Raw genomic sequence first — 71785 nt, 5'->3', positions numbered from 1 at the left:
TATCTGTAATATGCAGAGGTACTGTAGGTTACCTATGAGACAGACAGAGATCCAGCAGCCTGTACATTTAGACAGGTAAAGAAAATACACAGAAGCATTGAATTAAAAGCACTTATTCTATGGAGTATTTTATGTAATCATTTTCAGGTAATAGTTCCATTTCATCCTACTTTTCCTGACAAAACGTTATACTTTTACCTCAATGCCCTGAATGTCATACATTCTTGAGAATTACCAAGAAATTAGTACCTATTGTTCCAGTGTTTATGAAAACTGTATTGCAGATGCAGCCAGTCTCTGCAGGAAAATGGATTGATATGCAAAAAGAAACGCAAAAATGTGCACTATGAGGAATGAGATCATGATTATGAAGGTATTAAAGTGAAATGTGGTTGGACTTTTATATTTATCTAAATCTGTCTATATTTGCAACCGTCAGAAATAGAAGTATGATGGATTTTGTGTTCTGCCTTAGATGAATTTCAATTTTAGAAGCGGGCATAGGCATATATCTGCTGGATCTCTCTCTCTCTCTCTCTGTCTCTCCCTCGCACATAAACACATTCCCACCTTACATCATTTCCCTGTGTCCTTCAGGTTTGCTTGCTTGTCTTTATGCAGCTCTGCTACCTCTCCTTTCTCACATTCAATCCACCTCCCTGTCCCTTCTCAGCACTCGTTCTCTCACACATCCTCTGTCTCTCTCTGATCTCTATCCTCTTGAGCATGTCTTGGAGGTGGATTGGCTGCAGCCAGCCAGGCAGCTGTGTGTTGTTGGTCGTATGCCACCACAGAGGCTCTTTGGCTAACCCGCTATCTATTTGTTTATAGGAATTAAAGGATGCACTCTCTCCAGGGACCTCTGGCCTCTGAGTTGCCAGAAGGGGCCCATATCAGAAATTGCACTCAGTAAACACACACACATTCAGATGGAGCTGGACTCAGGAAAAACTGATAATCCATCACTGATCTTTGGAATGATCATCACACATGATTCCCCACCACTGACCACTGCATCATGTCGTGGGACGGGGGAAGGGGGTTACGTGTGGGCTTTTGAGGTGGCACTCATGGGTGCCATTATACTTACTACTTGACTGCTTTCATTTTTTCCTCTTTGTGCTTGTGGGGGACCACAGGAATGATTCAATATCCATTCTGCCACGCAGTGTGCACTGCACGTTAATGCAATCCATTTTTCTATTTTCTCTGAATGCTTTTAGTTACGGCGCAGTGGGGAAATTGGTTTCCCTTCTAGCTGAATCATAGACTGTATATGCATATGTATAACATGGTGTGACATAAATATGATTTGTGCAAACTTAAGTGTGTGAAAAAAGTAGTTCTGTACCATATCTGTAGCTAAATGAGAAAAATGAAAGTGGCAATCAGATGCCTAATATGCTTTGACAAGGCTGCTGGCTTGAAAATTGCCTCACAGCCTTTCCCCAGCTTAACTTAGATGGCTGTTTTGAAGCTACGCATTGTTTATTTTGAATGTATGAACTAAAACATCCATAATGGAAGATAAATATTAAGCTCAGTGGGTGGGGAGAACCTAATTTTCCCCCAATCATTGGCTATGAGCTCAGCATACAGGCATTTACTTCCTGCTCCCACACCATGAGCCACATATGTATAGCCTGCTCAGCTGCTGGTGGGCAGTGAGCTGAGAGCACACAGGCTGATATCTGTTTGCCTGCCAGCAACTCTTTAGGGAACTGCATCACTTGGAGGCTAGTGAAGGTGAGATTTAATTCTGACAAACTAATACCAGAAACAACAGCTGTATTCTCAGGAGTAGTGTAAAATTTGGGCATCCAGCATAACAAAAATGCCAGAAAATAAAGCTGTATTTCACATGCAGGGCAGAGGGTAATAGAAAACACAGCTACAGCTAATTAGCTGGTTTCTTGTTCATTCCAGAAACTGTGTGCTCAATGCATGATTCTGTTTTATGCATAAACTTGCACCCGAGGCTTTGTTGAAGTAGGCTAATGCTAAACTTTTCTTTACTTGATGGTTCACTACGATTAATTATGTTGTATACTGGAGGTAAAGAAACAACCATCTATAACCATACAGCTGGAAAGAAAGGGTGAGACAGAGTGCTCTGCAGTGACTAATCATTATTGATGGAGATTCACTTTCACTTAGCAACCGGATGGCTGGCTGACTGCTGATGCTCGGAAGCAGAGGACTGCACGTGAACCGTCATTGGCTGGTTTTCACGGTCTATTGAGCCAATCAAAGTGACAGTGTGAATGCCCACTGTTGGCTGCCACAAAACCTTTGTGGAGTTGCAGGTGAAATTTGATCCAGTTTCACTGCACTCATATTCCTCCCACTTCAAAGAAATGGGTTTCAGTAAAGTGTCAAGATGAAACTCTGTCATATCAGTATTAAACCACTCCAGGGTGGAGTGACCGACTGTCACAGCAGCAGACATGGCTCATTTTTAGGTTAATTCTAAGGCATCCCTTTTGTATAGGAAAACTTTTTTTCAACCTCCAAGTTTTATAAGTTTGTCTGTTCTCTTATTGCTGCAAGGAAAACCATCTCCTACTTGTTTTGTGTTGTGGTGTTCAGGCTGCACAGGATTCCAGCATTCTGCATACTCATGAATATTCATGTCTTGTTCTTTATTTGATCTTTATTAACACTTTTAGCTGTAAAATTCACCCTCCTTTCTGTCTGGCTGACACAATTGTGCACACTTGTGTTCCTCAGGTACATTGCTCTGATGCAGTACTTTCCCCGTTTGTCTGTACCATGTTTTTTTTGTGTATCCCAATACAATTTGTTCACTCCTGACATGTTTGTGTTCACCTGTTGTGTGCAATAGTGTCAAGTATCTACAGCATGGAAATGTATGCAGAGATCCACAGAAACTTTACATTTTACTCCTGCAGGTCCTCAGTATAGTTTTTCCCATATTTTTAGCATGGGAATATAATCTGGAGGAGGTCAAAATAACATTTGAGTAAAATGCTGCCTGTAAGACAATTTGACTATGTATACACCCCTACCTTTAGTGCCTGCCATTTCAGTTGAGTTTCTGAATTCTGAGTGTGTAAATTAAGTCTGTTTACTATTATAGTGTATTTAAAAAATCCACAATGGAATGTGAAAGTTGTCTATGTCTCGTACAATAAATTCTGCTAACCATTTCACGGTGCAATATTCCACATCTTGCAGAGGAGAAAACTACCTTTGAGCACCTCTAGAGTTGTTAGCAATGACACAAAATTATGATTATCTGAAATCTGAATTTGCTCAATATTGGATACACATTATATAGTGAACAGTATGAATTATGATGCAGTGTTGGAGTTATTTAGTTTTCACCTTTTAACACCCTTCCCTATGTTAAGTGTGCAACTATGGCGTCACCTCGCTGTGAGGGGAACCCCCACATTTCACACATTCAAGCATATTTAATTAGCGGTGGCTGCTCAGCCTGCATCTCTCACAGTGCTGCAGTACTCCCACCCCACTGCTGCCTTTCCCCACCAGCAGAAGCATGACCTGCTTCTACCACCCCTGAGTCACAGGTACCGACAATCTCAATTTACCTTTCCACTCCTGGAGACCTAGCTGTTTTCAGTGCATTTCCAAATTAAGGACCTGGGAATTAGTCTTGGTGCGGAATAATGATGAGGCGGCCCCTATCAGGACAAGGAAGTGTTTTTATAATGAGATTGTAAACATATGCTCATGCCAGCGCAGCAGCTACCCATCAGCTTAATTGGCTCGATGTGGAATCTTTGCTCTTGCTGGTCCACTCCAGAGGAGGAGGGGTATGTGGAGGAGGAAAGCGCGGAGGTGTGTTGTGACGTTAGGCTGCAAATCTGTATTTATGACTGAAAACGCACAAATATAAGTGTAAAAACATTCACAGTTAGGTGATCCATGTGTATAAGTAGTGGGATTTGCAAAGACACACATTTACACATACACAAACTGCATTAACCAGAGACAGTGTTAAGAATACCAGGTACATAAATTGTCACTTGCATGGACAATTCTGAGGGTAAACAGACCCATTGTGCATTGTACTTTGTGCCTTTGTGAATCAATGCAATTGCTAAGCCAAGTAGGGTGCAAAATATAATGAATTGGCCCAACAATTGACAGAGTATGATTTATGCATGTTTCTTAGCGTAATCGGTCTCACCGAGGCTGGATTTGGTCCAGTGGGGCCCAGAATGAGCAGAGGTTAAATTGTACTAACCTCTGTCTGCAAGTGGGAACAATTTGGCAGAGTAGAATAATATAAACGCCATTAATCACCACTCTGCTCATCACACACATCAACACACATGAACACGCCACATCATGCAAACTGTATGTAAATGTATATATCTAACAAAATAAAAAGGTGTTAAATATCTATGAATCAAACCAAACCACAGAGAGGCTTCTCAAACTCATTAGCCAACTTAGCATCCAGCACTGACATGTTATGCTTGAGATATATGATACAAATATCAATGTTAAATCAAGACATGAAATTCTGTAATTGACACTTGTCTTAGTATCACAAGTTTGTATATCTGGTGAGCTTCTGTCTGGGTAATTAACAAGGATCATGGTGCCAGAAACTGAGAAGAAAATCAGAATGTACCATCAGCCTGTCACATTAAAAATTCCAACTTATGCTCTCAACAGATGGACTCTATACATCTTCATTGTTTATCACTGGCAAGCTGTCCACTCGCTCTGAGTGCTGAGTCCGCATGTAGTCCTTGTCCTCTACTACACGCTTACATTCTGACTACTTATATTCTATGTACAAGATGACATAGGCAAATTATATTAAATTATTAGCATGTCAAAGTTCTCCTACAGTGGAAATTAAAAGAGTCGAGCCTGAGTGTACAGGACTGGTATGTAGCTTCCAGCTCTACATACAGAATGAAGGCTCATTACAAGCCAAGGAGCCGCCACCTGTTAGTATTGATAGAGATGTGATGAGCCTGTAAGCAGTCTAAAGTGTTAACTGTCTGTAAATGCACCATGACATTTTATTGCACATAAGCATGGATTTGGTTAATTTGACATTGCATTCTTTTAATAAGCTGAGCTGAAAATAGATTCAATTTGGGCAGAGGTTTTTATCAATTACAATTAGTGGCTAATCATTCGTCAGAAAGATTGGCTGAAAGATATTGGAGTGTTTAGTGTGTGAAAGGATTTGCCTTTCAAAATGAAAAAAATGCCTCAAAAATAGTAAAAAAAAAGTCTGTGCAATTAGTGTATCATTGATTTTCTCCGTTCTTCACTATGCAAATATTAAATTGCTTAATGAACTCCTGCAGTCATTACAGTGCAGCCATGGTGTGGTATGTTGTTGATGTATCCAAGCCTAAAGAGATACTCAATTGTTTTTTCTAGTAGAGACACGAGTGACTGTTTTCATCCTACGTGCATCATTGTACTGCATGTACAGTACATTCGATTAAAACTTCTAGTAAAATGAAATGTGACTTATTACCACCAGTTTTTTCACTTCAGTAATCCCTCCCTAGATGGATATTAAATAAAAATAGCAACATTCTCTCAAAATGATATTTTATTGTGATTTTAAATGTTGAAAGGAATGCTGAGCATATTTGACATTACAGCCACAAGAGAGACAGGCGATGTAGAGTTTACAGCAGACAATAAAAAGCGATTGAACGACTGCATAATGAATAGGTAAATGAGTGAGGTTGCCAGAGGGTGAACGCAATGAGTGTGAGCACTGAAGAGAAGAAATTATCACAGGAAGCTTCATTCTTTGACACTTTACCATGTGCAGATATACCCACCTTTGATTCAAAAGTTTCTTTACAGCGTGCAAAACTTACTGCTATTTCTTTATCCCAAAGAAATCATCTGTGTATTATTATAATGTCTTTAATTTAGCATTACTGCAATGGAACAGCTTCTACAAGCTAGGTAACAAGCTGAAGAAAGAAATCAAGTTGATGCATCAATAGTGAAATAAGCAGCTCAAAAAGAGCACAGAAATGAAGCATGTACTCATTTCAGTTGAGAGTTCAGCAAGAATGAAAGGAAAGGTGGACAAGACAGTGGTGAGACCAGCAATGTTGTCTGGTTTAGAGACAGTGGCACTGAGAAAAAGACAGGAGGCAGAGCTGGAGGTAGCAGAGCTGAAGATGTTGAGGTTCTCTCTGGGAGTGACGAGGATGGATAGGATCAGGAATGAGGACATCAGAGGGACAGCTCATGTTAGATGTTTTGGAGAAAAAGCCAGGGAAGCCAGATTGAGATGGTTTGGACATGTTCAGAGGAGGGACAGTGAATACATTGGTAAAAGGATGCTGAGGTTAGAGCTGCCAGGAAGGAGGCCTAGAGGAAGACCAAAGAGGAGGTTCTTGGATGTAGTGAAGGAGGACATGAGGATAGTTGGTGTGGGTGAGGAGGATACAGAGGATAGGGTTAAATGGAGGCAGATGATTTGCTGTGGCGACCCCTGAAGGGAGCAGCCGAAAGGAAAAGACGACGACTCAGTTCAGTTGAAAGACTTCTAAGTCATATATTTAGAAACACAACCAGCTTTTCACAGCTACTGTTGCCCAAGATCTTTGGGTCTATAATATGGCTACCAGAAAGTGTGTCACATTACCTGATTTCTTGTTTCATGTCTTTTGCAATTGCAGTAGAAGCTCTTACAATCATAAACCAGGAACAGATGCTTTTAACAAACTGAATCTAACTCTTGCTTAGCAACACAGAAACTAGGGGCCAATCCTTCATTCTGTGTCAGCGGCAGACCTGAAATTGGTTTGGCCTCTTCAGATGCATTGATGAAACAAAAGAACAAGGGCCTCTTCTGTACTTGGCTCTGAAAAATATAAAGAAATGCATTGTTTACTTTGTCTTTTGAATTACAAAGACATATCTTCTTAATAATATCCACAGCTCTCCACACATGAAGAGGCACTTGTATTGTATTCCCTGTAGATGTTCCCCTTTTTGACACTTGTCTTCAGTTGTAGCAAACTCCACTGGAGAATATTGAGTGTTTTTAGCTGGTAAGTGCTCTGCTGTTGCTAGTTGTTAACTTCGTCTCTTTGCTGGTTGGTAGTAGAAAATATAGTGTGTTTATGGGAGCTGTGTTGCTGAGAACTGTCTGCTATGCCTGAAAACAATGTTAATGAGAGCAGTGATTCTGAACCAGACAGTAAATTTGTGAGTTGTTAAACCAAAAGAATGAGCTGAAAGATGCTAAACCATTTTGTAGAGCTGAAATCAGAGGAAATGCTCTCTAGGACTGTCTGGACATCTTCCCCATTATCCATAGACATTTAGCCAATTGTTGATGTGGAAATATTGATTAGTGCAGGTGTATAAGCAAATTAAGCCTAACAATATGAGGCAGCCTGCAGCCAGTTTTCATCATTACTTCTGTGTTCTTAAAAAATTTCTACTGTGACCTCTTCTTGACACATCTGTGGAATTTTCTGCATGTCAGGTATGTGGCATGCACATGAATCCCAGCTGTAGGTTTCACAGCACCTTGCTTTGTATGCCCAGCCACCCACTAAGGCATTCTCCCTGTGACTTCTGTGGACTATAAAGAGGAGTTGTATTTGGAGAAGAAAGGGTTTTTTTTAATATACACTTTTGCAGTTCGAATGGGAAGATAATAATGATTGTATGTATTGGTGGGTTGAGCAAAGAGCATCTGTCTTGAAACAGCAAATCCTGAGTATCACCATTTTATTTGTCCATCAGATCTCTGCTTTCAAGCTTCTGCCTCTGTCCCATGGACCATATGAGCCCCTCTTCCTGTTCGTACTGATTCTCATTACACATGGTGAGAGGGGTTGTTGGAGTTTGAAAAAAAAAAATGGAGGGGGGGGGGTTGGAACGGACATGAAGTTACAGAAGAAGAAAGCAAAGAGGATGATAATTATAATAAGATCAAGATGATGAAGGAAAGTGAGGAATGATGATTTGAAAGACGCGGGGAATTGTTCCGCAGTGACCGCATGTAACCCAGCACATACTGATGAATATTGGATGGAGGTAAAGTCCAATTAAGTGGGTTAATCAGTTTGGTTATGTTGAATTGTGACTGTAATATAGAAAGATCACATTTTACTGGGTCAGTTGAAGAGACAAAAATTTTCTTTGCCCCATTCTAAGAGAAATGAACTGTACATGTGCTGGGATGCAATAGTTTGCAAATCTTTGATTGATCTGTGATCTCAGATTGCATAATATTATAGTTTTCAGAACTCATTTTGCAGCCTCAGTTCTGGGGTTGAAGGAAAATTTCACCTAGCTAACTGAGCTTCACTGCCCTTCTGTCAAGCCGAAAACACAAGAAGCTAAGCTATTACGTCTTTCTGACATGTTTTTGTGGGATCTTTGACCTAATTAGGCAACAGACCTATCTCTAATTAAAACATCACTTTTATGTCCTCGTGTGGCCTGGCCTACTAGAACACAAGATATGGGGACCCTTTTGTTCATCAGTTCATAACTTTTCAGTTCAATATTAGTATTAGGCTGAATATTACATTTAAATGGATGAAACCCATACCGTTATTAGTCTGCTACAGTTTGACAGGAATACAGGATTTCTCCATGTAACTTAACAGTTAGAGCTGATTACAGCCACATACCTGACATGCAGAAAATTCCACAGATGTGTCAAGAACAGGTCACAGTAGAAATTTTTTAACAACACAGAAGTAATGATGAAAACTGGCTGCAGGCTGCCCTGTGGACAGGAACATCAGACACTGTACCTACAGTATTTCTCCCATCTCGTTTATCTGTTGAGATAAGAGAAGAGCAGAATGCTGTTGGGAGAAAGAAGCTAGAGGCATCTGTTGGATCAGCAGTGACTGACTGACTCGTTTGCTTGGATGTTTTTTTCACTGGAATATTGAACAATTGATTTATGGAGTAAAAGGTTCATATATTTATTAGTATGGGATTTTTTTTCCGCTGCTACTGAGTCAAGAGTGTTAACCTGAGATAAAGGGGAAAGGTGCAATGTTTACTCAGACACGGAGGAGTAATGTGTGCTTGTAGTTTATGAAGTGATATTTTTCATTTCATATGATTTCATAAGGCATGGTTTTTATGTGCTGTCAGCATCACACCTTCACCCTCAACACCTCTTTTAGAAATAGCTACAATCTGACAAACCTTTCTTTTCATCCTACACTGTGTGATGAGCAATGCAAGATGATAATGCATCCCTCTGACACTTGACAGAAACTGAAGACCCTGCTTTCACCAAGCTAAACCTTGCTACAGTATGGGGCCTGGTTATGTGCCAGTTATGCTGTATACATATAAATGTTCACAGTTTAGCCTGGGGCTGATAATGAGCGAGTAAGCAGCAGAGTAGCTGTGGAGAGTGAGATGGAAATGAATCCCTGGACTTCCACACAGCTGATGGATAAACCTGGCCTTGCTGAGACAGAGAACGCCCACTCACATCTGCACCATCTGCTTTGTGGCTCAGTGGAAATCCCTTCCCCCAAAAAACTAAAAACACACCTTCTTCCTCTACCTCCCCACCCCCTCCTTCTCCTCTCACCCACACTTGCACACCCACACAATCCTGACTCACACAACACTGATAGTGTCAAACGCTTAAATGCCAGACCACCTTTCACCTGCTGTCTGCATCCTGCATGCACAGAGGCAGTGAGAGGAATACAGATATAGCATCCCTAAACACACATCCCCACAAAAACATGCACATGTGCTCGTGCAGACAGACACGTACAGTATCCTGCTGTCCTGGAGGAGAGGGTTAATCCCTTTTTCGCTCTGCTCAAACTCTTCTTCAGCTAAACCGCTTCTACTTCACTGAAGTCAAGGCAGTAGCTGACCTTTTAATCCATGTAACGTCTTGTCAGGTTACTCCTACATGCCACAGCTTAGTTATTCATTTTAGACCTGTTCTTAACATTTTACCAGTGCCGGATTTCATGAGTGCTCCAGGCAGTTTTTTGCATTTGCAAGGACTCTGATTTTTAATTAGTGAGCTACATCATTAGGCAGTTTAAGTTTCTGCTTTGGGTTGTTAAAAATCTCAGCAAATCCTGAAGGGCAATGTCTATAATGAGGAAATTACGTGTTCTGCTACCTCCCATTTACTTTTTTTGTAGCTAGTGTGATTTTTTTGTTTGTTTTTTTTATGTTTTTTTTTTTTTTTACATACGTTTGTCATATTATCTGAACAGAACCCATTTAAAACTCTAGAACCTGAAAAGGTAAAGTTTTGAAAAATAGAGCAAAGTCAATTATTTTCAAATACTTTCAAATACAAATCGATAATCACTAAATATTCAATTTTTGGTTAAATTGGCTGACAATTTAAAGAATATTTAGGTTTAAAGAATATGTAATTGAGCGTACAACAATATAGCTGTTGCAAACATAATTCAAAAAAGTATATCTTTTTTTAGAAGGATGTGAAAATGTGTGAATTAAAAGCATATTGTGTGTAGGATGTCCTAGAAGTGCTTTTCATAAACAATAAGATATAATTAGCAAAGAAACAAAGCTCATACTTGGTTAGTTTAAAAATATCTCTGTACCAGCAAATAACTGCTCCTGTGTGGTGGTTACACCTGTGAATTATGAATGTAATATGTTTTTAGCAGTAATGGGGAAGGTTCTGTATAGTTATTCTCGTTTATTATTGCTTCTGTCTTTTCACTTTACTCCTGGAGGCAGTGCTCCTATCTTTGTCTGGCGCTTTAGAAAACAGCAAATGCATCATATTTTACTACACGTATATATAACAAATATAATGTTCACTGATTTGGCATACCATATATTCTTTTTGGTGACACCTACATCACCTCAATGCAACTCAACTATTCACAGTTTGGGTAATGTAAACTTGAGCTACTAGTCTCAAGCAGTTATGAGGAGCAGGTTACACAAGTCCTCATAGGTCTAATAAACTCACTTCTTTCTAACTCCACACACACAGTTTTTACATTTCCAAATTTTTGGTCTTCGGTACCAACTGATGCTGACTCAAGTGACATTACCTGAGGGAGCTATTTGAAGCCACAAAAGGCTTTGTGCAACATTTTTCACATGTCCAGTAGTTCTCCTCAAGACTGGTAAACAGAGCTTAATGTGTGAAATGGCAGTTACCGTTTAAGAGTTAATGGATACATTGCTACAAATCAGCTATAACAAAAGTTTGTCAAAATGGCCAACTGTGGTACTACAACAAAAACATCCCCTCCAGCCCAAAAAGCAATTTCCCCAGAGACCACCAATATAAAGGAATGAACAAGGAAAATTATTACACCTTGTATTATGATTTTTTCAGCCATGAAGTTTTAATATTTCTAGAGTGGTCCCTTAGAGGCTAGGAATGCTGAATTTGTGAGTGGTGTAATGTAAATATGGGTTATGCAACTGGGTTCTTAGATTGCAGTATGCAGTTCTCATGATAGACCTACCAGATGCCATAGGCTGTTGTGGGTGATAGACGCCAGGTATATTGAGTTATCTGAATCAATTTTCTCACTGAAACCCAGAAAATGTTGTTTCAGTTCATCTTCCATATTTAAAGAGGTTCCAGGTTTTCCTGAGCAAAGTTTACCAAACAACTCAATAGACTGACTTTACGCAGGCCACAGGTGTACACTGGCTGTAAGCTGAATCACTATTATGTATATCAGCTGGCAACAGAGAGAAGCAAATGAAATGTTCATTCGTAATCAAGAAACGTATACGTGTAATAGATTCTGGTACATGTGGCAGCTGGTAATGGCAAGGAGGGACTCATTTCCGCTAGGTGTAACAATTGATGAGATTAGTCTAGTGTGTGTGTGTGTGCGTATGAGTGTGTATGACAGAGGACAGGGGGGGTATGGCATAAGAGGTGGACGGATTAGAGAAAACTCTGTATGCTTTTCTGTGATGCTGAGTTAAGAAAGAAAAATTGAAAAACAAGTAGGTGAGAGGAATTGTGTGTGTGTGTGTGTGTGTGTGTGTGTGTGTGTGTGTGTGTGTGTGTGTGTGTGTGTGTGTGCATGAGAGAGTGAGTGAGAGGGGGAACACTTGCTGATCTGAACAGGCAGAAAGCTTTCTATATCTCCCTCTGACACCACCTCAAGGTCGGCTGAGGTTGGGCCTGCTGAGAAAAGAAATCTGTGTTGACTACTGCCCAGCCAATATCTGCTCCGCTTTCTGTTATTTTTTTCTATCAGCGCTGTGTCCCACAATCCTCTGCAGTGATTAAACAACTGAAAGGGAGCGTGAATTGGGATGATGGGATAGAGAGCGAGATGAATTTATGTGTGAGCGTGCGTGTCAGTGAATATTTTGGGGCTACGTGTGGAAAAAGACACAGAGGCAGATCGGCAGACAGAGACCGATCCGACTCAATGGTTGTGAATGCCTTTGTTTACATTTAGAAATAGTCTCATACACCTCAGCCACACCTCATTGCTTTTTCCTGCTGGAGCTGAGCCAACATCAGGAGAAATTTCTAGCACCCGTTCTTTGTTAGGAAAAACTGCATAAGGGGTGAAACAACTAGAAAAGGGTTGAGACACATTGAGGCTAGGATTGACTCCATATGTCACTGTCAAATGAACTGAGATAATAACCACTGTCGCTGCCTTTGGGTTCACATCTATTCTTATGTGCCATATAACACAGCAATTAAGTATTTAAAGACTAAGAAAAGACTTGTTCTATCATTTTGTTTTCCTGCATTTTGTTTTGGAGCAGTATCGGTTCCAAAAAGCATTCCCTGGAGCATGTGTTTCTCTGCAGATGTTATTGAATGAGTGATTGAGGTTCATTCATCAGATTCAGTGCTTTAGAACATAGAAAGGTCTAAAAGTTTCATCGTAAAAACATTAACAGCTCAAGTTCTCAGTAAACTATGTTGAAAGCACATGAAAAGCATAAGTAGTAGTAGTACTGTCTTGTTTATGTGGGCTGGTGGGTCTTATTATTCTGAGTGTAGAGCAAGATAATCAGAACTTCAGCTGACATTATTCACAACCCACCACTTTTCCTCAGTCAACATTAAAATGTAGGTGAAATGGGATTTGATGTCATTCATGAATAATAATGCAGTTGTACTTTTAAAGACTATATTTCAGCTTGCAATAAGAACGACATGACAGCTTCCAGCTTTGCATGATTACTTTTTGACGAATAGTGAAAAAGGAGGGGAAAGGTTCACGTTCTGTTGTGACAAAGGCCCTTGCTTTGTCACAGAATGGCACATATTTCATGATTTCATAGTATTTTATCTATCATTTGCTTCTGATGTGCAACTTGCCAATCTGAAAAAGGAGATATTTTAATATAGAAGTGAGCCACAAAGTCCTAGAATGGTCCAAATAAAAACAAGAGCCCTATAACATCATCACTCTAGTAATACTCAGAAATGGAAGATATTATGTGCATTGTTACCTCATGAAAACTGAGCTAAGCTTTATTTAATACATTTGTGCTACTACAAAGTGGAGTTTACACACAAAATATCATGAACTGACATTTTGCCTTTAAAACCTTTGGGTCACTGATGGAATGTTTCATCATTGCTAAAAGCAGGATAAAACAACATAATTATAGTTTAATTCACATAACCATAGCTAAAATATACATCCACTACATCTAGTGCATTCAGCATTTGCATTACAAAGAGATGGATTTACTATCCAGCTTCCATTGGGGAAATATAATTTCGATGCAGAAAGTGAGACCAAGGGGTGGGCACGCTGTAATGCTCACATGGGACAGAGACGACTGAGAACAACAGGCATGAGGGAGGTTTGTGAAAGTGAAATTGTTTTCAAGAGACAGATTTGTAAACCACTGGAGCAGCTTGTAAGCAGCTTTCACTCAGACAAAACAATACCAACAGCAGTGTCTGCCTGCTTTCAAGATGTGTTTTCGATGGTTGAATGTGTGTAACTTGCAACTGATAGTTTTGTGTTATGTTGTATTAGAGCTTCTTGATGGAAGCAAAGCATCCTTGCTCACCTACCTCATTTCATGTACAGTATGTGCCCTTTGCTGCTGACGGCAGCCTACAGGGTGACTCAGAGCAGTGTGGGTATAAGCAGTTAGTGGAGGGAGGTAGGGGAGTCACGCAGGACAGCAAGGCTATAATGATCTACACAATGAGTGATAATGAGTGCTGAGGTAATCCTCACCTGGTAGAGTAGACAAAAACACAACCTAACAAACACACATTTGGAAACCCCCCACACTGCCTGTGTTTTATCAGTCTGGGTACCCAGCATGCAGGGAAATCTGAGGCACACAATCTTGCCCCCAGGATCCAAACTTCTGGCTCCCCCAAAGGCTGTTATGATGATACTCCTCCTCCTCCTACTTCTCTTTCTCTCATAACAGCTTTATTCTTTTATCACATGGGCAATCAGATAGATAGCAGCACTCTGTATCCCATCCTTCAACTCAGTGATGGGGACCACAGACCAAGGACCTTGCTAATGCAACCACCAAGCCCCAGGCTTGTTAGCTGAAGCCAACTCTGAAAGAAAAGAAGGGGGGACAGATAGGAGAGAGGGAATGTTGGTACTGCAGCAGTATGTGTTTGTGTGTCTAGGGCACAGATGGGGCAGTAGACTGCAGGGGTGTTTTTACAACCATGACCATGTGTGTAGAAGAAACACTTCCGCTGATAAGAGGAAGGAAAAGCGAATCTCTCTCCCATGTGTCATAAGTCTGTCCCTTTGAATGAGCGTTAAATCCATCAAGTCAAAACGGAAGAGCCCCCCCCCCCACACACACACTTGTTTTTGATCTGATTATTTCTCTCTCTCTCTGGACCAAATCAATCTGCCACCCACAGATCATGTCATCACGGAAAGACTAGGACACGTGCATTTGAGCCAGCCTACGATACTTAATGGTCATATGCGCATGTGTGTGCATGTGCATGTGTGTAGCCTGAGTGTCTCTTCACAAGTCAGACAGCAGTTTTCCACTGTGCTTATGAATAAATGATATTAATCAATGATATTAATACTTAAACCATGGAGGAGGAGATTACTGTGTCTACTCCGTTCATGTCTGTGGAAACGGAGTGCTCTTAGCCATGGAGGATGGCATGTTTGGACTTCCAAAGAGCTTTTTGAGATGACAGAAAAGAGTGAAAAGAAGAAAGAGGAAGAAAGTGTTTTGTTTCTGTGTGTGGTGGCTATGTGTGGGTGCAAAGCTGACGTATGTTCTTCAGGTAATTTATGGAAAATAGTCATATTGGGTATTACAGCTCTATTTTTAGCACCAGTCATCTCAAACCATTGCTTGTGCTTCTGTGTATTTAAATCTGCCCCAGCAACTTGCCAATATTTCTTCTGACTTCTCAAAATCCTCATCATGATAGGAGAGAATATGGGAAAAATTCAGAGGAGCCAAGCAACCAATCTCCCAAAATAGGTCAGTCTGAAAGCATGATGAATTTTCATACAGTCTTTTAAAAGGGATTTTTAATACTGAGGATTGTGGAGGAGAAGATGCTGCTGAGGATCTTTCCTCACGCATACTCACAGCTGGGTCGAGGTTCATGAAAGGGCCATGAAGACTACTACTGCCCTCTGGTGTTTTCCAGAAGGATAACATAATCCCCTCCCCCCCCTTCTTTGGCTCGTATCCAGAGGCTCACTTCTGCTGAGCATTTGGTGAGGCAGAAACGTGTGGGTTCTGCTTCTTCATATAGGCATTTTGATCACAGCTTCAATGAAGATGTGGGTGTCCAAAACACTGAACGAGAACAGATGAGATGTCCATTTCTCCCCACCCCCACCCTTCACGCGTCCTCTTTGTATAGCTCTCAGAGTTGGAGCCTACACAAACACAGGGGAGAGGGAGAAATCAATGAAGTTGTACCAGACTTGGCGATTTTATCCAGAAAAGTAGTGCACTTATAGGTTGCCCCCTCACGTTCATGCTGCGGTTGTGTAAGAAAAGGGAGTCTCTCTCTGACTCATCATCTTGAATTGAAATAAGCAGATATTCATATTCGGATTGTTGAAAGATCAAATGAGGTAATAATGCTGACACCGCTCTCAGCTCGCCTCCAATTGCTCTTTTCAAATCCTTCAATGTATCTACTTTCTATAAGTTTTCTTCATGCCAAAATCTGCTCACAATGGGTAACATGACCTGTGCTTTGTGTCAGTTCCATTTACCCTAGAAATCCAGTGGATTCACTCATTTATTCATTGTGTTCTGCTGAGCAGCTTAATTCAGTTGTATTTTAAGTTTTATTGAACAAGTCAGTTCAATTTGTATTTCACCAGATGAAAATGGGGGAAAAAAGACTGATGGCTTAAACTTTTGGCTATTTCACCATATAGTTGATCATTATTGTCTTATAATTATCAAATGAATGATCTAGCAAATTATAATGGAAGCAGTTTTAATTTGTGTTTTTATATTAAAAGACCACCTGACTCCTTTTATGTAGTTGTCACTCATTGTGATGAATCCACTGAGAATTCTCACCCTACTGTGCAATGCAGCTCTATGGCATATATCAGCATCTAGCTCATTGTTTTGGTTTTGCATCCCACAACTTTGTTGGTTCACACACGCTGCTCTCACACTACCTGCTTGCCCACTTGTCACCAGCAGCACACAGACACAGTTTGCAGTTAACCGTGAACTTGATGGTGCAATTCAGTGTGAAAGACCCAGATATTTTTCTCAGTTGAGAAAGAGTTGGTGGAGACCAAATACAAAGTATATAAGAAAGTTTTGTTTATACAGCTTGTTTCCTCTGTCCCCAAGTAGGCAAACAGTCAGTTATTATAGTTTAAAAAATAAGTTATATACACTGATTTATGCATGCAAAGGCTTTTATTTGCTTTAATGCAAAACATAAAGCTTAAGCTACTTTGCCTATATTTGCTATTTTAAAATGAATACAGGCAATATGTATTGCAATATGTATGTAAAATGTATGCAGTGTTTTCTTAATTTCCTCTGGTAGTATCTTGCCTAATGGAATTTTTCCAGATTTTGTCCCTGAAATGTTAAAGTACAGTTTGAAATGGTTTACTTTGATTTAGTTCTATAGCCTTCACAAAATCACCTCATTATTATTCCAACAAATCCCAACACCAATCTGGTCGATCGCTTTTTGTCTGCCCACCGCAGAGCAGCAAGAAAACCAGTCTGCCTGCTCCACTCTCTCCGCTTTCATCTCAGCATCACCGGTCTAGTAAATGTTCCTCCTACTGTTTTGGCATGACAATTGAATCCCTAAAGCAAGGAGCATCATGCCGTCTTTGCCTTGTAGCATACTGCTTTCTATATAAGAATACACATACATATCCACAAATACTGTACAAAGAAATGGGCAGAGAGCTGCAGGCAAATATGTAGGAATCTGCCAACAGACACTCAAACGCATATGCACAACATTCTGTGGGTGTTTGTGTGTATGTAATTTGTACAATATCTCTGTAAACAGTTTGATAGAACAAATTCATGCTCTTATAAATTATTGACAAAGCAAATGCTCCTATGAGCAATTCCTGAAGAGCCATCACTATATTTAAGGTTTGATTTCAGTTAAGACAATTAATAAACAACATCACATTACGTCTGCCTTTGTTTCTGACAGAGGAGATTATTTGCATGAGCACATTAGGTCGCCTGTCATCGTAAGCATTCGAACAAACAAATTGTGCTATCTTTTTTAAAACCAAATTAGATTTCAGAGAGATGTTAATCATGTGCCATGTATATAGTAGTTTGAGCAAGAGCTGATACAGTAGCTTGTCACATCTGCTGTGTTGTGCCAAATGACATCCTTTCATATCATGGTTATTTTTAACCCTAATGCCAGACGAGAACATAGATTCTACAAAGTCCTGGATGATATTCAGTGACACTGTTTTTATCATAGCAAGTGTAAAACTTGGAAAAAAAACTTATTACATTATAAGTAAAGGTCACAATTTGGTTAATTGGGATAGATTGTGGTTACAGTTGATATAACAGCAAACATCCCACAATTTGTATTTGTCCTATGTATTCCAATATAAATAAAGCAATAAGCATTAATTTTTTATAATGTTCCCAATCTTAAAATGTGGCTTTGTGTTTTCATAAACTGTGACAACCAGTCAGCTGAGCTATATATTAGCCTGGCCAGAATTTTTACTAAGCAAGATTGCTAAATGGGTAAATGCCTAACTTACTTATTAACTAACAGGGATACAAAGTTCTAGTTAAACCCAAATAAATTATCAAAAAATTCCCATCAAAAGGCAAAACTGTCTTCTCTACTATAACTGAAAAAAGACAAATCTAGTGTTGAAGAGGGGTTTGAACTCTCTACTACACTATATAGTCACACATAACTACTGTATGACATTGGTACTCCAGGAAGATTTATGTTTATCTTTATTCTGTTTTTATTGTGTGTGTGTGTGTGTGTGTGTGTGTGTGTGTGTGTGTGTGTGTGTGTGTGTGTGTGTGTGTGTGTGTGTGTGTGTGTGTGTGAGTGAGGGTGGGTGTGTGTGTGTGTGTGTGTGTGTGTGTGTGTGTGTGTGAGAGAGTGCGTGTGTGTGTGAGGGTGTGTGTGTGTGTGTGAGGGTGTGCGTGTGTGTGTGAGGGTGTGTGTGTGTGTGTGTGTAAGTAATCTATCCACAGAGATGTACAGGCAGAATTGAATTCACATGTATACACACATACAGACACAAATAAACACTCCACCATGTGTGCACAAAACATGGTTTTCTTCCCCAGGTATCAGGCAGCCAATCCATCCTGTGATGAAGAATTGTTCTTTCTCATATTAAAAGAACAGGTGGCCATGAGATAGCTTTCTCATTTTTCACTGCTGCACTCCATGAGTTCAAACTAATGATCAAAACATTGAGCGGATTCAAATCATCTCTCACTCCAGACTGATGGATATAGGAACTCATGAGAGGAAGTGTGCGTGGATGCAGGTGTTTTTGTGTGAACCTATACATAAATTTGTGACTATTTCTTTTGTGACTGTAAGCGTGTTTGCTTGTGCACATGTGTTTTGCATGTGTTTGTTTATGTGTTAGGGCAAAGGTAGGAAACATAGGGTAGTCATTGGAATGAGGTTCTTTGGCCAGCAGCTGTGACGGATTGCCTATTGTGTTCCTTTTCCACACTGGTGGCATTCGCTAAGCAGTTTCCTCTTCAGCACACACACTCCTCCAAGCCTCCTGTCTTCTTTTTTTCCCATCAAGTCCTAGCTAATTTGTGCTGCACCGTGCTTATCACTTTCAAAGGGAAAACAGCATGCATCTCAAAGAGAGAAGATGAAAGAGGTTTAATGATCTATAATACATGGGCGCTGTTCATTGGCACAGAACAAAAGGTTTAGCTGTTGGGGAGAAATAGTAGACTGCAAGAACTCGAGTCATCCACCTTAGCATGTGACTTTGAGAGAGAGGATTGGGAGGCCGCTGTCATGGCCATTGTGTTTTTAATTCCTCCTGGACAGCTTTACTCGCCTCCAGATGAGATTACCAAAAACACAAGCCAGTCAGTGATGACAGGCTGGCTCGAGGTTAAAAAAAATAAAAATTAATTTCAGGGATGTATGAGGCGTGTGATGTGTTATTTGCATTTTTTCAGTCCTCCCTGCCACAGAAACTGTAAGTGACAACTCCCTGCCATACACATCCACTCAGGAGATTCAACAGATGAGTTCAGCGATTTGTGTTGGATACCACAGAAATGACACCAGTGCAAGCAGCACGATGTGACGCTTTGGTGTGTGAAATAAGTGTTTTCCGTCCTGCATGCTGTCGACTGTGCAGGATGAAGAAAACAAACTTTCCCTCTCTCCTGCTCTCCCTTTTGATCATTTGTGCTACATTCTGCCACTGTGTTTGGACCGATAACATTAGCCATCGCCTGTCCCATCTGTTGTGTTTACGACTCATTTATTTACTCACTGGTTCACATCAGAGCCTACTGTGGCCATGGGGATTCCTTCAGTGCAGCAGTGGGTCCAGACTGAGGTCAACTTAGCTCAATGATTCATCATATTTCTCACTAAGTAGATACGATGAGTAACACAGATTTGCTTCATTTCTGTCTGCAGCGTAATGCACAATCATGGAAAAAGTGCCAGTGACAGCACCAGAAAGGCAATCACAGGCAGAATACAAGTTTTGACAGTGCTGTTTGGTCAAGTCAGCAAACTCTGCAACATTGTTAACCAGGGTTAGCAAGTGCTAATTTACCAGACACAGCTTGACAAGTCAAGCACTTTGCTTGTGGTTGCTGTCTACAGGAAAATAACTACATAGATGAACATGACAGTTCTGGTCTGAAGAAACCTTGCAATAGTTTTCATTATTTTTTTTTCATTGTTTTATATCAAGCTGTAGATGAATCTGGAGAAAGTCTCAGAAACCCACTCATTTTGCCAGATAAACCCCACATGTGAAATGCTTTTACAAGTTTTACAGTTTTCATTATTAAAGAGCTAATCATCAGTCAGGTGTGCAAAACAGGCAAAACTTCTTCAGCTTCAGGGTAGAGTAGTTAATTTGTGTTTAGGCCCCAACCTCTTTTGCACAAACAAGAGCAGAAAAAGCAAATCAGTTTATGTGAACATAATGTTTAAGGCTTACAGAAATGCATAAACAACCCTAGGAGAATGATCAAAAATACATTTTGATGGAGTGACTGAATGTGCCCGCATAATGAAGTTTTCAGCAGCATCTCGTTAGCTTTGCAGAGGAAGACAGGAACAGTGGAAATAACTAGTCCAAGGCTAAAAGTTCTTTGATCAGTATTTGGGTTATTTGAATTGATCAGGTCAATATAGGAGCAAGAGAGGCTTTCTAGATTTACATTTATGTGCAATGAAGATTTTACTGTGTGTAGTTTGTAGTTACAGGTTTACTCACAGTGTATCTGACCGTATTGTAATTGTGTACTGTTCTTTTGAAACTTCAGTATTGGAAGGGAACCATCCTTTGGAGGCTGACTACCTGTAGGTGTACGTCTCATTTGATAATTGATTATGATTCAGCCTTCTTCTATATATTGTGTGGTTTTCACATGTTCTGTGAAGCGCCTGTGCCAAAGCGTGTTGGAGAAATAAATAAAATTGTTCCAACTAGTCACAAGTGTTGCCAGGTTTTTCTCATTTCTGGATTAGGTCTGTAGATAACACAGTCTGCCTGCCAACAACTCTACAGTACACTATTCAACAGGTTCTATCTTATTTCATATTGTGTGTGTTTTATTTTCGTTTTACCAGGGATCATGTGCTGGACTATTTCCTGGCCAGGCACATTATTAAAGAGCTAATCCTGGATACTTGCTAAGCTCACCAGCTGCTGTCTCTAGCTTCATATTTACTGTTCTGACTGTATCAACCTTCTGATCAAACTCTCCCTAAGAAATCAATTCAATAGTGTACCAAAATGTTATTACACTAATTTGATGTTTAGATTATAGAATACAAGCTGTAGTATTTCCAATTATTCAGAAACTCTTTGTGTAATATTCATTCATTTGCAGTTACTCTCTAGTCTTTTTTGCATCTACCTTAATAGAAACTATAATCATTTAAACATTTTCAATTATTTTACCATCAGTGGTCACAGAAGGTTAACAGCCTTTTCACCTTGGTATACATTTGAGCCAAGTTCACATCAGCTGTTAACATAAAATATGGAGATGTCTTTTCAGTATTTTCAGTCTGACTGGCCATGTAGAAATGATGCTGCAATTATGTTGCAATGTCAGGAAATACAGTCTGCTGTCTATTGTTGAAGGTCTCCTTTTTGATTTTTTTTTTTTTTTTGTGCAGAAGTACAAAATAATTTAAACATCTCAGTGAAACAAAAAAGGGTCACACACAAAGGAGTGAAAACAAACTCATCTATGTAAGTAATGCTTATTGTAGTAATAGCTCATAAAGGTTGAAGTGAAACAGCAACCAAACACCAGTCGTCAACATGTAGTGAACGACTACACTGGCGGACTCAGATTATTCATCTTTGGTTTCCAGCAAAATGTTGCTGAAGTGAGATCAGTTTGATGATGCAACCAAACACCAGTCGTCAACATGTAGTGAACGACTACACTGGCGGACTCAGATTATTCATCTTTGGTTTCCAGCAAAATGTTGCTGAAGTGAGATCAGTTTGATGATGCATGTTTATGTGGGATTATGGCGTAAACACTGTGCTGATAGATTTATAATATGATAGATTTATTTATAAACTCCTTTTAAACTTTTGCAAGAAGAGTGTTAGCTTTGTAAAATAATTACCTGAACCTTTGTCAGCTCTCACAGCATGAAACAGTCACCTCATTACTATGAATATGATTACAAACATTCAACTGACTCTGCTCAGGCCCATGTTTTGTGCACTGTGAGCCAGTAATCACTCAGTTTGCTATCACAGGATGAAAAATACATAATTCTCCTGTGTGGTTCAAAGCTACCGCTTGCTACTTTTGATTTATCTATTTACACACAAGCATTAAGAAATTATGTGGACGCTTGAAATCAGCATGCAAATCCTTCTGTTGTGTGTCAGAAAAAAATCTTTTCTCTGCAAATTTCTAAACCTGAAAACAACGTTCAGTTTGAAAATGTAGTTTTGAAAGCACCAGACTGTGGTACCACTGAAACCATAAAGCCACACCTATGCATGAGCTCAGAGAAATCGGTTATGTATACTGTCTTTCACATCCTTCATAATACAATGTCAACATTAATTATAGAAAGTAAATTAGCCTCAGCATTACTGGCCTTCGTGTTTTCTCATAGTGAGGAAGCATTGATAATAGAATGTGCTGAACACACGCTTGTTTTTAGTAACTTCAAACTTGTGTAGAATTTCTCACACTTATGTGTGTCCAAATCATCTCTGCAAATGAAGCTAAGCAGGAAAACTGCACCATACCAGAGGTGGATGTTGGCAAACGTATACCCAAAGGCACATCTTACATCAAAAGTAGACTTGGTTCTTAATTAAACCGATGGAATACAGTCGTGTGGCAGCTCTGTGGCACTTTGCCTCAGTAAAACTTGACATCCACTAAACTTTCTTCTGAGTAATGATTAATGCATCCAATTTCTGTGATCTGTATTGAGCATAGCATCATGGGTAATTAAATGATGGTCTACAGAGCACTGACTGCTCTCATAAAATGACAAGGCCATAATTATCATGAAGCTTGGTTACCCTCTGACTTAAATACTAATTGTGTATCAATAACCAAGTGGAATATGTCACAGGATTAAAAGCCAAGACAACCCAAGCTGTAAAAATAGCTCAAAGGTGCAGTACAATATTGATGTAACATCCAGCACTTATTTTAACAGAATTTTCATGTTCCCTTTTGTCATTCATACAGTGTGTATTTATTTATGGAACAATTTCACAGGTCCATGGGGTGAGACATGTAAAACCAACAAATAGGAGCTCCTGTTTTAAACATGTTTACATTGTCACAGAGAGGAATTGCACAGTATTAATCCATCAAATTGCAATAAGCCCTAAAGGCACCCCTGTACCATATTATTCTTTGACATCATCTAATGAAAAAACAACCTACCCCACTTGCAAGCATCTGTATTAAAAGCAAATTCACTTACTGAATACTGGATGCTGCATGATTTCTTGTATCACCTGAGTGACAGAGAATATCGCTTCCCCGGGTAAATACAATAACAGAAGCATCACACTCATAGAAGAAGAGGAGGTGTTCTGAGGAGGTGCTTATACTTTATTCAAATAAACAACCATCATTTTCAAGCTGGCAATACAGCCTCAAATACAAATATACAGTGCAGAGAAACCTTTTAGAGGTACAATGTGGCTGTCCAAAAGTCAAAAAACAGAATATAAGAAGAGAATATTAGTGTATCCTTTACTACCATTTAAATCAACCCTGTTATTTTTATTAGTGTCCCTCTCCAAGATAGACAGGGTGATAAAAAGAGACACCCACCCTGGTCTCATTGACATTTTAGGGACTCCTTTTAGAGCAGTAAAAATGCCCACTTGATGTATACTAGAGTGCTATAGACAACAGGAAGCCAAAGTGAGGAATGCTTATATATGCAGAGGCAGACGAAATAAAAGAGAGAACATGGGCAGAACATGGAAGAAAAGATGGGAGTGAAAGTGGGTAATATCAGCAAGGAACAGAAGGGGAATAGGTAATGGAGAAAAACAGCAGTGGGAAGACAGAAAAAGAAAGTGACAGGCAAGAACAGTCCATCAGCAATAAAACTCCAGGACAGGGTAGAACAGGGGATGTACATCCACCGAGGGAGAGACAGAACAGACACAGCAGCAGCCATCAACCATAGAAGAAAAGAAGAAAAAAAACTCGACACATTAACACACTCCTCTCTGTCTCTTCTTCTGTGTTTTCAGTACATTGGTGTATAGAGAAGCTCCCCAGAGGCAAGTCTGCGTTTTAGCTCCTTCCACAGCAGCTCCCTCTCTTTTTGGGCACCCTTCATAAAGCCTCGGTTCTCCTGGGCTCTCCGAGACAGGTAGGGCATCACTTCATTCACTGGCCCATAAGGGACGTACTTATAAACAGGGAAACCTGCTTGGCCTTGGGTTGAAGTGGATGGAATGGAAGGCAACAAAATAAACAGGGTTTTATTAGACTGGCACAGATGAAGAGGATAAAGAGATAAGATTAGTTTCTCTTTTTATGCACAAATATCAAAGACTCCTCACAAGGAGAGAAAACATGTTTCTTTTTAACTGAACAGTGATTTTACATGTTAGTTTGGACAAACTCCAGAATATATCACATCAACTTATTTGGTCTCCCTCTCTGAATAGCTACAGTGCTTTTATTCAAGCTGATTTGCAGCTTTTACACTGACACTCTGTTTGCTGCATTTGAATTAGAAGAGCTGCTGCTGTCTGCCAGTCACACTCACACACTGACTGTTGTGTCAGTGCTTACTCTTCAAATTTGTTGAAACAAATGTACGTTTAACTAATCCACAATTATTAGCAAAGCCTCAAAGCATAATACAATAAAACGAAAAGAAAATCCTGAGCCACAGTATGTCTGAAAACAAGAACATGAAAACTGGCACCCTTAAAAAAAAGAGGAAGTAGTAGATGATAGACAAATAATAAAGAGCACATCTTCAAACTGCTGCATTATAAACAACTTCATTGTTTCAGCCCTGACTGCTCTTTCCCTAGAGAAAAGAGCATAAACATGTCTGTTTACATCAGTAACAGTCAAATCCGTTTCAACTTGAGCCTCACACTGACAGACAACTGCCCGTGCCTGTCTTTGACAAGCAAAGTGGTGAGAGCTGGCAGCAGCACAGCTTGTCAATACCAAGGTGTCTCAATTCATATGTCACACTATGGGCTATAGACTAACTTCTGCATGTGCACAACATGCAGTCCATGTGATCTGTGGGGCACATGAGAGTAATTTAAAGGTAGAAAGACAAACAGATGAGAATTATATGAGGAAGGTGAATACTAATTCTGTAGAGGTTGGACTCAAACTGTCAAATAAACAGCCTTATGTACGCCAAGAGAGTTCTGTGCCTAGTCACTGTATGTTTGTGTTTCTCACCCAATGGGAAGCTGATCTGGTCACACATGCCCAGTAGTTGACCAAAGTACACCTTGTTCTCTGTGGGCAGGAGACCTAGCTCATTCATTCTAAATGAAAGGGGACAGAGACATAGGATAACAACTTGGGTTGCACAGATGCAAAGCTGCATGAAAATCAATCTTGTGTTTATAATAGAATGTGTTGGACGGATCTGACACAAAACCTGCTCAAGGTGTGTTTCACTGTGTCTTCATTATGGGTAGCCACCATTACATTAGCATTTCTGTGGAGTGCAATCTCATCCAGCACATAATCCAGGCACCTTACACAATACAGACACAACACACACAACTTAAAAGTGATACTGACGTGAAATTTTGTCTGTGCAGTGGGAAATACAACACTTATTTTTACTATATATTACATGGCATATTGTATGCATATTATGACTTATATCATTTCATTACTCATCCAAACAAATATTTCTTTTTAGCAGGCAATATTTAGTGTGATGCAGAGTTGTCCTCACATAACTCAACAGTACAAATACCTCAAAACACTGAAAATATTTACTAAAAATCAGAATGAATCCATTCTGTAGGGACTTGTCTTAATATGTATACACTGAATCTGACCTCATGCTGTGCTGTAGCCCATGAGCCAAACTTTGTCTGTCCTATGTTGATGTTTACCTCAAAATCAAATTGAATGCTTGAGGAGACTGGCCTTTATTCTTTCTGTGCAAAGCATATTGATCTCCACAGGATGATTTCTTTGAGCTTGCCTTAATCTAGGATTGTCAGAAAATGGTTACAACATAGCACTCATCATGGAGCTCGATGGTTTCGGCACAAAGACAGCTCAACAGGTTGGAGGCTTGCTGACACAAGATGTTAAACCAAGGACCACTTCCCAAAGAAAAACTAAATCTGTGCTGTCTGTTGTTGCAGATTTGTGTCTACATGGTGGACACTTTATATCTGTGAACCACATGATAAACTCAGAGTGACACAAGTAAAAGCTTCTCAGAGTGATTTTGAAGAAATGAGAGCCTGACTTGGCTTGGATGAATCTTGGCAAATGCTGATTTGGACAGGTGTCAACGGTTAACAAACAGAAATAAGCCTCTTACCTGTGGTACATTCTATTGGTAGACTCATAATCAGGATTAATAGGGTCCTCATAACTGATCTCTTTGGCTCTCTCTCGCTCCTGATGCATGTAGGCCCCACGCACTAGCTTGGCAGCAAAATGCCAACCCTCACGACGCGACAGTTCAACGTCCATAGTTACGTTGTCATAGGCCTCCTGCAGAATCCAGATGTAGTTCAGCAAAGATTCATCAAAATTAAATGCTTTAAATACAAATTAGCAATCATTCTGAATATTGAGCTAAAGCTTCACATCGGCAGCAAAGTGTACCATTAACTTCAGCAACTAACTGTGACAAAGTGGCACCTACAATAATTTATGTAGTTATATTTCATCAAACATGTGGTATGTGTTGTTTTTATTTCAACATTAAATTTGGAGTTTCACAAACTGTCACAGCACATTTATTATTTTCTTTAAAGATTTACAACTTGTCTGTATGAGTTGTGTACATATTCATCATCTACAGATTTGAACATCTGGTCTTTTGCCAGCTGTGGGCTCTAACCGCACCTTGAGGTAGCACTGGTACGTGTTGAAGATGACAGGTTTTTTTCTGTTGTAGATCCTCTGCATCTCTAATGTCAGTCTGCTTATAGCTGGCTGGAAGTAGGTTTGCTCTGCATCCACCATCAAACGAACACCATTCTCCATGGCGTGCTTTAAAGAACATAGCATTTATTAAGAATAATATCACATAAAAGTGTCCATTATGTAATTGTTGAATTCAAAATAGCTCAATTAATGAAATTTTCTTTAACTAAATTAATGTGATTACTGATTCTCTACATATACTTTGACTTTAAATATGAAAAAGCCTTGGCCATTATTAAAAATTGCTCTGTTGTATAATACAACTTTAACACAATACTGTAGCTAGCAGTATTGTGTATATATGTGAGCTCACCTTAGCTAAGACATCCATACGTTGCAACATCCTCTTCATTTGTTTTTCTTCCTCCATGGTGAACTTCTTCAGCAGAGGCTCCAGCTCACCTAGCTAGCAAACAACCCAGGACAGTGGGCACCTTGAGATGCTAATAATCACACAGTTTGACACATACTGCTTTATTTACACTTCAGAAGTCTTTATTCCCAGATCAACTGTTTAAAGGCTACTTGTCTAGACTCTAAAAGTACACATTTAACCTAGGCCTTTCCTTTACCCAGGGCCAAGTTTCATAGTTGAAATCTCAGTTATCCCAATTTCTAAAAGGGTAGCATTGATGTTTACATTGCTTAAACTGGTACGTCACTAGACCGATTGGGTTCAGTGTGTGGTTATTGCAAAAGAACCTCAAAATGAGTAATTTAACAACAAAACTTTCTTTCACAACAAATGAGAGTGCATCACTCAACTGATCTCCTAGGTTATATGGAAAATCCTTACTATGATTGATATACTTCATCTCTTCTCTCTGCTGTAAATTATAAACAAATTCAATTTGGAAAACCAAACAAGTCAATTACTGTCTCTAGTGAGTTACCATCTTGAATTATGTTTAAAGATTAGGGGTGTTTTATTAACTGCATTTTTCAGTTTTATGCTACTTACCTCTATGTTTGGAACAACCAGGAGGTCTGACATCTTTATTCTGTCATCTATTAGGCTGTTCCAGTCAAGCATGTCAATGGTTCTGTCAAAGAGTCAGCACAGAACGATGTTGTGGTAAGAGTGTTTGTAAACTCCAGGTTTGCAATAGTAAGATGAAATTATTGTAGTGTAAAGCTTTTCTCACTTTTTCGAGAAAAACGAAGAGAATGACTGATTTCAGTTTGCTGTTAAAGTAATTATGCAGCACATTTGCCTAATAAATTTCAGCAGTAAAATATAGTCATGAGTGATCTTGTTTTCAAACTTGAAACAATATATTAACCAATATTATACATGTGGTGACAAGGCATAAATCAAGACAAAAATATTATTAAAAATATTATTATAATCTGTATTTTGTTCTGCCTGATGGGAAAATAGTGGTGATTCTTTTATGTAATGATGTCACTAAATGATCACTACTTCTGAGTGAACTGCAAGCAACCAGGATATAATTTCTTCTTATCACACTATATTTTTTTTTATGTATATCTTCCTGTATTCCTTCTAATGTAACTATTTTTTGTGACACGAACATATTTTTACAGATATTGCCTGTCTATGTCGTGCTTACCCTAAAGAATCAACTTTCCTCTCAGTAAAGCAGCCATAGAAATCACCTTGTGCACCCATTTTGGTCAGGAATTCCTGCATGGATGTAAAGATCTTAAGTACTGCAAGGTGCATACATACAGTAGTAATCCTCATACATAAAATAGGAGAGCAACAATTATCTGTTATTTGACAGACATTACATCTGTATCCTGATACCTAAAGTAGAACAGAAGAGGAAAAACTTCACCTGCAGTTGTTTCAGCTCCAGCCTCTGCTTTAAGGCCTCAGTGCCATCTATCCCCTGCTGTAATGCCAGGAATGTGAAGAATCGACGCCACTTCACAAGAACCTCTGAGAATTGGAGCTTTAAAAAAAAATCATAATTTCAGTCTACTCTGCCCATATAGCAGGAGTATCAGCTAAATTGGTGCATTGAAATTCTAATCACCCTTTAGTGCCTACCAGAAACTGCGGTCGTCCTAGAGCAGTCATTTTTATGGCAGAAAAACCATCCACTGAACTCCCACCTACAGTTCAGACATGTTTCAAAATAAATCATGATGTAGAGACAAAAATATTTATATGATGGTAACTGCATGCTTATAGACTGTGATAAAAACTGAAGTGGGTTACAGAACTGACTGCACTACATTAACTACTTTGGTTAAGAAGTGACATTTAAAAAAAAATACCCTAGTATAGAAAGACCCTTGAGGCAAATTAGCAAATTGTGATATTGAGCTATACAAAGGTAAAACCTCATATCATGTCAAAAAGTTACAGCTTTAACACACTGTACATAATGCATACTGTAAAGTTGTGCTGCTGATGCAATTAAATTCCTTTTTACCTACCAGATGCTTTGATGCATTTGATGAAGGTTTCCATATGCTGGTCACATTTGGCCTCACTGGAGTACAAATACGTGCGTGCTCCAGTCACTCCCCCACGACGGTCCCCGAACTGTTTGTGCACTTTATATTTTTTCTCTCTGTGGTTTTCACCTGGGGGCAATAACAAATTTGCATGCAATACTTCTAATTACATCATATACTGTGTCCACAAACGAGAAAAAGGAGAGGCAGCTCACCTATGCTCTCTTTCTCTGCAGCAGATACACATGAGCTAAACAAAAAGAAATACAAAGGGATAAGATTAGTTCATTTGCCTTGTGTTTGGACAAAATTAAAAATACACGTTGCATCAGAAGTTCAGAAGAATGTGTGGTATTTTAAAGTTCAATATGGGAACTAGCGCTTTTTCTGTAAACATTCTGGTCTTGCGGCAGAGACGTTCCAAAGGCTGACATTGTGTTTAGTGACCTACGCTGCTGTCCTGCTGTCAGCCTGCTCAACCCCCAGGGAGGGCACTGTAGCATCACGCCACACTTGACCTATTCCCCCCTTCATCATAAGCCACCAGGGAGCTCATGTAACCAAACAGATGACTGAACACTCAGGATGGACATCAGAGGTTAGCAAGATTCAAAGCCAGGAAAACTAAAGGAAGTTATTTAACATCACATGCCATTTGGGGAGCATTTTAATCTAGAAATCTGGATAAAACTGCAATGGAATCCAATAGCAATTGAGAATAAGGATTTGCTGTTTTTCTCTGTCATATAATTCTAAACTAAAATTTTGGGGTTTTGGACCTTTGATCAGAGGAAACGTTGATAGAAGATATTGCTTTGGGCTTTGAGAGCTTACGGACATGTTTCACTGTTTTCTGGTATAGTTTAACCCAAATAACTTGTCATTTTTTACTATTAATTGATCTCAGAGTTGTTAGTAGCACTAAATAGCTGGGGTTAATAATCCTGGTAGAGCTGGTTTTATGTTGCATGCACTTGCAGAAAATATTGATTATAGGCAGCTTACAAACATGTTTTGTTGAACCTATCGGATTTAATCAAACTGTAAAGTGAGGGAATGTATTTTTAGTAGTTTTAGTAGTTCAGATCAAAAGGCTGATATTGTGAGTGTCTTGCTCTCAACAAGCCAAGATGTACATTGTTGCAAAGAGCTGACTGTTGTTGCTATCTTCACAGATCATTGAAGCACCTGTCAAACCCTGCAGTGTGAGATCAAACTGGCTTAATGTGTCTTGTCCTCCACCCTTACGTTTTGAAGGTATATGTTCACCAAACAAAAGCTTTCTACACTGACAGATAGACCGGTTTGATACCTCTTTTGATGTTTCCAGACAGGCATCCCCAAGAAATAAGTCAAACTGTGCAGTGATATCTTGCTACTGGTGATATCATAAAAACATACAATAAGGGTTGAAAAAGTCATATCAAAGGGCTTGTCTGGGAGGTTTATAGCCTTACAGAATGTGACAAAACAGTAGTAGAGGTCATTCTGTCTGGCACAAGCTTGATATTACAGTTGGCTGTCACTCTATATCAACAGGCTTACATGACTTGATACTTATTGTTTATTTACAGCCTTTAAAAAACTAAAGATCCTGTCTCTGTGTAAGAAGGTCAGTCTTTTTTAATTGATTATTATAGTTATGTTAAGTAAATCTGACAGTACATTTGTCTTTTTCAAAACAATTAAAAGGACATCAAAATATTCCCTTTAGCAATTTATCACTGATTTGAAGTGAAGCAACTCCTAAAATGGGCCCAATTGGACTATGAAATGTCCTAATTACTCATAATGCATGAATGCCCAGAGCCACAGCTTAAGTCACATTGCTGCTGCTGCTGTGCAGTCTGCTTGCATAAGGTTTGTACTCTCATTCCACTTTACATCACCTCCCAGATCAGATAGCCACTTCACTGTGCTCCCCATCTAACAGGTTTCCTAGCAAGTCATAAATTCTCTCCACCAAACCAGTACAAAGTGTGTGTGTGTGTGTGTGTGTGTGTGTGTGCGTGCGCGCGTGCGTGTGCGTGCGTGTGTGATTCCTCTTAACTTTGCATTATCGCTGACTTAAAGATTTTATTTTTGCAAGTAATAGCTACATAAATGTGTGTTAATACGACAGTGTTCATACTCCATCTCTTTCTGCTCTGCCTCCTCCTGGCTGATGTCTTCTTCAACACTGTAGTCCAAGACAGATCCAACGCCAAAGGCCTCATTCTTGTGGATTAGGGGCCTGATGGCCCTGTGGTCCTCCCCAGCCACAAACTGGCCATAAAATGTCATCTTCATCAACTGATCAAAGGCCTTTTGACCCAGGATCTTCTTTCCTAGATCCATTATCTGAGCATAAAGACAGAGAACAATAGGACTTTGCAGCTGCAATAGGTCAGAGACATCCCAGATTAGATCAATACTTCACATTCAGTGTTGCACTTGTTTACACAACCACAGCCAAGTTCTCCTTTGATATAAAGCCATGGTAAATATGGAAGGAATGAACCTACAGAGCTGCAGGACTCTTAAAGCTTTGTACCCCCATGCATAACAGAAACAGAAAGAAGTAGCATTTTATGAATGGAAAGTGTATATATATATATATATATATATATGTGTGTGTTACTCTTACTAGATTATAATCTCAACATTATAAAAGGGCCTATATCAAGTGAAGGCTATGTAACATGGACGGCAGAGGGGAAGACAGGTTGTAATTTGAGAGGTGGGTGTTGCATGTGAGCCATAGACAGCTGGACCTTTTCCTTCAGTCTTGAATGAGGTTCAGTTTAAGGCTGTTTTAAACCTGCAGATTCAGGCTTGACATGGACTGATGGTTAACACACAATGTACAGATAGGTAGATAATGTAGAACATGTAGTTCCACATATAATATGTGAAAATGCTGTGTTGTTGTGAAGGTTTTTGCTGCTCATTACCTCTTTATTTTTATCAACCAGGAAGTCATAGGAGCAGAGTTTGAAAACCACCAAACTTCTGAGTAGCTCTAACGAGTCTTTGCTCTTATAAGCCTCCCGGCTCTGGTCAAAGTCTACGGAGATCTCATTAGCAGCTGTGGCGGGGTCGTCTCTCACTCCTCTCCCCGGCCGTCCAGGACGCCGTGCCGGGTCATGCTGACCGCCGCCACGGCAGGCGCCGTCTTGCTGCTCCGCCTGGTTGGCGCTGCTGGTGGACCCGAGTCTTCGACTGGAGAGTACTGGTTTGAAGAGGATTTCCGTCCAGGCCCGTGTCAGGCCTGGCACGGTTTGGACATGAAGCATCAGTCTGCGAAGTAGGTGAGTTAGATACGGGCACAGCGGTGACCTGGCACAGTTTGGCGGCGCTAGCTGCACATGCTACACGGTAAACAAACACGAAGCTAATCCGTCGGTGATTGGTGGAGAAACTGTGACGCAAACTCACTCCCAGTCTTTGACATCTGCAGCCCTGCGCCGGTTCAGCGCTGCACATCACTGGTGCGCACACGCTTTGTTTGCACATCTTTTCTGACGCATCGCACTGCAGCAGTGCCCCGGCAACTGCGGTTTGCTTGTGCAGCTCATTTTCTGAGATTCTGCACTTCAGTTCTACTTCCCAGTGAATCTCTGCTTCAGTGGCAAAAGCCGATTTCCTAGTGCTGTGCCCTGACATATAGCCAGATGTGTGTGTGCCACTTCTGTGGCTCAGCATTAAACATCAGAGTAACTGCTGCTCCTTGATGAAACCTAAAAGTGTGTTTTTAGTCATTTAGCAGTACTTTGAGATAAATAGCTACAATAGGTAGTGTAGGAACCAAAGTACAATAGAAAATAATGGATAGCACAGCATGCTATGATACTAATACACCACAGATTAGATCTCTCTTAGATATACCTAGAGGTATTTAAATCATAAGTTAGGATATATGTGTAATATTTCAACATGAAAGAGGTCATTTTGTCTCCTGACTACTTTTGCCCATTTTAATTGTATTTTTGTAGCTTAGTTTTATTTGAATAAAACTTTTGTTTATCTGTGGTGGCAATAGAGCATGTACCAAGATTGTTTTGAAAATAATGCATCATTTCAAAGGGAAAAGACAGAGAGCTAAAACACAGAGGGAGAGGCTGCTCTTATATTCATGTGAGGCACATATTTTCCTTCATATGGCCACATAAGCAACAAATGACTCTAAACGCTTTTGCTTTCAGCCTAATTTGCAAGACAAATACTCTCATGCTTGAGTAATATCCAGGCTAAGTTATTGTAGGACTCACAATCCAGCTCTGTAACATTTTTGTCATGCACAGCAATTCACACAAATTAAACTTAAAAACCTAATAGGTATTTTTGAGTGTGCAGATTATAATCATGACAATAGAAAGCATTATTCATTCAAACATAATTTTAAGATAGTTATAAAAGACCTGTCAAACAATTTGGGGCCTGAGTATTTGTCTTTGTTTTTGGCAGCAGGTTTTGTTGACATAATAACAGATCGTGTCAGGAGAATTAAATTACACTGTCCCAACATTTTGTAGAGAGGAATAACTTTATCTTGGACATGAATCCCTTCAAAGACCTTTTGAGATTCACAAAACCAGCCAGTGTTTGAGATGTGCTCTTGTGAGAAGATGGTATAAGCACGTGATTATGCAACTGTTGGTTGAAAAACACATAGTACTGGATGTCATTATTCATCTAATATGGTGAATAAAAACATGATGTTTCTGTTGGCTCCATTAATGGACCTTTCACTTGAATTTACAGGCTTTAACATGAGGCAGGAGTTGCCATATGCCGCCATCACTTTGTTTGTGTTAACAGATGGGGGAGCCATTGTCTCACATGTAGATTTTGCACTGTTGCCCCACTCCCCACACACACTCACACACACACACACACACACACACACACACACACACACACACTCTAAAGGCACATACACTCTCCTCATCCAATAAAAAAAAGATAAATAAAATACCTTTGAATGCTGTTTTTTAAAGTAGGATACTGTTCTCAACAAATGTGTAATTTTGAAAGTGTGTTTGATGAATCGCAGATGTGTAAATGTCACTAATGATGCAAACAAAGCTCATTTCTCTAATATAACCCCTTATGTCCGAAATGAATGGTTTTATCTCAACAGTCTCCATTACCGTTTTGTAAGTTACAGTGAAAAATTAGGCCACAAGGCATTTTCACCAAAGCCATTAAACGGAGCCTGTTGCGCACAGGCCTCGCTATGTAAATTTGGTGGCGCACGCATGGCGCACAAAGCCAAAGATAGAGTAACAAATCAGGAATTTCCCTCCTGCCACTCCTGAGAGCGCAAGAGAGGACAAACGCTACGAATTAAGCGCTTCTCCTCAGAGAGGAAAAGGCGAAAGGCAGCGAAATTGCCTTGTTTTCTTTCCGAGATTACCATCAATTTACACGTTTCCAGACGCGCTGTGGACTTTATGTTGGAGGAGAAAAAGCCCTTATGAGTTTGGACCCATCTGCTTTGCACGATGACCTCTTTTAGAAACTTTAATGGAGTAAACAGCGCACTCAAAGAAAACATTAGCTGTGATTATCGAGTTGTGGTTTCGTGACTCTTTTCCAGTCGTTGGGATTAATGGTCTCTGCTGAGGCTCTTGATGGCGTAGGTGTAGCTGCAAGACCTTTCAAAGCACCTTAAGGAAACGGATTTAATATCAATATAACAAAGATATTTGGATTATGTGCATGAAAGACAGTGGCGCATAAAAACACAGTGAAAAGCCCCCATCGTTACTTTTTGGAGAAGGGAAACGCGGAGCAACAACGGCGCCTAGAAGGATGCTGCTGCTTGTACAATGGAAGTGAAGAACTCTTTTGCTGTTGTTGCGGTCGTTTGTCTTTTCTTTTGCTCCAGTTTCGGCCAAGAACTCAACCCCAAAGGGAGGAATGTATGCAAAGCACCTGGGTAAGCATCACTTCAGAAGAGAGTAAGACTAATGGTTAAGCCTCTAATGGTTTCAAAGTTTTCCTCGTGGTACTTTGACCGCATTTCCCCCTCAGGATGATTCTCTTCAGAACAGTCCAGTCAGGGCTGAAGTTACGTTGGAAAGAAGTGGTATAGTGATATTCTCTATTTGCTTGACCAAACAATGTGTTTTAGAACTGAACATGAGACAGACTTGACCAGATCGACATTGTTTGCAGCGTTGGTCGTAGCGGTTCTTACTAAACTGAAAGAGAACCACTGACAATATGCTAAAACTTTTTAAATATGTTTTATTTTAAGAATTTATTGTCCACATATTATATATTGACCTTTTAGTTCTCTGCTTATAACGTATTCCCATTCCGCTGTATAGCTGGAGGAGGAGTCCATGAGAAATGCAGCCATACAGATGTGTACATCTGGAGAAGAGCTGTTTTCATTGGGGGGGGGGGCGCTGTTTGTGACCTTCACATCATTCGTGCTGACTTTTTAAAGTGACGCTTAAAGAGAGTTTGGGGAAATTTAAACTTTAAAGTGTCTGAATCTACATGTTTTGGTTAACTGTTGATGACTGAGAGTAATTTGTAAAAAGTAACAACTTTATTTTAGGAGCCCCCTTGTCTAGACAGCTTCCTTTCAAATGTTAACCTCGGCGATATAAAAAAAACATTTCTTGTTGGAAAGATGGGCATTTTGAAATTATGGCAGGCATGAAACAGTAAATGCAGCATCATCTTCCAGTATGATGTTATATATGTGATGAGAAATAGATTATTATATTTCTTGTTTTTTGCTACATAACTTGACTTCCTTACATACTTTGTAACAAATGAGGATGGAAAGTAAGTCAAATTTAATATTTCCTGTGCAGGCAGAGTTCTTGGAGCAAAAGTGAAAATAGATTATCTGAAAGGCCACACACAGCATATATCTGTGAAATGTAATCAGGAGTCTTTTTTTCCAAAACTTAAAGTTCTGTTGTCATCTCCTAGATTTTCCTTTGTTTTGAGGCACAGCAAATGTACCAAAAAAGACCTGACCTATTGTCTGTTGTGGCATTTTCAGCATCATACATATTGTACCAGACTCCACTGCTCTATACAAGTTTGACATTTTGCCCACCTCCCAGTATTAAACATTCATTGCTTGAACTCTCCACTGACCACTTGTTTTTCCCATTATGACCGTACTGTTTTTATTTTTTCTAACTTGATTCATATGAATAGAAGGAAGTAGTTCAGCATTTATCATCACTAGGCAGTATTTCCAGTGTGTCCTCACATTACAAAATCTGCTGCAGAATCTCGCTGATCTGGCAATACATCGTAACTCCACTTTTTGATGATGCCGTCAACGCTCTTTGTTGTCAAGAATCAACTTTTCCAAAAAATGTGTGGGAACAAAAATGGTTTTGCCCATGTGATGTTTTGAATACTGATGCAGAAAAATGTAGCTTTGAATCAGTGTAAGTGCAGCTGTTGATGCCCTCGGCAAAAGGTTAGGTGGGTTCTTTATGAAGTAATGAAAGACAAGTCTAAGGACAGCTTTGCAAACTAATGCTACGCAGCCATTAGTATAATCTGTCTTCCTGTATGCTGAACTGTCTTCCTGTATGCTGAAATGGATTGTCAGTGTGTTAAAGGTCAACAAGGGTCAACTCTATACATGACTGGGTTTTGTCAAATTTTGGAGGAGCACTGCTACAAGACATTTTAAACCCACCACCATATAATGAACATAAAGTAGAAAAGTGAAAGTATACAGAGGTTAGATCTGTGATCTCTACCACATGCCTATTTTGGCAGGATAACAAACAGTGTTGCTCCATGCTTGTTGACTGAAAGTAAACTGCCATCTCAAGGGGAAGCTGACATGTTGCAGGGCCCCCACAAAGGTCACAGGCATGGGAGGAAGAGGAGATGTATGTGTCCGCTCCTGACAGCCCTGAGACTACTCTGCAAGATATTGTCTCTGAATACTCATATTTCTCCTTTAGTATTTTCCCAAACGCTGGGCAGAGCAAAGCAACCTGATAAACTGTTCAAGCCCAGGGGTTACCAGCTTTTAAGTACTGTATACAGCTGTGAATGTGAATGACCCATATTCAGTTAATTATACAAGCATGTGCTAAGCATATGTGTCTTGTACAATGCCCAGCGTAAGTTTGCAGAATTTGGCATCAGCCACATCAGTAAAACCGGTGAGATCAAAGAGGCAAGACTTGGGTGTGGATGCTGCCTCTTTGATGTATGTTTGTTTTGCTGTATTTTAGTGATGTGCTTCATCTTTCCCTTCTCATTCTCAACCTCATAACTTTGTTTTTCCAGATCATCAGGATTGGTGTGCTGCAGTGGATGGGGGCAGCTAGGGGATGAATGCCTGACACGTATGTAGTATACAGCATGCTAGTATTTATCTGTACATGTTATACAGCTTATTGTGCAAGCTCTTTGAATAATTTGGTCTATTCTTCTTCACCCAAGCTCTCTGTGAAGGCAATTTCACCTGCAAGGAAAATGAGGTGTGTGTCAGGCCGAATGAATGTCGCTGCCGTCATGGATACTTTGGAGCAAGCTGTGACACCAGTAAGGCCATTTCTACCTGTTGCCTCTTGACTAAAGTGTTTCAAGTTAGCTCTCAAATCTTTAATCATCTTAATAGCATGGCAGTGTCACCCTGTTAGTTGCTTGTTCCAGCACTTCCTGTTGCAGTTCCAGGCTAAAACATCCACTGGATGATTTGCCATGGAATTTTGCACCAACACCCAAGATGCACAGGATGAAGCCTAATGACTTTAGCTGTAATGTTTCCTGTAGAGCCACCAGTAGGTTAGCACTTGGTGATCCCTTTTCATCTAATGCCTTGATCAGGGCGAATGTGTAACAAAAACCTGCAACACTAATATGGCCCTCTCAGCCTCAGCTCTATGTTGGGTTTAATACCTCTTAGCGTATGTTAGCCATGTTACGTGTTATACCTGCTGAGTTTTGGCTTCTTGGTGTTGCAGCTGTATTTTAGCATGTTAGTATTTTCATTTAGCTCAAAACATGTGGCTAAGTATAGCAGATGTCTTTAGCATGGATATAGACTCTTACTTCTGTTTAAGCATTTGAAAAGTCAGAAGAATCTTTGCCTGTTTCCTGATTACATCACTGTTATTTAACAGAGTGCCCTGCCCAGTTTTGGGGCCCTGACTGCAAGGGGAAATGTAATTGTCATCCCAATGGCCAGTGTGATGACTTGACCGGCGAGTGCACCTGCAACCACAATCGCTGGGGACCAAACTGCGAGAACGTGTGCTTATGCCAAAAGGGCAAATGTGACCAAGAGACGGGCAAATGCACTTGTCACCCTGGTGTCTGGGGTCCCCAGTGCAACAATAACTGCTACTGCAGCGTTAACTCAGTCTGTGATGCAATGACAGGGCGATGTTTGTGCAACCCTGGCTGGACAGGGAGGAACTGTGCAATCCAGTGTAACTGTAACAATTCACCATGCGAGCAGTTCACGGGACGTTGCCAGTGCCGAGAGCGGCTCTGGGGCCCACGGTGTGAGCGATACTGCCAGTGTGTCCACGGCAAGTGCAACCAGGTGGATGGCTCATGTACCTGTACACCAGGGTACCGTGGGAAGTTCTGCAGGGAACCGTGTCCTGCTGGATTCTATGGTCAAAACTGCAGAAACAGGTGGGAGAAAAAAAATGCAGTGAGCAAATGTACCGTGTCAAAAACACAGGAAACATGCTGTTTTACAGATGGCTAATGTTCAATTCCCTTGTCTGATCCATATTATGGTGCAGTTTTGTGGTTTTGATGGGAAATAAGATTTGATATATACTGCAGCTGATAGCCCTTTTAAATATAAGAATATGTTACTTTATGAAGAAAGTGAGATTTGGGGCTTGGTAATCATATTATCTTATAGTCATCAGCCAACATGTAAAAGCAATTCAGGTCAAATACTTTGCCTTCCACAGTTCTCACGCAATATTGTTGCTATAACCCTAATAGAACACGGTTCAGTGCTTTTTATCCCCTCTTTAATTGAGCAACACTAGGCATCCAAATACAATTATCACAGTGAATCATATTTCTGATCCTTAAACTGTCTGATTACACTAGATAAGATGGGGGAGTTTGTGTAAACAAGAGGAATGAGAATTCTTGTTCTGTTTTCCTTGACTGACCACAGGTGTGGGCATTGTAAGGGCCAGCAGCCCTGTAAGGTGACGGAAGGACGCTGCATCACCTGTGACAGGGGCTGGAATGGAACACGCTGTGATCAGCTCTGCTCCAAGGGCTTCTTTGGTGAAAACTGCCAGGAAGTGTGTCCCACCTGTAAAGACGGTCACCACTGTGACCACATTCATGGCAAGTGCTCTCACTGTAACCCTGGCTGGATTGGGGACAGGTAGGAAAACACACAATAAAGTTAAAAAATATTTAAAAGAAACATCCCAAAACATTTTTTTAGTTCAGTCAGAGTTTCGTTGTTCTTATAGAGCTTTATCATTTCCAATGTTAAAAACATGTTGGCATTGCGTTTAACAAACTGCTACTGCAGGACCATTTTTCACACTGTGATAATGTCCCTGACTCACACTGCTAAGTTTGAAAATGACTGTAATCCTGACATTCCTTCTGTGTGTGATAGGTGCGAGGTGCGTTGCCCAAACGGCACGTATGGTGAGAACTGTGAGAACAACTGCAGTCACTGTTTTAACGGCATCTGTCATGTTGCCACAGGAGAGTGCCTGTGTGACCCGGGGTTTTATGGCATATAGTAAGTCATAAGACACCTCATACTCAAAAACTTTATGTTTATGCCTTCGGCAGCACACAATGCACAGTGAAAGGGACTGACGCCTTTCATATTACATTTGTCACACAAACATATATATCTTGGGATTAGAAGGAGTGAGATTTGAGGCATACTTTTTACAGATACTGATAAACCAGTCTTGAATTAGAAAAGTGAAGCCTCTACAAACCAGGAACTGATCCTGTTTATTCTTTTTTTTTTCCTATGTCCCATTTAAAGCATCTGTCACTTGGAATGAACATTAAACAGATGTTGCTTTTGTCTCTTCTCTTTGCTCAAGCTGCAATATGACCTGTCAACCTGGCCAGTATGGTGTGAACTGCAACCAAACCTGCTCTTGCCATGACAAGAACTGTGATCCAGTGTCTGGTGCCTGCTATCTCCGTAAGAGCAAGCTCATGCTTTGTGGTTATGTTTTTAAAGGGTTTTCTGTGAGCAGCACTGATTTTTTTTTTTTTTTTTTTAAATAATGTTCTTTTTCTGAGACAAAACTGATATTTCTGCACAAACATTTCTAACCATCTGAAATGGTTTGTCAAAAAAGCCAGATGCTATTAATGCTGACTGTGTCTAATTGTTGGCTGTACACAAGTACTAACAAATACATCTATTCAGGTCAGTGTGTGTAGTGGGAGAGTTAACGTAGCAAGGCCTTGATCGTGTTTCCAGACCCAGACTGGTGTCCTTTTTATGGCTGTGTTTGTTGGCTCTATTCCTGTCCAGTCAGAGAGAGAGGGACAGAGGAAGGAAGAAGAAATAAAGTACAAGAGGGAGAAGAGGAAAGAGAAAAGGAGGACTTGGAAGGGAGACAGAGAGGAAAGGAGAAAAACTGGATGGTTTGGAAATCGGATTTGAGGCAGTCAGAGAGAATATCATTGTACAGGATATAAAAGGTAGCAGGGATTTTGGCCAGTAAACGTGATGGGCAGCAGCAGGTGGGTCAGTGATATCACAGACCCACACACACACAAACACACACACACACAATCAGCAACATGCGACACCCAGGCTGCCAAACAACAGCCAGCCTTATGTAACAGTATAAAGACCTCAGGGCAACAACTATTCATCCTTCTTCAGTCTCACCATGAGCCAAATTACATTTGGGGTGTATCCCACTTGAAGAGGGAGAGGTACTAAATCATCTAATGAAGAGTTATGGTGAGGGGTTTTTAGTAAAAAGAGGGTGAGGGGAGGAGGGTCCTGCCGCAGTAAAATTGTAAATAATCCAATGTATTGAGGGACGTGATATTAGTGAATAGTGAATATTTGTTGTGAATACACAGAACCATACAATCTCTTTATCAAAGCTAAGATTAATAAAGATTACAGACAATCACTGAAACCCTCGACTCCAGTCATCTGAATGCCAAGGTCTTTAGTCTTAGTGGTGATGAAGAGAGGGATTTGTTGAAACTGGCACTCAGAGCATCCCTGTGGCACACCAAGATTTCACTGCATCTTGTCTTTCAGAACCCAACCAGCGGATGGGTGTGATCGCAGCTGGATCCCTGGTCTCCTTTTTACTGATTGTCCTCCTCTCGTTGCTGTGCTGCTGCTGCCTGTGTCGACACAAAGACGACCACAAGTGAGTGACACGTGTCTTCACCTCAGAGGACCACGATGGGGGCTTGAGTTCCTAATAGAACGCTTGCACTGGTTATGAAAATTAAGGAAAATATTTACTTTGTAGTTTTTCTCACAGGTACGAGGTTGTTAAATGAATAAATGCATATAAATTGTATTTTGAGTACTTCTGAGTATTGACATTACAGAATGAGTAGCAATTTGATCAGCCCCTGAGCCCTCAAAAGGGGCACAGAGCCAAGTTTAAATATGCTTCTTTTCCATGGCATCATCCCTTTTCAATCCTAACCAAGACAACTCTACCAACAGCAAAAAAGCCAAGCGGATCCTGTGTGGACGATTTAGCCGAATCAGCACTAAACTTCCCCGTATTCCACTGAAGCGACAGAAACTGCCCAAAGTAGTTGGTAAGCCCCAAAACTCTTTCTCATATCCCACTAACATGTTGCCAGAAGCTGTTGTACTTTATGTAATCTTTCTCTCTAGTTCTTCAACAACACTAGATGTTAGAGCTGCATCATTCTTAACTTTAACAGTCAATGCATAATTAGCTTTAGATGTAAAGGCAGTAGTATTCAGAATTTAATATGCAATGATGATCTCAAAGAAATAAACCTGGGATTTCAGAAGCTGTAAGCCTTTTTTAAATATTGTTGGCTTAACACAGCAGAGACACCGATGATAGTGGCAATGAGTGGCAGTGTGCATTTTCCCTCTGTTCTACCTTAGTCTGTCTCTTAGATGATGAATAGGGTTGAAAAGTGTATGGTGGCTGCCAGGCGAGTATGGGGTTTCATTTGAAAGGAATGCACTGGTTTTAGAGCTCCTTATTATTCTTGGCACCCACATATGCCATGTGTTCATATTATTACAACCCAAAACTGGGGCTTTTTTCTTCCAGTTTTCTGTACTTGTTTCCATCATCTTCTTCCCCAAGAAATTTTTTCTTTGGGCAGAGGAGGAGGCTGTGTTATTAAAAGAAGGCCAGTGGTTGTCGGGGGCCCTGGGTGGTGATGAGTGATGTGCTATCAAAGGCTGTACTGTTTGGGTGGATGCTGCAGTTCTACTGCTCCATGTGGACGTCTCGTGGTGTGTGACAGATCTGTGACTCCGTGGTTTTTTATTATAGCCAGGGGAGATACGCCTATTTAACACAGTATCTGTATGAATAATTCAATTCATCTTGCTCCTGTTAGCTATAGATGTTATAACTTAACTTATAGAAATGATTAGTCCTCTGTTATTTGTGTTTTTACTCTATATTCAGCCATATTATAGTCACTTGTTGCCAGATTATAGATATGACGTGCAGTGAATAATCACTTCCTTCATGGAAAAATAATAATTTTACACAAACTTATAATTTATTGATTGTTAAAAGTCAACAGCAAACATTTCCTGCTTCCAGTTTCGCACATGTGGGAATTTGCTGCTTTTTGTGTTTTATATAGCCTAATTGTGAATAGCATAAGACGACTGTTGTAAGGAAGGGGTTTAAAACATAATGACCCTGTTTCCTTTCCATGACTGAGCAGTGTGTGCCTGGATCAGTTATCCAGCTGATTATTTAAGAATCTGTTCCCATTCTACCTTAGTTTAAAATACTGCACTTGGAGAGAGTTGCCTTTGTCATGACAGTGTGAGACATTAATAGGCTTATATGTTAAGAGCTTCGTCATGTGATTTTAAAGATATTGACATTTGTTTTCATTGCAAGAAAGAACAACAAATCAGTTTTAGGCCTTTATAGATTCAGACAATAAATAAGAGTACCTTATATCAGTAAAATGAAAAAAACAGATTTTCACACCAGCAATCAAAGCTAATGCTCGTGGTCAGTGTTTCTCTTCTATGCTGCTTTCTGTTGGGCTACCCAGAGACGTGTGGTCTGCCAACATTTAGAAACTCTTAACGGTGACTAGGACTACACAGTCCTGAACACCCACATTCCAGAAGGGGCCCAATGGGGCTGGAAACAGGAAGTGGTCAAATTTACCCCAGCCCTTGTCAGAACTGTGATTTATCCACACCAGGGTCAGCAGCAACAGATGTGGCTAGACAAAACAAAAAAGGTCTGAGTGGGGGATAGACAATATTTACTCCTCTGTTAGCAGAGTTAGCCTCAGAGAGCACATTGTCACCTATCACCCTACAGATTCATGGCTGTTCAAGATTTTCTGTGTCCTACTCCTTGGGTGAGTGCTGAGAGTAGCACCACCTTTTTTCATCTGTATTTATCCAGCAAATCTTCTTAAATGATCAATTAAATCAAAAGAAGAGTTTCAGATAGAGCTTTAATAGTGTGCTGCAGCAATGTATAGTTGTTAATAAATATGATCAAAGATCACGATATCTGTAGATTCTGAGGTGGCCATGTTGGTTGTCATGGTGTATGTGTTTTTTGGGTTCAGACTCTAAATGCAGTCATGTAAACCTGACACAGGCTACTACAAGCTAAACATACTGATTCTTATTATTATGGGCAACTAATATCCCTATTTTGTGTCCAGGTTTGAAGCATTTAAACTTGCAGCCCCCTTGTTCTAGCATAGCTCCTTAGCCTTTAGACTACTGCTGCCCCAAGTCTGTAAACTTGTCCCATCACTGAGCAACTGTGGTGGCGGAGCTCCACAGCTTGGCCATGTCAATAATACCCTGTTGTGCAATGGCCTCCATGTAGTTAGGGAGGGATCACAGTGGCATCCAGTCCGCAGAACAATCTGTCCTGCTAGATCCACAGTCTGGAGGGAGAAGCTTTTAAGGGCAGCAGTTGTGCTTCACTTCATACAAGTAATGCTTCAAAATGGCCATGTGTTAGCTTGTTGACTAGCCTAACTGAAGGCTTTGCATAGCTGCTCTACATTCCTCAGTCCCTCTGAGTCTCTGCCTATCTGCCTGCTGCTGCACAGTCACAGTGCTTCAAGGGCAGAAGTTCAGACAGATGACATACCATGTCTTATTCATTTATGTTTTCCTTACACTGAAGTTGGGCAACATACTTTTTGTCATGAATTAATTATTTGTAGAGGGACTTGGGTGGCATTATTGTGGTGCAGAAACAGGATATCCTTAAATAATCACATAAATGAGCAATGTTGGATGGAAGTCCCCTCTACTCTCAGTTCCAAAACACTTGTTATTCTTGGTCTTTGTTTCCCCTTCTACCAACATCTGTAGTTGCTTACTGAAGACATGTTGCACCTGTGTTGACATTATCCAATGTACAAGTAACACAAAGACATTACTCTCCCACACTCAGACATGTACTTGAGAGGTTTAGATATTTGTAAGTAAGTCTTTTAGAGGCTCAATGGTTTATGTCAGTATAATTATTTTTAGTATGTCAGCAAGATTTTCAAACAGATCTTCCCTCGAGGCCAGTAACTTCATAGGCAAAATCTGTGATTTGGAAAACTAGATAAAACTCAGCCCCCTCAAGGAAAGAGCAAATCAGGCTCCTTGAAAATAGCTTTTCACAAACATGTGACGCACACACACACACACACACACACAGCCTCTATAACCCACTTCTGACTGACCATGACTAAGTCTGGTCATTGTGTTGTGTTGTGCACAGCAGTAGGTCATATGGTGTGAGGCAGATGGATGGAACCTAGAGAATAAACACCAGACCAGTTTATGTTAAAAATTCATTCTTGTCCAGTTTACACTTTATGGTGAGAGGAACCTCTAAACAGAAAAATTGTTAAGGTTTTGCTGCAAGTATTTGAATGTTTCTTGTTTTGTAGTATTTTAAAATGATATGCATATCAAACTCTGCCAAAAGGAGATGATGTGAGAATGTGTGAAATCGGTGTCACATAGACTTCTCATACTTATATATAGTTTCTGTAGAACTCTGAAAGTTGTACATCCTTTTAGTTACAGTCAAATTTCAAACTAAAGAACTGGGATTTGTTCCACTAACTTTAACAGGGTCCTGGTACACTTAGGGGATTCCTTGCATGAACGCTTTATCAGATGTATAAACAAACGTATGGACCTCTGTGTCATTGGACGTGTAAACGGGGGCATCTGATGTGGTCGGTCATGTCAAGTTAACGCCCAGCACAGTTTAGGCCAAAACTTTTCACGCCAGATGGGAAGATCAACCTCAAACATTCCTCAGAAACCACAGCTGTCCTGAGACTGAAGGGTCAGCAGAATTTAGTGTCTGTAGGGCAGGAAGGAAGATGAAGAGAGCAAGAGGGAGACAGCGAGACAGAAACATGACCTACATATTGCTGAGGGAGTGGATTCAGTGGAAGAAGACGATAATTTGTGGCTCATTCTACTCAGCACCTAAGTTCTAGAAAAGACCACATGACATTAATATTTAGACAGTATGACTGAAGGGTCAGTATGGCTTCAGTATATCAGACATTATTCTGTATGTTACTGTTTTAAAGAGAGACTTTCTGCTCTTACACCTCCACCAATTTTGAAGAAATAATTAACATTTTAAGAAATAAGCTGTTAAGACTAGCAGGTGTTTCTTGTCTTTTTGCCAACCTAATAATATTTGCTTTATTTTAACCTTCATGTTTTTTAATTGAATTAGAATGTATACTTTTCTGTCATGTAGTTTGAGTTTTAAAAATACTTATATGAAAAGCTTACATAGTCATTCATTCACAAATGAATGAATGATTTAGTAAAGTGATATGTTCTAATGTCTTGTACTTTAATGTAGTAATCTTTTAATGTATCTCTTATCACGTTCCGTCTTAGATCATGGTCAGAATGCAGTTTCTGTCTGTCTTTTGATTTGCTTAGAATAAAACCCTGGAAAACCTGAATTGCTTTGGCAATGGCATTAAAATATAAAAATCCTCATACAGTTTATACAGAAAATTATCTGTGTTCATTTTCAGAAATCCATGTTATTGTCTTTGGAAATTTTTGTGCAATATCAATGAAACCCATTTTTTGCAGGCTCATTTAAACTGATACTTTCTATAACTCAAAGTTGTTCAGAGTAAGAAAGAACAGACTGTTGTTCTTCAAACACGGTACAATATCCTCTGGCTGACCCTTTGGCTTCTCCATTTGTTTTCTGTTCCCAGTAGCCCACCACGACCTAGAAAATATCTTCAACTGCAGCTTCATCGAGCCCCCCTCTGTGGCGGAGCAGCCCTCCCCTTCCTCCTGGTCATCCCAGGAGTCCTTCTCTTCCTTTGAGAGCGGAGACGAGGGGCCAGTTTACTGCGTGCCCCATGAAGGTGAGTCACTGGCAGATTAAATAAACAGCTTAGTTATCTGGAATGATGCATATAAATCCATGATTTGTCTGACATGTAAGGGCTTCACACACACACACACACACACACACACACACACACACACACACACACTGATATGTTTCTGAAGAAGTCAAGATCCCCATTGTGACTGTGCAGTGACTCGCCCACTTCTCTAAAGCCCCTCTCTGAGGTAGTCGGCTCTTTATCGTATGCCATCTAGGTCCAGGTTTTGCTTTGAGGATGAGGAAAGTATAAACAGGAAATGGAATAGTCAAGTCAGCATATGGCACAAATCCAAACAATGACTAACTCCTTGAAGCTTCTTGGAAAACACCCTTTTCTGACAGTGCAAGTCAGGTTTTGTATGTGCAGGGTTATTATGTGTGTTTGATTGATCTGCTCTGTTAGAGTTTAGTTCTCATTCTCACCATGAATGGTTCAAGGGCTTTTTAAAGAACTGATTCTCTATAGAAAGCCTCAGGCACAAAATTATTACTGTAAACATCATCCAAGGGTTTTGAATTAATGCACATATAAGATCTTTGTATTGAAGCCTCTTCAGAGTATACAATATGGGTATGCAAATTCACAAATAAGGTGGTACAAATATGAATCATTAAATAACATATGGGATTTATTTTCTGGTGGGAAGAGAACAAAGTCTCCTCACTGAGAAAACAGTTCTGCTGTTTGTGAAGGTCACAGATGGAACACATTGTTTAGAGGTTTTAGAGACTCTGTTGTTTATTTTCTTTGTTATTGCTAAACTGACTGTTAATTATATTTTATTTAGCTGTCTTGTACAATAAATTTTATTTATATACCTCAAAATCACAAATTTGCCTCAAAGGAAAAAAAGAACACAATTGCTGCTTGTGACAATTAGAGGACAATGGCAAATAGCAAACTGACTCACTGATGTCAGCAACAAACATTATCTACTGTATCAAAACATCAGCAAACATTTGCTTACATGAGCCAGTAGTCATACAAGTCCAAATTCACATGTATTAATTTAACCCATGCTTTATTATTTATGATTCTGTTCTACATTTATAAAAGGAAGAATGCATTACTTCCTCTCTCATACTCTTGTTTTAATTGAAGTTGATGATTTATGTTATCTATTCTGTTCAATACAGCCCTCCTATTTGTTTGAAATGTGCTTTTATTTAGGATATTGGATATATAACCTTTTCCTAATGTGTGCCGATTTTCCACAGAATCTGTGAATGAAAGCAAAGAGAAGCGCAGCCCCAGCCCCACAACAGAGAAGTCAGAAGCCATCACCAATGAGGAGGATGCAGGGGAGTACACATCCCTGAAAGACACCAGCCTCACAAAACCAGAGGGCAGTGAGCAGCCCCTGCTCAAGTCCTCTGACAGTGATGGCTCCACCAGTGGATCTGAGTCCACTCCTGCGGCCCTCTATGCCCGCATCGCCCGCCTCTCTAAGCAGCCCAAGGAGGATGATGGCAGTGGCAAGGATGGGGATGGCACTCCTATGCCAGAGGCTAAGCGCAATGGAAAACCACCACCTTCACCAGGCAAGCCCAAACCACGCCCACCAGACCCATCCACTAAGCCTAAGGTATCATGGATACATGGAAATACCACAGGACCCCCCCAGCCAGACCAGCAGGGTCACGGAGCAATCAAGGCACTTGCACTGCCAAAGGAGAAAAAGAGGAGCTACAGCGATGGCTCAGCCAAGAATGAGGAGCGGCAAAAAATGAAGGAGAGGAACCATGAGCAGCAAAAGAAACAGGAAGGGAAGGAGGCGGACGCTGGAAAACACAAACCTCTGCGAGGGAAGAAGTCTGGGGATGAACACAGCAGTCCCAGTCACATGGAGCACATTAATGGTGTCGTTCAGAATGCCCTCAAGAAGATTAGCAGTTTCCACAGCTCCTCGTCTGAGAAGAAGACTGCTGACAGTCCAAAGGACACCACCAAGGAGCCACCCAAGAGCCCCAAGGTCCTACATCCTCATATGAACTCTGAGGCTGCTACATTGCTGGCTGCTCAGCTCAAGGAGAAAACCCAAAGCATCAACAGGAATGAGGGGACAGGCCTGACGAAAACCAATGGTCTCTCCACACCCAAGGGAAACCGGGAGAAGCCCACACCTCCACAAAAAGCCAAGAGAACCCCCTCTAGTGGATTGAGCCAGCAGAGCTCCACCAAGCCCCTGCTGCCCACCTCAAGCAGCCTACAGAAGATGGTATCACCCATCACTACCGACCTTGGGTCCCCTGAAGCCAAGAGCCCGGAGAAGCAGGACTTGAACGGCTCAAGGGCAGGGGACCCAATGTTGGATCCCACACCTAAGAAGACTCCAATAAAAAAGCCACCCAGGAAGAAAGGCAAGGAGGGTATGTTGGATACTCCGGAAATTAAAACACCCCAGCAAAAGACAGCCATCATGCCACCACAGGTAGTGAAATAAATTTGTCTTTAAAAGCACTTGTGATGGATTCAAAAAAGACAAAAATGGATTTGTTGGAAGGTGAACCACATAGTTTTTCAGTGAAAGAATTAAACTTTTTTTTCTGTGTGAGTGTGCTGTGACTCCAGGACCAGTCAAGATTGAGAAATGCTTTTAAATTGAGGGTGCAAATGAGACATGTTGCTGAGTTATATTCTAATGACCTCTATAGACCATTGTATTACATTTCAAGAATCTTTTTTGTTCTAACAACTATGTATCAGTCTCACACCACAATCTGTGGCTAAGCCGGACACAACTGTGAGAACAGTGATGCACAGACATAATCCATAGTTCATTCATCTCTCCTGCTCCTCTGCAGTTATGTCCACCACTTAATTTATATATGGACCGCTTTTCAGGTTGCGTAACTTTAATTTGCTATGCAGGTCTCAGAAAATAGCTATCTTTTATGTACGCTTTCCCCAGGTACTACAGGTACTAAAAATAACAAAAATGAGATCCTCTCAGGATTGCAAGCTATAAATGTTTTGTTTTGTTTTTATCTTGAGTCAATAGGCCTTCATGCACAAATAGTTTTAGTTATTTGATTAAAGTCTTTAATTAACTATATTTGACACCTCAAAGTATATACTATATTAATGAAAGAAGTGGTTTCCACACTTGTGAGTCACCTTGAATTCCTCGCTCAGCATTATTGTTGGTTTTGATATACAAACATAGCATTTTTGGATTTGAAGTGTTAGTGTGACAGAGGTCAGACATGATTTTGTTGAAGCTCAAACAAATTCTTTGATCTTTCTGCAAATAGGGCTGTTTAAAATCCATTTCATATCTTTTCTAACACCACATCACCAGAATGTGCTCTCACTGTACTGTATGTTTTATTCAGCCAGCTAAACTACTATACCAAAAATGACACCCCAAGCTGTTGTATGTCTGTACATTTGTCATACTTAGAAATCCCTTTAAACTCACATGCTTGCTCTGAAATGCAGATACATCTGCACTTTCCCTGTGCTGCTTTTAAGAAAAAAAAAAAAAAGGTCCAGGACAATATCATCCTGTAAATCAGATTCAGTAGATTTGTTAAAGTAAAAGCTGGTAGTAGCTTCCTTTACCGATTACAGCAGGAGCCTGCCATGTGTCTTTGTCTTTCAGTTTAGTTTAAAAAAGTAGGTCAATATGAGCTGTTCTCACTTCACATGAATTTGTTTATGCCATCGGGATATTATGTGAAAAAAAAAAAAATCTTGTTGGAGATGTTTGTCCCTTAAGAATTATATTATCTTAAGCTAGTAGATTCATGCTGAAGTAACAAGGTGCTAGTTTTATTGTTTTAGTATAAGACTGTAAGACTAAATGGTACCATGCATCAAGTGTTAAAATGTGCCTCAACTGTGGATCAGTTAAAGCAGAAAAAAAAAGCTATGTTTGTCTAAAATAAGTAAACCAAAAGGGTTGATGAGGTTGGAAACTTAAACTGGAGTAGTTGTCTAGAGGAAAAAGCTTTTTATTTTAGTTATTGGTGAATAGATGTTTTTAGTTTCCCTCAAAACACAAGCTATGAACAGTGGATGGTTGGTTAAAGTATGCAGCAAATTAGTGTTCATCAGCAGTTTTGAGCTGAAGAATATTTTACATTCACAGCTAATTGTCTTGGGTTCATGCTTTTTTTTTTTAAACAAGGTACAACACATTTTGTTGGTTATTTTTTTCAGCGTTTTCTGTTTGTGTACATTGTGTACTTTTTATTATCTTTGTAAGCTGTGCTTATATGACCTTTTCAGTTCTTCTGTTTTCCTTGGTGTCAGTGAACTGGCCTTCATGTTATTTTTTCTTTTTTTTTTTTTTTTTTTTTTTTTTTGGTATGTCACTTATTTTGGGCCCTGAAGCAAACCTGAGTGCTCTCCTTCTGTGAAGTTTACATTGGCTTTGTAATTGTTCTCTGTTGATGTTATTGTTTGTGTAACACTTAACTGCATGATGCAGAGTGTAATTATATGGCATTAATAACCGCACAGGAAATCTGTAACTTTCTTGTTCCCTCTGGTTGTTATTACTGCCTGCCGTAAAAAATAACATACAGAAAGGATTGTACAATACTACTATGATACCACTGTTCAAACAATTGCATATACATACTTAAAACCATAATATTGTGTAATTATGAAGTGGCAATTATGACTGGCCCACGCTTTTTATAGGCCTATATTGCATTGTTGTAAAGAAGGGCCTGAAAGCAGCAAGAACATTACCAACTTGTAGGGTGTATTTTTGTCTTTTATGGTTTGTTTTTAGAAACTTTGATATCCATTTGTGTATGGTCAATAAATTGGTGTTTCATCAATTATTTCTTCTGAAATAAAAAAGCGATGCATTTACTGTAGCTCCAGTCAAACCAGAAGTTAAAAATCAGTTCTCACTAAATAGATTTACAATGACAGCCATCATATTCTAATTCTCTTAAAGCCCATTCCTTCTCATGGCCTGAAGACCTCTTCTTGGCTTCTTCTCCCAGTCTCGTCTTCCATTGCACAAGCAGCTAGAACAACAATAAGGTGAAGCATGATATATTGAGTAATACACCATATACGTTTGCTATTGTATTCGCTGATTGATATTTGACTGTTTCCTGAGACTTAAAATTACTGGATGAGGCAGGAGTCCTGCAGAGTCGTTCAGTCACAGGGGTTCTTCAAAGAGCCCGGGGGGAGCCAGGGGACTGTTCATTTGGCCCCTTCAGCACAGGGGACAAGAGTTCCTTTCATGGGGGAAAACAGTGGAAACTCTGTGCTAAGGAGTTAATCACGCGCTGCATATGTGTCCTCTTCTGGTGGGTAGAAGAGGGATATAGCCAGGACTGGGCCACAAGGCAATCAAGGAGGATGAATGGATGGATGGATGTAAGGATGAATGGATAGGTCATGTGATGTGTGATTGGAAGCTGTAGGTGCAGGAGCTTTGTGTTGAATTATATGCTCATGACCTGGTGTTCTACTTACTAGGTGCATGTGTGTAATGAATGTATGTCTGTTTGATGAAGTGTTGAGTTTCATCATGACTTTAGAATGTAAGTCTGGGTTTGGAACTCAACACAGACTCATTGCCAGCCTTTTCTTGATGTGGGCTGCTAATGGATTTTGATCTGACCCTTTTAAAACGATGAGAAGGTTTTTGCCTGCATGGTCATGGCTTGGCAATTTCTCCTGAGCCCAACAACAACTTAATGGATTTCCAAATTGTAGGAGACATAATGTTTATAACCGTTTTAGTTACCCTTTGTATTTTGTCTTTAGTTCTAATTGCAAATGTTAGTGTGTTAAACTCAGATGGTGAACATGGTAAACACTATACTGTCTAAACCTCTGTGTTAACCTTGTCATTGTTAGCATATTAACATGCTGATGGCAATAATGGCTTTAGACATGTTTGGTCTTTAATAGGCCAAAACTTAATCTAGGAGGAATGTTGACACAACTGCCACCATCTGCCTGTCCTCTCATCGCAGATGGAGAAGATTCTCAGCTGAGCATACCAACACATGTTCTTTGACTTTTCATCCTTGACATGTTGTGGGAAAGTCACAGCTTGGAAATGTGCATTGTGTGTCACCACTGTGCAGCATTTCAGGATAAACTGTGTTCATTGAGCATTGTACAACTTGTGATGGAGCTCTTTGCCTGCTGCTTTTCAATGGAGTCAACAGGCAGTGGCCTGTGTATGATTATGGAACTTGGCCTTTTCATGTCCCCAATGCTATTAGCTAAGAGTAATATTTTGCTGGTTTTATCGAGTTGGTATTGAAGGTCGACGTGTGAAACATGAATTCACTTTGGCGCTGCGGCATAAAAGGACACAAAGAAGAGACTGCATAGGATAGCATGGTCAAAAAGTCAAGGTTAGGAGTGTTGGAAGGGGGGCTCAGTGACATGTTAGCTGCCAGTCTAAACATGACTTGGAACTGGGGTGACCTCAGTGTGCCAAATCTATAGAAACAGCAAGGCTTTAAAACACAGGTCCTATGAGTCAGCCAAAAGCTCTGGCCTGAAAAAACTATTCCAGTCCTTGTGTTTCTATGGCAACAGGAACAGATTGGAAGCACATCTGGTAGCCATTTGAGTCCCTGCAAGGAGAGGAAGAAAGAAATTTATGAGTGAGGAGGAAAAAGACAAATATTTTCTGCAATGCAAAGCAGAAAGAAAGTGGAGTAGAGTTACACTTGAAAGGGGTTGAAAATATTACTACTACAATGGGCTCAGTCAAGAACCGTTTTTGATGCCCGTGTAAGTTAAGAATAATGGATTAAGCTTTACTCTATTTGAGTTGTAGTCTTGTAAAAGGCATTCAATGGAATGCAACTTCTATTAGCATGCATGTAATATGCTCCAGAATCAGAAGCAAAATTTAATGTGGTTATAAAAACACATTTCTTTGCACATTCTGTTTTTTTGTTTTGAAAACCTATTGTTAAGTGTTCATGAACTTTGCCAGTTATTTCTTGAAAAACCTCAGTGTAACAAAGAGTTTTTGAGGCTTTTTCTTTTTCCAGTTTTCAAATGATCGACTGTTTTACTCTGACAGAAATGTGTGGCTGTTGCAGCATGATTTCCTAAAATGCAGTCATTTCGCTGGCTGGTTCATTGCATCAGACATGGCCAGAGGAGATTTGAAAATGCTGTTTTTGTCTCTTATCCCTGTCGACGCGCTGTCTGCGAGAAACACTGCCTAATTGCAGACCTCCTTACACGTTAAATGTTGTTTCTCAGTCCCGTGGAAATGCAGTAACTATGAAATGACATTTACTGGAAATGGAACTGGTACTTTTCTTGAGCCAAAACCACTGAGAGCTGAGGTCAGCGCACAACCAGAAACAGCGCCAGCACCAAATCTTTGTTTATAGATTTCCAGTGACATATACTCACTCAGCAATTCAACAATGGCAATATAATAGCCCTGAAACTCACTTGAATAGCTAAGAATGCTAAAATAGTCCACTTCTAATGAAGAAGTTAAGCAACACCACACAAAAAGCCAACCTCCCCAACAGATGTTCACAAAAGTGCTGAAACTAGGTCAAAGAGCTGAAACTGGAGAGGTCTCAGTTTTGGATGGATTAACTTCTCACTACTGCGATTAAAGTCAACATATTAAACTATAAACTACTAGCTCAACCTACTTCAGGCTACTTTGAGCTGGACTTATGGATTTTCTTAGCATTGTTTGGACATAGAGCGTCTGGAATGCACATTTGCACAGTTTTCATCTTGACTAGTTCTGTAAATGTGGAAATAGCTCACAAATGAATGTGAATAGCCCAAAATGTAATTAAGCCACATTCACTCTCTCTATCCAGATGGAGAATTTTCTTTTTTCCTTTTCTTTCACATGGAGGGGTGTGCAAACAGTTGTCTGGGACATCAAATTGCCCTGGATTTTTCCCCTTTTGTCAGCATAATTCTATGGAATGAGTGTATTAGAGGAGAAGATTTGGATGGCTAATAGAAAACAGATCAGTCAGATGTTCTTTCTTTTTTCCTTTCTTCCTCTGTCTTTCTTTTAAACCTTCACTCCTTCTCTCCAGTTTTTCTCTGCAGCCTATTTTTCTTCTCCCTCATTCACCCCTTCCTCCTTCTCCACCTCCCCCTGTCCTTTATTCCCTCACACACCCATCCATCCGCTATCTGTGCAGTGAAGTGGGACTTCAGACTTCATAATGTGGCTTGAGGTTTCAGCTTTCACATAATTCCAGAGGCTGACCCAAAGTTTTTTTTTTTTTTTCTTTCCTTTTTGCTTCTCACTCCAACCTGAGGCACATAGAGAGAGAGAGAGAGAGAGAGAGAGAGCGAGAGCTGCTGCTTTTTTCCAAATATTGGGATGGAAAATGATCACAAGACTGAATGTGTCTGCCCGAACCTAAGGAAAATACACAGATGGCTGTTTTTATGCACTGAGTCCCAACTGTCCTGACAATCAGTTCTGTCTAGGGCCGGTGAATTGCAGCTTACAAGAGCTTTGTTGTTTGAGACGTAAAATTCTATTCCAAATTTTGCCAAACCAGTCACAGAAACACATGTTGATGCAGTTGCTTGCTCCTAGCTGCCAGGAACATTTCCTTGTTTTTCATCCTGCATTTAATTTACCACTTCTTTGTGACTCAATGGCCAAGTCAGAATTTTTCGCACCCTTCTCTTCCATAGTTTATTTGGCTAGACACCCTTTGATAACAGCCTAAAAAAAGGTGAAGGAATTGCCTTCACTCCTGTATGAAGGTTGCAGTGCACTGGCACGTGAAGGGAAGTGTTAGCTGTATATTTATTGTCACTGAAGCTGCATGCTGGTGTGTACATGACCCTTGCAGCCCTGCTGTGCTTCACAAGACAACAATGGAGCCATTATGGGGAGCCATGTGTTTCTGGTTACCTAGGCGCAGATTAGAGGGAGGGGAGCAGCAGTTGCTGTCTGCTTGCACCCCCAGTTCCACTGATGTGGTCAGTAACTGGACCCATCAGTGCAAATCCATCCGCCGCTCTCGCCCTCTTCTCACCTCCACGCTAGACCCTCTCCATCACCACCACACATATCTACCATAAATATGTAAACACTGGAGCCTTTGTCAGTGAAATGATTCCTACTTGTCCTAGATATTGTTTCACCACTGTGTGCTTGAAACTGTGATCTTGTTGCTAAATCAGTTGTGGATCTGGTGTGTGACTGCAGAGTGTGGTGTTTGTTGTTGCTCCAGTAATATGATAACTGTTTCACCTCCACAGCGGTATTCACTTTAGATTTGCCTCCTTAAGGGAGGTCGGAGGTCAGGGTCAGTTACAGAGCAGCATCACAGAGAGCTTGAGGAATCAATGATTTTCTCAAGAACAGGGTGACCTTAAGTCATCACAGCACCTTAACTCATTAACTCACTTAAACAAAAAGGCCACCCATAAAAACCAAAACATTGTGTCGTATTACCAACATCCCCTGAACTGTCAAATCTTACGAATGTAGTTTTTAATGATTACATCAAACAATTAACAATTAGCAAGTATTCCATGAAACGCTGGTTATGACAGATCATTTTAGATACATGAGATCTGGGGTTTCCATTAGTATTAGTCAGTGGAGTTTCGGCAAGTAAATGTCTTTAAGTGATCACTATCGCTGCTAAAACTGCCTCTTTTCAGCATCTTTTATAATGAGCCAAACAGTATTTAGAACAATTTCATAGCTAATCCCTTTATCCCAGTACACTAGATATGAATCAACAATAATACTCTTAGTGAAAAGTGTCAGTAACCTTCACTATTAGCATTTTTCAAAAAAGGTACTGCAAAAAAGGTCACTGGCAGCAAACCACCCTCGCCATCTATGCCTGTACAGCTCAGATGCTCTCCTGAGGTCAACAGCGTCGCACAGCCTTCTGTGGCATCCTTGTGTGAGGAAAGTTGGAGCCACTTATTTTAGGTTAAAGGTTCAAGCTAACCACATGCTAAATCAAACTCAGTGGCGTTCTCATCTAGCCTGTGAGCTGTAAATTAGTTTACAGTTACTGTCACGCATTTCACTCCATTCCTGTTTTTATTGCTCAATTTACTGTAATTGCTTTTAATTTAACTTAACTTGGGACATAATGCAGAATCCAACAAATGGTGCAGATTAATTTGTAGAATTACAAAGACAAAGAAAGTAAATCTACCCAAGCATTAACAAGAACCAGCTTTTTTCATGTTTTCTACATAATTTGCTATAAGATATTTTGAGTTGGATAAACAAATTTTCAGGGTGCAAAATAAAATGCTTTGCTCCTTGTACCTGAACCTCCATAAGGTGTATACTTAACTGTCTAATATTCAGTAGGACATACTCATTAGCACTGTATTGTTAATGAATGAAGGCCTCCACATGGTCTTCACTTCCTTTAATGCTGCCTCTTTTTTATAAGCAGGCTGGAGCACAGCAGGCACACAGGCAGCAGGCTTCCCCCCCAGCTGCCCCAAGGCTTCAGACAGATAAGCACACACACACACACACACACACACGCGCGCGCGCACAAGCACATACAAATACAAAGAAAGAACGGTTCATACTAATACTAAATTTATTCTTTTTATTTATTATACCTATTTCAAGGCACAGAGAAGTAGGCATTAGAGCCAAGCATGTGTTCTTACGAATGATCTTCACATCATAAGAGAGCAGACACACAAACGTCCTGCTGAGTGGTAGGCAGCATCCGCCAATTTGGAGACACAGGAAGTGTGTGTCTCTTAAGCTCTCTGATGGCAGCAGGATTACAGTGAGGTGTTTCAGTGTTTGATCTTTTGCTAGCTGCAAGTCCTACAATGCCAAAAAAAATCACACACACACACACATAGTGGAAAGAATTGTTCAGTATGAATTTTGTGAATGTTTTCAGCTACATTTTTGTTCCATGGCTCCGTGGTTATAAATGACTGCATTTTCCCCATTGTCAGCAGACTAATAATAACAGCATCCCATTTGGCAGACACCATGTGATGTAAGCTGAAACATGCTGAGTGTGAACACATATGGTATACTTCCACACATACACCAGGAGTCAGCCACGGCAATATTACCCCACCCTCTCTGCTCACTTTCTTTTCTCCCCTCACATTTAATCAGCATATTCTTTCTCTAGTTCAGCTATTCACCTTTTTTAAATCTAACACACATTGTGAGAAACAGGAGTGGAGCTTTAGGGCACAGATACACAAACGTAAAACAAGAGAAGTGTACAGGCCTGTGGATTTACGATGGCCGCCAAGACGAGGAAACCCTTTTAAAACAGAGGACTGTCATTTGACACATAATCTCAAACAGTACATGCAGAGTGCAGGACTCTGAGCTGCACAGCTTTGTGTCTGGAAAAGACAGAGACTGAGAGATGGTTTTGCTGCAGCATTCCGGGCAGGAATGGTTTATTTTTGTTGGAAACATAATAGTTTGTGGCTAGGATTTGGAAGTACATTTTACCCGCCAAACTGCCAGGAAGTGTATATGTGGGTGTTACCGCCCTCTTGTGATGACCTAGTGGATTTGCTTTTTCATAACAGACAGGAGTTGAGTAAACTTGGAGGGGAGAGAAGGTTCCTCTTCCAGGGTGTTAACACAGTGAAAATGTGCTGTGCTGTCATGGTGTGATTTCATAAATGAGTACACAACAGAATTAAACTATGTCTCATACAGCTACCACACAGAAAAAAAAAAGAAACTGGAGACTTTCCATTTTCTTTGACTGCATCTGAACAAAGCTGATGTTTGAGTCCACATAAGCATTTTGAGATGTGCAGAAAAATGTTAAGACAAGTATTTGTACATAAAACCAATAATGGACGCTCTCACATCTTGAGTGGTAATGATTTGCTCATCTTAGCATAAAGACTGGAGCGACGTGGATAGAGCTACTCTTTCTGTCAACAGTTCAACTATAAGGCTCACAAATGAAAGTGGTTATAATAAATATTTGGAGACAACCAGAAAACAGATCAAAATCAAATCCACTGCTGTTACTTTATATTTACATATGACATCTTCCTTAAAGAATCTTAATATTCACATGTGACATGAAGGGATATGTTGATTTCATCCTTTGCTACACAAGTCAAATAATTATTTTTTTATTTTATTTTTATTTTTTATTTTTTTATTATTTTTCAGAAAAGGGATAAATGAGGGCAAATGCAAATTAGCTTAGCTGAATTTTTGCTATCAGTAGCTGTAGAGTGTGGCTGGTTCTCAATGGCCATCAACCACCTGCAAGTTTACTGTATGGGAAAAAGTGATAAGAACACAGATGTGCTGTGGTTTCTGTAGACCCCCAATAACATCTGAAGTGGGCGAAACTATAAACGACAGAGACAGGGGCCTTCTGCATGGCCTTTAAAAACCAATAACCAGGAGTAGAGCAAAAGCTTTATGTGTGGGAAATAGCTTGCAAAGCAATGAGCCAATTGTCAGAATAAAAGAGAGTTTTTTGTAGGAAAACAACAAAAAAATGGTATAACAATTCTCCCCAGGTGGTGCTACTCCCCCGTGGAAATGTGTTGTTGTCCTGTCTACCCTATGAAACTGTTGACATGGATTAAACAGATTGGTAAAAACATAGGAAAAGGCACTCAGAGACACAACTTTATCTTAAAATGTGGGTCTTCCTGGTGCTCACTCTTGCTTTCACTGTTAGGGCATCAGAAAGGAACGACACAGCAGCTGAAGAACAGCTTGTTATAGCCAGAGGTAAACTGCTGGTGAGTACACATGAAAATCCATACAAGTTCGAGAACTTTAAAAATGTATCTGGACATGTTGCTCTTTTTTTGAGGATTTTGTGATACAAACACTCCACAAGCAGGAAATTTGAAATTAAATATACACTTGACATAAAGACACATTCAACACGCAATTGGGGAAATGTTTCAGGATGAGGAATAAACCATGTGCTGTCATTTCAGTATGTATTCTGCTGAGATAGGAAACCTACTTCTGGCAGCCCCGTTCACACAAAAAACAAAGTGTGCTCAGGACTATTTGTCCTGCTATTTTAACTGTCTGTTGTCATCCCTGAAGGCTCCCAGTGTGGTCGGATGAGGCATAAAGAAAATGCCTGAGCTCCATCATTTTCTCATGGAGCAATGGGCTTTATAGTATCCTTGTGCTCTTTTCATGTTCCTCTGGCTTTCTGGTAAGACATGACCTTTCCAAATAGCACCACTGATTTTCTCATAACCTCGTTCATAAACAAAACAAGCAGCCAACTCCAGTGCCAGCTCTGTGAGCCTCCCAAAACTTTGCTGTTGCAAGCTGAAATCATGTTGAGTGAATCTAAAAATAGCTAACAGATGGATGTGTTTTATTCTTCACAACAGCCTACCTGTTGTTTTCCTTGATCCCTTTTTTCCTGTTTAGCCACAACTTGGAATATGATTCATCGGAGGAGAAGAAGCCCCGTCTGATTTTCTATAATGAAAAGGACGAGGTTGTAAAGGTGAGATGTCAGTTTTCAGGGATCTTTTACTCATCTGCCATGTGATGAGGGTGAAGTAGGGAATACCAGAATGTCAAGAAGGATTATTGTAGGGAAGTTTTCCTTGCATCTGATATCAGTCTCTGTCACATATCAAGTCACACAGATGCAATCTTTTAAAAGAGTGAGACACCCACAGGCACACACAAGGGAAGAAAGAAGTAGACACAAAGTCTATAAATTAGAGTTTCCGACAGCTGAGCAATGTTTTTGAACTGAAATATTGGTCGGTATGAATGTTAATATGAATTTAAACATTCCCTGAAACTGCAACTGTTCAGTGTTTCCCACACACTTTTACTTTTGCCCACATTAGCTTCTTGTAAATGGACAAAGAGCCATTTGTTTGTTTTCCATTATAAAACATAACCTACAGTATATGAGAGTTTCATTTGTTTAATTAGGGTCTAATGTTTGTTGTTTTCACATATAGGCCTATTGTTTCATAATGTAGGTGCCTATCAAACTGACATTTTAAATTAAAGGGTAAATTATAATTAAATATTGAAGTAAATATACAGGAGAAACCTTAATATCAGCAGTGACTGAAAAAGTCTTAAACATCCACACTAATGCATAAACCTACTGTGAATCAGAACATGCTGTTTGTATGTAAGCACATACTTCTAATTAACACTGCACTGTTTTAAATGTGTCCAAATGCACGTGTCTGTACTCGTATGTGTGTGCGTGTGCATGTGCTTCCTGACACGTCAGACTGTTCCTGTGAAGAAAATGAAGGCAGCCGAGATCAGCAGCCTGTTAGACTCACTTGGTTTCTACAAGAGGTCCCAGAAAGGGGAAGAGGTGCCAGAGGAGTTCCAGCATTTCCCCCTGCGCGCCCCCAGAGATGAGCTATGATGACACCTTGTGGCCAAACTGTGCCACTGCACCCTGGACACATCAATGACGAATGGGGCCCCAAGGCCAAAATGATAAGCCAGGCATCATTCTGACAACTTGCTGGCCAGGTGCAGCGTGCAGGGTGTGAGTCAGTGCAGTGCTACTCTGTTTATATGCTGAATTTAAACTAAAATCTGTAAAAGACCTCAATAAATGTTTGAATGGCTGAGTGTGTTTAATGTGCCTGTTTTTATTCATCAGGAATAATTTCTCATGCAGAACAATGAATAAGTTTTATCTATAAGAGAAGATGATTATGGTCTTGTATAAAATTAGGAAACGTTTCTCTTGTCCAGTTTTATCTCTGTAGAGCTGAAATTAATTTTAAATGTGCTGTTTAGATAAACACATTTTGTGAGCATAATGACTGACTCACAAACTGCATTCCACAGTCTAATCCTCATCCCGCCTCCTTCCCTATAATCTGATTAGCAGTAGCGTCTGCCAGCATGCGTCTGTGTGTTCATACAGATCTAGATGTGCCGGGGACTGTACATTTATGTCACTTGAGACATCCAGGATTTACAGTGCTGAAGCACAAACACTGTTGGACTACACTTGGCTCACTTGTGGTTGCCAGCTCTACCCATAATGCCTGTGTTTTACTCGCCTGTTCCTGAGAATCTGCAGATGGGTCTGAGCCATACGGGTGCCCTTGTGTTCAACAACAACAGAACAGCAGACAGCGACTTCACCAGGGAGCAAGAGGATGCAGCTGGTTAGTTACTGTTTACAACTACAGCAAAGTTTACTGCTGAACAATATAAGAAGGCTTTAGAATACATAATGATATATTAGTGATAACATACATTGTAAATATGGAAACATGTAATTAGAAATTGTGATCATATGACTGAGAGGCATGGAGTCAAAACAACACACACATAGTGAACATTATACAAAACTACAGTATGTTAACTGAAAGACGTCACATTTAGAAACAGCACAGGGTGAAATATTTGCAGAATCAGCCAATATTGATGTTTTGATGAATGGATTTTTATGAACATTTTTAATCCTGTTTTTCTTGACATGTTGAATATTTATTTTATTAGTGGATGTTTTGTCTTATACTGCTGTAGAGAGTCACATAAAGCTCTGATTTCCTGCGCCCATCTGTAGCATGCAAATGTTACCAACTCTCTGATCAACTTTTGCAACGCTGATAATTTTAATTAAGTTAAGTCCCTCTTTGTGAGCTGTGCACATTATGTTGTCATCCATCCATCCATCCATCCATTATATATCTATACTTATTCCTATTTAGGGTCAGCTAAGGTTAGCTCTCTTTGGGTGAAAGACGGGTACACCCTGGACAGGTCACCAGTCCATCACAGGGCCTTGTCTACCACCTGTATCTATTTTTGTTCTATATGTTTATGGTGCCTGCAATACACAGACAAAGCACATCCATGAAATGCAATAGCCTACTATGATGAGTACTGTGTAATAAAGACATTAATTTGAAATGTGAGTATTTATTATAGCCAACTGTGAACATAATGAATATGAGTGTTTATATATTGTTGTTTCCTCCTTTTCAGTCATCAACAAGCTGGTTTCTCACCTTCCCCTGCAGATGTTGCTGTACTTCAACATGTTTTATTTCCCCTGTTGGTGGTTCTCAGCTGTGCTCATGTTGGAAGTAAAGGTTGGTTGGGTGACAACACACGTCAAAAAATTCATAACAAGCAGGCTATTTGATAGAAATATTACTGTATAAGTAAACCAGCAATTATAAACATGACGGGGTCACATGGGCTGATAGCTGGTTTGTTCACTGGAAAGTTTTGATGAGCTATCATGTTGCATCATATGGAGCAACATCAGATCAAGTTTTGCACCGCATTTAAAAGCTTTACTCATGAATAAATACAAGGTACATTTTTATGTATTCTACCTTTATGTATCCAAAATTATCAGTTAAAAAATACTATTTAAAGCTATTTAAATATGTGACTTTGGCTCTATCTAGTGGTAGCATAAAAAGATCATATGGAAACTCCCTCTGATCCTACCAGGAATCATTAGATGTAATAAAAACTGTGTTGTCTAATTCTTATGAAAAACTAAGATTTATGCAATCAGAATATAAAATACCTTTAAATATGTACATGTATAAATTTGTAACTGAGATCTGCTGAAAGTCTATCTTTTGTCTGTGTTTACAAATACTTGTGTCCACATAAATAACACTGTTTTTACATGGACATACACACAGTACCACTCTGCTTTATTTGCAGTTCTTTTATCTGCCGGGGTACTACCAGGCTCTGCTAATAACCGGGATGATCCTCCTCACAGTCATTGAAGCAGTCCGACTTTATCTGGGCTACACTGGGAATCTTGAAGAGAAGGTAATTCAAACCAACATCCTCTCTGAACCACAACAGAGCTCTTTCATTGAATCGTCTCCTGAATAACACAGTGGATGAAGTGGCTGCTTAAGTATTCTGCCTGTGTATGTAAACAATCGGTTCTTGGCTACAACTTTCCACTCAGTTGTGTGAGTGTGGATGTGCAGGTGTGTGTCTATGCTTTCATACAACGAAACCACTTGATGCTTGATGGTTTGATCTTTGCCTTGTCTCCATCCACCAACACACATTCTCTGTTTTTCCTTCTCCGTCATTAGGTGCCTGAACTGGCAGCCTTCTGGCTCCTGTCTTTCATGTTCCAGCTGCCAGTGTTGCTGTTCTTCTTGACCGATGAAGGAATTCTCATCCTGCCTCTAGAGAGAGCCATCCACTCCCTGTACCTCCTCTTCCTCCTCACCCAGGTCTTGGCTTCCTTTCTGGCACTCAGGACCATGACCCGAAAGCTCACCCTCCTCTTCCAGCTGCGCCAGTTTGGCAAGGTGGAGAGCTTCCGCCACGCAGGTATGAGCCCTGTCTACAGGTTGCCCTACCACCACAGTGTGCTGCCTGTATCACCCACAAATCATATGTATCATTAGAATGTAAGTCGATCCTCAATTTCAGATGTCAGAAGGACCTTCCAAATTATAGTACTTTTGCTTTATGTTTAACAGAATGCTTCTCAGCAACTGCAAGAGACTTAATGTGGGCTTGTTCAGTCAATTGTGGCATTGCAAGCATTTAAATGCTGCTGTCAAACCATTTTTATAAAAAACAGGTTGTGCCATTCTGTATGTGTTGTTACTGCAGTGTATTCTGGTGTTTTGAGACAAGTGATGGTGCAGACATTTGTGTGCCATATCTTCCTGCATGATTTTTGATCACTGGTGTAAAGGTATGGCTTAAGAAAGATTTTAAAACGATTAAAAACATAATTTGAACATGAAATGAGTCTACAGGGGATAGAAGAAAATACAAACAGCAAACTAGGCTCAAAAGTGTTTTCCTACTAGCTCCATATATCTTCTCGTTTGTAATGATGATGGATGATGGAGACTGGAGTGTTGGTACATCTGAGCTGTTTTTCACAGGTAAATTCAATATTTGCCCATGAAACAAGATTGGTGTTTCCCCAGGTAAAAAGCCACCTGTTCTTTTTTTTCTTGAAGGAACAATATGAGATTTGTATTAAATTTTTCATATTTATATTTAAGTCCTTCCTGCAGTACATGTATATAATTTTAATCTTATTGTTTAAGTGGATTTTAAAGAATAAAAAACCTAACTGCAGCAGAACTGTGTTCAATATTTATGACCACAGAGTGGCAGTCAGTGACCATAAGAGGCAAGGAGAGCATTAGGCAGTGCTGCAAAGTCCTATGAGAACAGATTATCATGCAGCACATGTCCTGATCAGGAAACCCTCTGGCAGAGGAATAAAGGTTAGGTCTGTCCACACTTGAATATGATATATCATTTGATAATCTATAACACCAGGTCATTTCTACCTGGAAATCGATTTCATGTTTTGTTGTCTACAACTCTTTTTCCTTGGTCTGGCTGTTAAAATGTAGGCACTATAAATGTCACAATGCAACAAGCTTTTCAGCCAGGTGGTCTATTATTGTTTTGCTAGTGAGAAATTATTTAGTGTGTTGCACATACTGAGGTAGTTGTGTTATAAGCACAGTTTCTGTGATAAAACGTGTATTAAATTCTGCTTTACATTCAGAAAACAACAAGCTGCAGTGGCTGCTGCACTGTTCAATAAAAAACAGAATGAACACTCAGAGTGGAGGATGTACAGTGATGCATGCTTCCCACTTCATAAGTTAGTGCTCAAAAGACACCTGAGATCTGAGGTTACACAGCAGTGCAAAAGGAAAAGAAATAAAGATAAAATATCTGTTGGTTATCCTTAGTCTTCAAATCTAAAAACTAGAAGGATTAAAACTAGTGCACTTTGAATAAATAACTATTGTGGCACCATCTTACTGAACATGATGCAGTTACCCTTTAACCTCAATTAAAAATGTTCCACATGACCTGAATTCTACCTATGTGACCTTGTGGAATGAAGGGAACAACTTAATTTGTGGCTTCTAGCAAAATAATAAAATAAGAGAAACCAAAGCCAATAACAGAACAAAAACTGTAGTGTTGCTCCTTGCTGTTTCATTTTACATACTGTGACTTATAAATATCACAGCAGCAGCGTATTATGTCACATTCCCATGTTGACGTTTAATTGGATGGTCTTATTGTCCCTGGAGAAAATGTATTTTCACAGCCTGCACATATGGTGTTCTTACTGGGAATACTATGCATGTAGTTGTCATATAAATATCAGGATTTTCTGTAAATTAAAATACACACTTAGACATCGATCACTTGCCCTACCAGTTTCTCTCATATTTGAGGTTTCTTCCTCAGTTAATCAGTTGATTCTGTTTACCCACCTGACCAGCTGCATCTCTCAATCATCAGCTCTTCATGGGTATATATAGAAAGCAGTTTAGTCTGATGCCTGATTATTAATGGTTCCTGTGGCTACCAGCTCCTTTGTTACCAGGTCACATCAATTATCATGAGGACACCTAACATTTGGCTTCCCTAATGCTAGAAAATATTTGAAAATCTGAAGTCCTTTAATCTTTAGTCACTTCAAACCATCATTGAATAAGAACAGATTCTGCCATCTGTGCTGCCCTTTGTATCAGGTTGGCTTTTAAAGGAAATATACCATATTACTTTACACTTCATAAAATTCAAATAGCAGCACAGAACAGGATGAGTAGCTGGTGAGTGTCTTTTAAATGAAACAGACCTGAAGCTATCTCATGATGGCAGATGTTGAAATAAGTGAAGTGTTCATGGAAAAGTCACTTCCAACATATTCATCCCCTTCAATAAAGCCAAAGGGACAATGATTTGACCATTTGAGGTGTGTCTCAGTTCAGGGGCCACATCCTTTAAAGACTGTATTTGTAGGCTGATTGGTCCACAGTGTCACAACAAGGTCATCCCATTTTGAAGGCTTCTTTTACACTGAGAAGTGTGGCCTTTCTCTGGGCAACAACTGCTGGACTCTTTGCACCCTGACTTATCCCAACATTCTTTGTGCCTGCTGATGAAAAGCAAATATAGCCAGTATCCTAGTACTGTTGTCCAACTCTGGTCCAGGTGCTAAAGGTGCAGCGCTTCATGACTTAACAGTAGAGGTGGAAACTGTGACACAACTATGAACTTCACCTGAAGACTAGGCAGTCTCATTTAGGTTCAGCCTGTGGCTCACGTGGTCTACAAAGGCAACAAAGGCTACAAAGGCCACACTTTCATAGGCACATCTTTCAAAGGATCCGGCCCCTGAACTGAGACACAGACACACACACAAGGCATATAAAAAATCAGTCCTGATGTTGAGCTTCTGTTGCTTGCAAACTGACACTAGTCTATGACATGGTCTGTACTGGAACATTGCTTTCACACTCTTCCCTCTCCAGAGTACTGCATGTTCATGAGGATGTTCTGACCCATTCAGCTTGTCCTGTATCCGGTTTTAATAAGTATGAACTCTATTAGGTGCTGGAGAGGAAGAAGATTAACCAGCTGTTGGTGGAAAAGCGGAAAAGAAATCCCCCCTGGAGACACGGTGGACACATCTGAAGCAGATCCTCGCACTTTTCACCTCATCAAATTGCCTTTCGGTGGTAGAGTGGGGTGAATAATAGCCTTGGACTGTCTGGGGACATAATGTTCTTTATCTCAACATACTGTTTCCCTCATTCTTTTTAGCATCCTTTTGAAAATATGCTCACAATGCTTCTGATCAAGGTTTTGTCTTCACAACTTTTCCAGAATACCATAGCGTAGCATCATCAGCTGGGCTTTGGTGAGTCTGTCATCACCTTAATTATGATTGGGTACAGCTCAAAGGTAATCACAGAATATGACTGACGAGGCTGTCCTAAGCACCGGAGGTAAGCAATAACCAACACATCATAGCGACATCCTCATCTCTTAGTTCAGTAATCCCTCATGGTGGCGAGCTCACCGGCCCTGCCAAGGCGCCTGGAAATGTTCCCGTCCTCTAAATCCCAGGTGGTTATACAATGAGCCGTAACTCTCATAACCTATTGTAGTTCAGCTTCACTAAGTCTGATGACAAGTTGCTAATGCACACTATAATTATACAATTAAAGGGTTACTTCACTCAAATTAAAAAAAAATCTCACCTGAAGGCTACGGCTGGAGATAGAATACATTTTTCTCAGTGTCAACAAATCACTGAAGATAATGACAATAACTTGATCTCACTAATATGCGTTATCTGTGTAGCCAAAGCCTGATGTAGCTTATTCCTCTGCACCATGGGCCACATCATTTCACTGCTTAATCATGCAGACGATTTTCATTGTCTATGCTGGCTATGCTATAGTCAGGTGTGTATTAATTCACACCCGACTATAGTCCACAACAAAAGCACCATTTAATGTTGCTTAGCATATGCTAAAAACTGTAGTGCCCAGCTGTTTTAGGAAATTTCCCAGTTAAAAAATAAGCTATTACTGTCAAGGGCATAAAGATTTTATGTCTTCACCAGGAACCCAATGGGCTTATTGCTGAGAGCCACACACAGGCTGGGGAAGTAAGAAAGTACTAATAGAAAGCCTAACATATTATTGGAAAAAAACAGAGAGATTTATCTTTGTGGGGTCTAGCGATGCAGACAATTTTGTTTTGATTTGACCAGATTTTGATCTGCAAACTTTTCAAGTAAGGTCTATAAATACTGTAAGCACCACAAAGGCCATTTATTCTCAGCCATCTCAAAAACAATATTTTTGTTTACCAATGTTTTGGACTGTGTACCCAAACAGTACCACTAGAGATAAAAGGGAGTTTTCTTCTTCTCAGGAGGAACCAGTCCTTTAACTGACTGAATCTGCGAAGATAATAAAGAAACTAATTAACACATCCACAACTGGCCCAGCTCTGCAGGCCCCTGCTTCTTCTATTCCCATTAGCAACTGTAGAAACACACTTCCAAGAACCCACCAGTGCATCATAAGAACACACCAGAGGATCAGCTGTACAGGCCTGCAGGGAGTGTCAAGCTGTGAGCCTCTGGGAAATTATTCAATCTGTCTTGCTCATGCCCCCAGATGTGGTTGATAGAATAGGCCCAAGCATCTGTAAAGAATCAGCAATATGATAGTTGATGGGAACATTATTTGACGTGTTTCCTATGACCCAACAGGTTCACCAGTCAAATCAGAAGGAGCAGCAGTGCCTTTTAGAGGTACAGAATACATATTGCCCAATTATTGACTATAAATGATATCAGGCTATGAAATTCAAATATCATTCATAAGCCACTTATATTGTATCTGCCTTTATAGCCAGTTGGCTCCATGGAAAATGTGACATCATGCTGGTAGGCAGGGAATATTCAAGCTCACACTGAAATTGATGGCTGGATATTTTCAATTTGGGTCTGATTACCTGGGTGAGGGGGAATTGCAGTGCAATTCACTTCTCTCAGTGGTTTAAATGGCCACTCACCATACAGTAGAGATAAATATTTTATTAGCAGCGACAGTATTAAATCTGCAGAGCTTGATGATACAGAATTATGGGCTGCCCTCAGAGCAAACTACAGGAAGGCTTTTATATTCAGTTTTTTTTTATCTTATTTTATTTTAATTTGCTATAATTTGAATGGAGCCATTTGCATGTTACCTGAAAATGCTTTTTATATAAGAAGCAGGTTTATTTCATTCTGGGAGATGGAAATCTATTAAAAGCAAAGGGCTTGTTGCTGTGGTGGTGGATATGCAAGAACAAAGTACATTAAGGTATTAAATATAATGCATAGCAGTTATTTGTCGATCTTCTTACCTAGAGGTTATATACAACACTGAAACAATTTTTTCTAGCCCTGTAGCAAACTGGAGACCTTGTGTAAATGTTGACCTAAAAAAGGATTTTAATGATGAGGATTTGACTGAACAGATGCTATGCAATGTGTAGAAGTAAGTATGTTTAATTATTCGGTCAATCATACGGAGCCTATACTAAAATGTACTGTTACCTTTTAACTTCATTACATAATCCACCTTGTATAAATTCTGCTGCAATACTTCAATAGAGACAATGAAACAAAACTTTAGAGCTGCAGTGATTAATCTATTAGTGGATTAACCATTGAATCTGCAACAAATTTGATAGTTGAATAATTGTTTTAGTATAAATTGTAAGCCATTATTCCCAAAGATTTACAGGTTCCATCTTTTTAAATTAAGCTTTTCTCTGTTATACTTGATAGTGAACTGAATATCTTTGGGTTTTTGGACTGTTGATAAAACCAAACAACCAGGAGGGTGACATCACCTTTGAATCTGGGAAAAACATCACCCCTTTTCAACATCTTATAATGGTACAGTCTGCACAGTCTGTCAGTCAGTTGCACTGCCATCCAGAATTCAATCTTCATGAAAGCTGAATTGAAATTGCTCCACTCACATCTAAACGAGTAAGGAAGTCACCATTGTGCATATTGATTAGGAATTTTCTGTTAAACCTATCTTAGCTCTGATTATTGGACACAACTGAGCGACCAGCTTCAATCAAGTTGCTGATCTGTGATGACAAAACATTATATCGTTGCATGTAGGGATGAATGAAGAAAATGCAGCACATACTAGGAGAGATGTACAGCGTTCCATGGAACATAAACATTTTTAGGCAAAACAGAATATCATCTAACTCATCTCCTGCTACAGCAATCTTCCCTGCTGATGCATATCTAACCAAGAGTCTTGCCAACAAGCATAGTCCATCCATCCATCCACCACTAGAAGTTATAAATCCCCCAGTATTGTAGTTCAAATTTAACTACACCATAAAAGCTCTCCATCTGCCTGGCAAATCCCTTGTCCTTGATGAATTCTACAAGTAGTAGGCTGACTATAACACTTAACGTGTCAGGAACAAGGCCTAACTGAAATACAACCAAATGAAAACATAGTAGTCAAGGACAGTGAACACAGTAGACCACCTGTAGACACATTAGCTGTGATGGATATCAAGGCCGTGAACCTTCAGTGAAAGGACAATTGCATAAACATGTTAAATAGTGAGACAAGTTGCAGAGAGCAACAACATGATGTATCTGAAACTCAGTAGAGGAACATCTTGCCTATCAGAACTTCTGGTGTTGGTCATAGTCATGAACGCTTCAACATGAAGTGATGAAACAAAAGCAAAATACAGCCTAAAAATCTGCAACCAAGCTATTTAGTTTTTGTAATAGTTCTTTCTTCTTTTATAGTTATAGGTTAGTTGTTGCTACTTTTGTCAATTGATTTAATTTGTAGACGTCAATTATTCAGAGATTGTCTAACAGCAACACAGACCCAAGGTGAGACACAGATGACTAAAATGTTGTAAATCACACCTGCTCAAGAACAGGTTAGCCATTTAGTCAGTCGAAGGGTCAGTGAGCAGATGGGGGTTAACTATCCCTTCACATTTCAGCCTGGCACTCGATGGATACAGTAGCCTTGGGTGTTGCAGGGGCTGAGCACATAGATCTACTTTCTTTCATCACCTTGGAAATAGGCCTATTTCCATTCCTGTTTCGAGCAGGCATTTGCAAAGAAACTGAGGAATTTAAGAGGCATAATT

At 39.9% G+C, this 71785-nt stretch overlaps 4 protein-coding genes across 8 annotated transcripts; 3 read left to right on the top strand and 1 right to left on the bottom strand.

Moving 5' to 3' along the window:
• Positions 1-23580: 23580 nt before the first annotated feature.
• Positions 23581-33115, bottom strand: prodhb (proline dehydrogenase (oxidase) 1b). The gene is made up of 14 exons (XM_026321659.1): positions 32688-33115; positions 31886-32094; positions 29970-30004; positions 29734-29883; positions 29342-29406; positions 29127-29243; positions 28899-28972; positions 28286-28367; positions 27638-27730; positions 27244-27390; positions 26711-26886; positions 25802-25900; positions 25597-25685; positions 23581-24597 (listed from the first exon to the last, which is right to left on the bottom strand). The coding sequence occupies exons 1-14, from the start codon at positions 33027-33029 to the stop codon at positions 24407-24409; spliced, it is 1869 nt and encodes a 622-aa protein (XP_026177444.1). The 5' UTR covers positions 33030-33115; the 3' UTR covers positions 23581-24406.
• Positions 33116-35042: 1927 nt separating this feature from the next.
• On the top strand, positions 35043-58347 carry scarf2 (scavenger receptor class F, member 2). 4 transcript variants are annotated; one of them, XM_026321608.2, is made up of 13 exons: positions 35043-35677; positions 38026-38084; positions 38182-38283; positions 38865-39384; positions 39890-40108; positions 40352-40480; positions 40800-40903; positions 41993-42107; positions 42416-42513; positions 47173-47328; positions 48573-49786; positions 52271-52359; positions 57741-58347. In XM_026321608.2, the coding sequence occupies exons 1-13, from the start codon at positions 35568-35570 to the stop codon at positions 57883-57885; spliced, it is 3060 nt and encodes a 1019-aa protein (XP_026177393.1). In that variant the 5' UTR covers positions 35043-35567; the 3' UTR covers positions 57886-58347. The 4 variants fall into 4 exon arrangements, with proteins under 4 accessions (XP_026177393.1, XP_026177391.1, XP_026177390.1 ...); XM_026321606.2 differs by lacking the exon at positions 52271-52359; XM_026321605.2 differs by lacking the exon at positions 52271-52359 and having other exon boundaries at positions 57738-58347.
• A 1569-nt stretch (positions 58348-59916) lies between these two features.
• selenoe (selenoprotein e) lies at positions 59917-61905 on the top strand. Its single transcript, XM_026321610.1, has 4 exons — positions 59917-60060; positions 60380-60456; positions 60719-60797; positions 61554-61905. Exons 1-4 carry the CDS (start codon positions 59956-59958, stop codon positions 61695-61697), a joined length of 405 nt encoding a protein of 134 aa, XP_026177395.1. The 5' UTR covers positions 59917-59955; the 3' UTR covers positions 61698-61905.
• A 425-nt stretch (positions 61906-62330) lies between these two features.
• On the top strand, positions 62331-67737 carry LOC113139101 (transmembrane protein 17A). Of its 2 annotated transcripts, XM_026322079.1 has the most exons (5): positions 62331-62457; positions 63284-63390; positions 63983-64096; positions 64375-64618; positions 67679-67737. In XM_026322079.1, exons 1-5 carry the CDS (start codon positions 62331-62333, stop codon positions 67699-67701), a joined length of 615 nt encoding a protein of 204 aa, XP_026177864.1. In that variant the 3' UTR covers positions 67702-67737. The 2 variants fall into 2 exon arrangements, with proteins under 2 accessions (XP_026177864.1, XP_026177863.1); XM_026322078.1 differs by lacking the exon at positions 67679-67737 and having other exon boundaries at positions 64375-65235.
• Positions 67738-71785: the final 4048 nt, after the last annotated feature.

The sequence above is a fragment of the Mastacembelus armatus genome, chromosome 9 (genome assembly GCF_900324485.2).
Source record: "Mastacembelus armatus chromosome 9, fMasArm1.2, whole genome shotgun sequence".
Lineage (NCBI taxonomy): Eukaryota > Metazoa > Chordata > Actinopteri > Synbranchiformes > Mastacembelidae > Mastacembelus > Mastacembelus armatus.
This window is presented reverse-complemented; position numbering and strand designations above follow the sequence as displayed.

Excerpts from the sequence above, each read along its gene's own strand:
- prodhb (XM_026321659.1), bottom strand. The coding sequence starts at position 33,029 with ATGCTTCATGTCCAAACCGTGCCAGGCCTGACACGGGCCTGGACGGAA. Across the intron at positions 30,005-31,885 it reads GCAGAGCAGAAAGAGATGGA|CTCATGTGTATCTGCTGCAG; the intron begins GTATGAACACTG and ends CTTTTTGTTTAG. Across the intron at positions 25,901-26,710 it reads ACCAATAGAATGTACCACAG|GTGCCTGGATTATGTGCTGG; the intron begins GTAAGAGGCTTA and ends GTATTGTGTAAG.
- scarf2 (XM_026321605.2), top strand. The coding sequence starts at position 35,568 with ATGGAAGTGAAGAACTCTTTTGCTGTTGTTGCGGTCGTTTGTCTTTTC. Across the intron at positions 42,108-42,415 it reads CGACACAAAGACGACCACAA|CAAAAAAGCCAAGCGGATCC; the intron begins GTGAGTGACACG and ends CTCTACCAACAG. Across the intron at positions 42,514-47,172 it reads GAAACTGCCCAAAGTAGTTG|TAGCCCACCACGACCTAGAA; the intron begins GTAAGCCCCAAA and ends TTCTGTTCCCAG.
- LOC113139101 (XM_026322078.1), top strand. The coding sequence starts at position 62,331 with ATGCCTGTGTTTTACTCGCCTGTTCCTGAGAATCTGCAGATGGGTCTG. Across the intron at positions 63,391-63,982 it reads TGCTCATGTTGGAAGTAAAG|TTCTTTTATCTGCCGGGGTA; the intron begins GTTGGTTGGGTG and ends CTTTATTTGCAG. Across the intron at positions 64,097-64,374 it reads CTGGGAATCTTGAAGAGAAG|GTGCCTGAACTGGCAGCCTT; the intron begins GTAATTCAAACC and ends CTCCGTCATTAG.